The following is a 72,089-nucleotide window of genomic DNA, read 5'->3' on the forward strand; positions in this document are numbered from 1 at the left end:
CACCCGATCTAAATTTTCAATCAAGGAATTCTATAATTTTTGTGAGATGAATTAGATTCAATTTTAGGGTTTGGTTTAACTTTGTGTTAGATTCAGGTTTAGCTTTGGGTTCAACAAGTAGCCGTTCTTCGGATAAACTTCTGGGCTATGGTGAGTCACAAGGACCTCATTAAAGTAACCATGCCTTCGAGGTTTTCCAAATAGTCCTACCCATTGAACTTAGTACAAAACCTTGGTCTAACTGGTTAGGATCCATAAAGGGTAGCTTCGGTCAGTTCCACTTAGCCAAATGCCCCAGGTCGAAGTCATATCTTCCTAGACATGCAATGACTAAGCTTCCCCAACGTACTATCATCCAATACTTCACCAATACTGTGGGTCAAGTTAAACCTAGCCCATTTTGATCTAACCTTAATTACCCTGTCGGGTAGTTTACTCTTGGTTACCCTTATCGAGTGGATTAAGTTCGGAGGTGCCAACTATTCTGGAGCCTCCTTCTATTTTGAATTTTTGTTTACTTTTGATTTGATTTTGATTTTAATTTTACATTTGAATTTATCTTTTAATTTTAATGGTTTTTGTGTTTACTCCCCCTGGATCATAGCCTCAATATGGTCTATTGAGGTAATGTATTTGATCCTTGGGAACCCAATATTGTCCAACTCCAACTTGATTGATCAGGTTGGACTTGGGGACCCATGCTTGGACCATTTTTCTATTTGTTCTTTGTATAAGTGATAAATATGACTTATATTTATTTTTTGATTGGAATCCTAGTCCAGTTCTATTGTAGATTGTCCTTTGTGTTCCAAGAATTAGGTCAAGGTTCTTAGGACCCAAAGAGAATCGTTCTAATGTTTTCTCCAGATCCTTGACCTGAGTTTTCAGGCTGGAATTCTCTTCCTGAAGTTTTTGGACTTGAGTCGAGTTTCCAGTCTGAACTGGTTCAGTCAAAGATTCGAAGTTAGTCACTTCTTTAAGGACAGCTACTTCCTTTAGAAGTGACTTAATTCTAAGATTAGACTTAGCTAATTTTCATAACAAGTAATTGACTAGATTGTTTAGTCGAGGGATACTTACAGAGGGATTGGGCCCTTCGGAAACGGATACGGATCCGTGGCTTCTTTCTGATTCTGCTTCCGACTCGCTCTCGCTCTCGGACACATCAATCTGGTCTCGGGCCATCAGGGCAAGAAGGCTCGTCTGTTAGAGCTCGTTGTCAGTATCCTCTTCTGAAGATTCTTCAGAGGTTGCTTTTAGCACCTTCTTCTTCCTCTGCTTCTTTGCATCCTTCTGATTGGGGCAGTTGGCCTTGATGTGTCCCTTCTGGTTGCACCCATAACAGATCACCTCAAACTTGACCTTTGAGCTGGGTTAAACCTCCTTTGATTGTATGGCTTTCTTTAGGTCTCTCTTGTTGAATCCCTTCTTCTTCTTGTAGAGCTTCTTCACAAGATTCACGAGTTCGGAGGTCAATTCGTCGTCTTCATCGTCTGAGTCGGGTTCGACTTCCGATTCAGGTTCAGTTCTTCGTCGTGATCTTGGTTCGCGTGTTCGACTGGTACCTGCAACCAAAGCAATACCTTTCTCGATTGGCTGTGTATTAGTTTTTTCATGAAATTTGAATTCTGAGAACAATTCATCTAATCTAATGGAAGTTAAATCCTTGGAGACTTTGTAGGCATCTACCATCGATGCCCACAATGTGCTCCTCAGAAAATCATTAAGTGCGTACCTTATAATGTCCCTGTTCTCGACCTTTTGCCCGATAGCGTGGAGTGAGTTGAGGATGTCTTGAATCCGTGCATGGAGTTGACTTGCTGTCTCTTCTTCCTGCATTTTCAGATTATATAATTTATTGAACAAAAGATCTCTCTTGCTTACCTTGGTGTCGAAGGTGCCCTCGTGGAGTTCGATCAGCTTCTCCCAAAGCTCTTTTGCGCTGGAGAATGGTCCAACTCTGTTGAGTTCCTCCTTGTCAGTCCGCACTGGAGGGTGCAGGTCGCTCTGGCATCAACTTCCACCTTCTTAATTAGGGTTGGTTCCCATTTTTCGCAGGGTGTCGGCTTGGCGTCTTTGTCGGTTGGCAGTTGTATTCCAGTCTTGATAATCATCCACGTGTCGAACTGTGTCTTGAGAAAGGTTTCTATTCACCCCTTCCAATATCCGAAGTCTTCTCCGGAGAACAGTGGGGGGCGAACGGTACTGAAACCTTCTTGTTGGGCCATTAACGATATGCAAAAACAACGACAAAATAGAAAAGTCCCAAGACTAGGTCTTGGATTAGTAGTACGGGAAATAAAGTTAAGAAATAGCGAACTCGAGTGGTGTTGCACCAGCCTCAAGCAAAAATCGATTTGAAAAAAAAATAATTAGAATATAGCTATTAAGCTAATTATAATTGACTCCGTAAAACTGAAAATACCACGAAAAAATTGTGTGATTGGTGGTTGCACCAGATCAATGCGACCCCGCTCTGATACCAATTATTGGATCGAAAGCGCTAGAGGGGGAGTGAATAGCGCTCGTGGCTTTCACTTTTCGTTTCAAAAATCTTACGAGTAACACATCGGAAATAAATAAAACAACCAACACACAGAAAACTCCAAGATTTACTTGGTTTAGAGCCTAGGACAACTCCTACTCCAAGGCTCGCGATCATTGATCGCTTACTGTGGGCAACAACTATATCGCGCAAAAGTTTGTACAACTGAGAATTATAATAAGTGCAATAATTAAAGTAAACTTATACCGACGATAGAATCTTAAAATCGCAGAGCTCCGGGTCGTCAGAAACTTGTAGCAGCACTTCAGGGTGTTTTTGAGGTAGCGCATTGTAGTTTGATCGCTTGGAAGATCTTTTTTAGAGCCTCTGCCTTGAACCCCCTTTTAAACAGTGCTAGAGGCGCCTCCAAGCCTGTCCAAGGCGCCTCCAGGCCGTCGAGTTGCACGCGTGGATCAGCTCTGATCTGGTAACACCTTATCCCACTGAAGGTGCCTCCAAGCTGCTCCAAGGCGCCTCCAACGACTGGTCCAAGGCGCCTCCAGTGACCTCCAAGGCGCCTCCAGCGTCTCTAGACAACTAGTTTCGGCTAGCACCCGAGGCGCCTCCAAGCCCTATGGAGGCGCCTCGAACACTGTTCATCCGAGGTCTAAGTTGCTCCTTTGTTCTTGCAAATTATGTTAGTCCCAAACACAAACCCTGCAAAACAAAGTTAGCATAGAAACAATATGATAGATATACTTGACAGTCGTCGGACTGTCCGGGTCTGACTTCGGATTTCCAACTGGAAACCCTAGGTCGACCCAACGCCTACTGTTCCCTCTACGGGGAACGCGTCTTTACCTGATGCCAGTGCGATCCTCCAGATCGACTGGACTTTTGCTCAGCGTTCGAAGCTTCAGGACTTTTTGCTGGACTTCCGCTTCCCGGCTGGTTCAGTCTCTCACCTGGTTCGCGACACTAGGACTTTTCACTAGGGTTCCCCCCCCCCCTCCCCCAGGACTTTTGCCTGAAGCTCTCGACCCGCCAAGACTTTTCGCATAGGGTTATCACCTCCTATGACCTAGGGTTACCACCCCCTAGGGTTTTTCACCTGTCTAACTGCAGCTAGGACTTTCCTGAAACACTCAATTAAGCGCATTAGATCACAAAACAACTTAACTTTGAATTCCTTTGTCATTATTAAAACAACGATCGATCGTCGGATGCTTCCCGCGCCAACACAATTCATTGAATAGAAATAAGGCGAATCAACATAGTTCTATATCTCCATCATATTACAAATACTTCCTAATCCTAGAAGAGGATGTCTACTCCATTGTAGGAGAAGAACAACCCCAAAACGTAAAAAAAGAACATACTTACAACCCTTGATATTAGAAGGAAGGGAAGAAGTGATGTTTGTTGAGATTTCCGATGTCTTGGGGATGCCTCCTTGCTCTGGAGATGGACGGAATGTCAAGGGGCGGCGGTGGATGAAGCTCTAGGGTCTCCCCCAAAGGGGAAAACCCTTTCCCAAGGAGAGGGACGAAGTCCCGAACCAAAGACCCTCCCCAAGAATAGGTTTCTTGACCCTTTTATTAGCTAGGATATGGGTGCCACACGGCCTGTGGCACGGCCGTGCAAGGTTGGCACGGCCACGCCCATCCTCTCTTCTGGCGAAGCTGTACGGCCGGGCATTCCTTTGTCTCTGCCTGGGGTGGCATGGCCGTGCAATGATGCACGGCCGTGTGCTGCTTTGCCTCTGCTATGGTCACTGCTTCGCCTTTTCCATGGTCGCACGGTCGTCCAAGGGTGCACGGTCGTGCAAGGGTGCACGGTCGTGCACTGTCTGGTCACACGGTCGTGTGTTGCATGGCTGTGTTCTTTGGATTGTTTCGGTGCGTAGATAATCATCGTTTTTACTCCGAAAGTCGTCCCTATCAGCATAAAACTAAACAAAGAGCAGATATTTGAATAAAAGAATATATATAATGAATACCAGACGAAAGAGGCAAACATGCAAAGAATATATATGAATAAAGTACATGAATGTGCGCTAAAACATGCGTAAATGATCATAATATTTGCGCACATCAACAGACGACACGGACAGAGGACTTTCAGCCGAGCGGGTCTCCTACTCGACGCGACAGTGGACTTTCAACCGAGCGGTTATCCCGCTCGGCGTAGCAGCAGATAATACAGGGATATCAGAATTCTAGCCAAGCGGCCATTCTGCTCAACCAAGCAATAGACACAGCGAGATATCTTTCGATATCCTTTTGGGAGCTAGTGACGCTGACAGGCGGCATGGTCAGACAGAGGATCGTACGGCGGAAGTTTCCATTGTCACTTTAGAGATATGCTCGGCCCGTTAAGGAACTATGTCAGGGACACTTTACTGATAGGTCTTTTTAGGGAAAGCTTGGAAAAGCATGCTCACTTTAAGAAGCGTGCACACACGCTACAGGAGCCCTATATAAAGGGGGTACAGGCATCGACGGAGGGATGCTTTACGAGATTTCTACTGTTACGCTATAGTTCTAGCTTCTTGTTTCTTCTTACTTCATCGGAGACTGACTTGAGCATCGGAGGGACATCATCAAAGACCCCTTCCCTGGCTCGGCACTGACGCTGCTTGTGTTGCAGGTAGGAGTGAAGTCCACCGGAGGTCAGCAAGAGTGTCACGTCCCTAGCATCCGTCTCTTCGACTTTTGGACAGGATTATATTTGGCATCATCTGTGGGAACGTCACCTGAATCTGAGCCGAGAAGATGGAAGATGCTGGATGACGAACCACCGTGACACTCACTCAAGAGGAGTTGGAGATGCTTATGCAAGCACGGGCAGCAAAAATGATGGAGCAACAACAACAACAAGAGTTAGCTGATTGGCTAGTACCGCAACCTACAATATTAGTGGCCAATAGGCGAGCAGGGCAAGAACACCGAACAGAGCAACTCTCCGTATGGGGGTAGAACTGAAGGTCGACCAACACCCAAGGGGAAGCGTCGCTCGCGCCGATCCCCTTCCATCTAGCTCTGTTCCAAACGCCCTCGGAGATAGCTCAAACGCATTAGTAGCGGGGATCATCTTCCGACAAGGCGCCCGTTCGGGATACGCAAAAAGGAAAAGTGCTGTGAAGCATCGCGTCCCCCAAACGGATCAACAAGCAGTTCTCAGAGGAGATCTTACAAGACCCTCTGCCTAGACACTACACCTTGTTAGCAATTGGGACGTATAATGTGTCGACTGACCCAGATAATCATCTGGATCGGTTCGACAATGAGGCTACGCTGCACCAGTACACTGACAGAATAAAGTGCAGAGTCTTTCTCATGACTCATTCCGGATCAGCGCAGCGCTGGTTCAGAAGACTGTCGAACGGCTCGATACGAAGCTTCAAAGACTTCCAAGCCGCCTTCCAGCACCACTTCGCCAGCAACTGACGCTACCAGAAGACGAGCGTCGGCCTCTTGTCCCTGAAACAAGGGCCCAAGGAATTGCTTCGAGCATACATCTAGCGCTTCAATCAAGTGGCCATGGACATCCCCTCGGTCTCGTCCGAGACCAAGATGAATGTCTTCACCCATGGGCTCACCGAAGGGGATTTCTTTCGGTCACTCATCAGGAAGTTGCCACGGGACTTCGACCACATGTTGAAGAAGGCCAACGAATACATCAACATGGAGGAGGCCCAAGCAGCCAGAAGAAAGGAATCTTCAACTGAGCATTCGACGTCGGTTGAGAGCCGCCCGTTAAGTAGCCATCAACCACCTAAAGGGCCAAGGGCAGAAGGAGTACGGCTGCACCAGGAGACCAGGGCACATGTCGTGCAGCATGTGGCGTCCGGTCGACCCAAGGCGTCAAAGAGCATGGTATGGACGCCTATGTTTTATTCATTCCACTAGTCAGCGACGCACAACACACGGGACTGCTGAGGACTGATGTCAATCGTTAGTCGACCGGCCCTAAGGGGATATCATCGTCGCTCCCCATCCCTTGATTGACGAGATCACTGCCACTCAATCAAGCGATGAGAAGAAAGAAGGGAGCCTGAGCGCCATCACCATCAGCAGAGGGAGGAAACCGATCCCTCCAAGATCCAGGCCAAGCAAAATAGGTCATCTACCCGGGAAGAGGAAAACAGGAACAACGCTTCCCGGGGAGAGATAGGCATGATCACCGGAGCACCGACCGGCGGCGACTCCAACCATGCCAAGAAATCATACACTCGGTGGTTGGAGATCCATGTCATAGGGTGCAACAAGGAGAAGGCTAAAGGGCCTCAGATCAGCTTCGGGACCAGTAATTTGGAGGGTGTCGAAATCCCTCACGATGATGCTTTGATCATCCGAATGGTGATCACCAACTACACTATTCACTAGACCTTCATTGACACAGGGAGTTCGATGAACATCATTTTTAAGAAGGCATCTGATCAGCTACAGATCGATCACAGTGAGTTGCTGCCCATGGTGATCCCGCTTTACAGATTCACAGGCAATGAGGTTTTGTCGATCAGCCAAGCAAGATTGGTCATCTCGCTGGGAGATGAGCCGTTGAGGAGGACCCAAACTACTAACTTCATAGTAGTGGAAACGTCATCGGCTTACAATGTCATCTTAGGCCGACCGACCCTCAACGAGTTCCGGACAGTAGTGTCGACCTACTGCTAGAAGGTGAAGTTCTCAGTGGACGATCAGGTGGGCGAGGTCAAAGGCAACCAGTTGGCTGCTCGGCGCTGCTATGTAGAAATGGTCAAGACCGAGGCTAAGGCTGCTCGGAAGACTCCACGGCTAGTGGTAAATGCTATCACCGAAAAACCTCCCACTTTATTATATAAAGAAAAGGAGGAGGTTCAGATCCACCCTAGCTAGTCAGAAGCCACGACCTTTATTGTCATCAACCTAGAGGAAGAGAAGAAGGCAGAGTTGATCGCCTGCCTCAAGCAGAATCATGATGTGTTCGCTTGGTCAACACATGAGTTGGTCGGCATCTCCCAGAGCATGGCCCGGCATGAGTTGCACATCCAACTAGACGTTCGGCCAGTCAAACAAAGAAAAAGGGATTTTTAGCACAGAGCAGAATGTGATCATCCAGGTAGAGATAGAGAAGCTATTAGAGGTCGGTCATATCAAGGAAGTCAAATTCCCGAGCTGGCTAGCCAATGTTGTGCTAGTCTCCAAGCCGGGAAACAAGTGGCGAGTCTGCATCAACTTCCGCGACCTCAACAAGGTCTGCCCAAAAGACTTCTATCCACTGCCCAAGATAAATCAACTGGTGGACTCAACGGCAGGCTGCGAGCTGATCTGCATGCTCGACATGTATCAAGGATACCATCAAGTGTCACTCGCCCGCGAGGATCAAGAGAAGGTCAGCTTCATCATGGTCGATGGAACATACTGCTACATCATCATGTCGTTCAGACTAAAGAACGCCAGAGTCACCTACCAGAGGCAAATGAATAAAGTATTCCGATGGCAGATCGGCTGTAATATGGAGGTATACGTCGATGACATACTCATCAAATCCCTTCGAGCTACTGGACTATGCGCAGATATCAATGAAACCTGCTAAACGCTAAGGGCATACGGAATAAAGATGAACCTGAGCAAGTGTATGTTCAGCGCAAAGAGTGGTCACTTCCTGAGCTACATCATTACCGAGCGGGGCATCAAAACTAATCCCAGCAAGGTCCACGCTTTGCAGAACATGCCTCTGCCTTGGAATCTGAAGGAAGCTCAGAGGTTGACCAATCCGATCACGGCGTTGTCCCGGTTCATATCCAAGTCATCTGATCGAAGCCTGCCATTTTTCAAGATACTACGCCGAGCCATAAAATTCCAATGGGACATCAAGTGTGACCGACACTAGAGGAGCTGAAGGAGTATCTGAGCTCACTACCTGTGTTAGCCAAGCCAGTCATGGGTGAGCCGCTATGGATATATTTGTCATCCAACGAACATGTCGTTGGATCAGCTCTGGTTTGGCAGAACGGCCAAGATCAACAACCTGTATATTTTCTAAGCCATATATTGAAGGATGTTGAATCTCATTATACCGGTCTTGAAAAGTTGGCCTATGCATTGGTACTCGTCGTACGGAGGCTTCGCCCGTACTTCCTAGCGTACTCAATAATAGTGATGACTAACAGCACTTTAGGGAGGGTCCTCCTCAATCCTGAGGCATCTGAACGGCTGATTAAATGAACAACAGAGCTCAATGAGTTCGACATCCAGTATCAACGTCGACAGCGATCAAGGCTCAGGCCTTGGCAGATTTCATTACAAAAGTGCAGAGTGATGAACCGGCAGACACATGGAAGATATATGTGGATGGCTCCTCCACTCGGCAGGGCAGCGGGATTGACTTAATCCTCATATCACCTCGAGAATAGAGCTGTCAATTTGGGTTGGGCCCGTCGGGTTGGCCCGCCCCGCCAAACAATTTAAACGGGTTGGATTCGAATTTTATCAACCCAAGCCCGCCGCGGGTCGACCCCCCTAGGCCCGCAAGCCACGTGGGTTGGCTCGCGATGGGCTTGGGTTGGTCCGCGGATTGAAAAACACATATAAGCTAAGTTTTATGTCAATTTATTATCTTTTTTTTATATAATTTTGAAATAAAAATAGTGTTTTCATTCACTATAAGTACTTGTTTGTGTCCATTTATATTTAAAATACGTGTTTATGGATATATTTGATTGATGAAACCTTTCCAAAGTAAAACATTGAAGATATGAAATTTTTTTAAAAATTTTTTAAAAAAACAATTGATGGGCCCACAGGTTGGCCTGCCAAACTCGCAACCCGCCTTGGGTTCGGTTGAAAATTTCCCAACCTGCCAAGTTGACGGGTTGGCCCGCCCCGCCTTGCCAAATGGTTGGCCCGCCACGGGCTGACCTGCCTCGCCATGGGTTGGCCCGTCTGACAGCTCTACTCGAGAAGACCGGATACAGCTATCCATCAAGCTAGACTACCAAGCTACAATAACGAAGCAAAGTATGAGGCATTGATAGTTGGCTTGCAAGCAGCTCAACACGTGGGAACGGATAAAGTCCTCATTCACTCGGATTCCCAGCTTACCTCCCAGCAACTATCCGGGGCCTTTGAGATAAGCAGCACATGGCTAAGGCTCTATGTAGAGGCTTTTAAAAAGCTAAAGGTCAACTTCTGAGAAGTGGTTATACAGAAGATCCCCCGATCGGAGAACCAAGCAGCGGATGAGCTAGCGAAGCAGGCTAGTTCATTAACGTCGATCGTCATAGGCCAGTCGATCAAGAAAGTCTCACTGGTGGCCCACATCGACCTTATGGAGGGAATCACCTTCCCGAACAACTGAAGGACGACCTTGACTGAGTTCTTACGTTCGGGAACTGCACCTGCCAATCCAGAAGAAGCTCGCTTGATAAAGAAGAGGGACGGTCGGTTCACATTGATCGACGACCAGCTCTATAAGAAAGCCTTCTCCCGACCGCTACTCAAGTGCGTCGAACCATTAGACATCGATTACATCCTGAATAAGGTGCACCAAGGCTCTTGCGGAGGTCATTCGGGCGGCCACGCATTGGCCCGAAAAATACTTCTGGCTGGATACTTCTTGCCGACCCTCCAGGAGGATGCCACTCGGACAGTGGCGACTTGCCTGTCTTGCCAAAAGTATCATAACATGCCACACTAACCGACCGAGGAGATGAAAGCTCCCACGGTATCGTGCCCGTTCGACCAATGGGGCATGGACATCATAGGGCCTTTACCTATGGCAACCGGTCAGCGAAGGTTTCTACTGGTGGCAGTAGACTACTTCTCAAAGTGGATAGAGGTCGAGCCGCTTGCAAGAATCACTGAGCGGATGATCACCAAATTTATTTGGTAGAACATTATCTGCCAGTTCAGAATCTCGCACCGACTCATGTTTGATAATGGAAGGTAATTTGTCGGTCAAGAGCTCAGATAGTGGTGTGAAGGCTACGGCATCCAACAATCCTAACCTCAGTGGCCTACCCTCAAGGCAACGGCAAGCAGAAGTTGCCAATTGGGAGATCCTCAGAATCTTACACACTTGCCTCGACCACATGGGAGGCAGTTGTGTCGACGAGCTTCCTTGTGTGCTATGGGCTCTCCGCACGAGCCCGAAAGAGGTGACTGGCGTAACCCCATTCCAGTTGGTGTATGGCAGCGAAGCAGTTGTCCCCGTGGAGGTCGGAGTAGAATTCGATCGGGTGCAGTGTTATGATGACGGGAACACCAAGCAGAGGTTGATGGAGCTTGACTTGGTGGATGAAACAGGGGCAAAAGTCGTCGTGCAACTAATTGCCTACTGGTAACGGATGAAGCAGAACTACAATCAATGAGTGATCCTGAGGTCCTTCCAGGTTGGCAACCTTGTCTAGAAGAAAGTTAAGCTGGTCAGCAATGTTACCAAGCTTGAAGCACCATGGGAAGGACCATTCAGGGTCGTGCAGAAGCTCTGATCGGGCGCATACTATCTGGAGGATGAAGAGGGGAGGCGGCTCGAGAGGCCATGGAGCGTGAACAATCTTCAACCCTATAGGGCTAGATGAGAGGCGCGCAAGTGAATCCTGTACTTTGTATCTGTTGTGTGTTTGCCAAATGTAGGGCAAAGTTTGAATAAAAAAGCAAAGGCCTCTTCAAGGGCACTCCATCAACGGTCGAACGGCAACCTTAAACCTAGGTGTGAGTGTATATCAACCGTCGAGAGGCGACGTTAAACGCGTGTCTCCAATAATCGTCGAGCGGCGACATTAAACGTGTGTCGATAATAATCGTCGAGCGACAACGTTAAACACATGTCTCCAACAACCGTCGAGCGGTGACGTTAAATGCGTGTCTCCATCAATGGTCAAGTGGTGACCTTAAACCCTCATCTCCATCAACGGTCGAGCGATGACCTTAAACCCTCATCTCCATTAACAGTCGAGTGGGGACTTTAAACCATCGTCTCCATCAACGGTTGAGTGGAAGCCTTAAACCGTCATCTCCAACAACCGTCGAGCGGCGACGTTAAATGCGTGTCTCCAACAACAGTCGAGTGACAACCTTAAACCCTCATCTCCATCAACGGTCAAGTGGAGACATTAAACATGAGTCTCTGACAAACCATCAAGCGGCGACGTTAAACGTGGGTCTACCTAAAACCGTCGAGCGGCCATGTTAAATCCGGGATGTTAAATGCGAGTCCCCACCAACGATCGAGCGGTGACCTTAAACATGAGTCTTCACCAAATCGTCGAGTGGCGATGTTAAACATGAGCCTACTTCATATCGTCGAGTGTCGACGTTAAATCCGGTACTTCGTCAAATAGTCAAGCGGCGACGATAGACCCGAGTCTACGCGGGTTGTCGAACAGCTGACTACGAATAAGGGTTGTCCAAAAGCCCCCAAATTTGCAGATGAACGGCCCGTTCGAGAGAATGTACCAAAATACTTGAAGCTCCGCAACGTGGAAAAGCAAAGTGAATCGAGCATACGCGCATACAAACCACGGTCGATCGGAGGAGTTATGGGGCTACAATATGACCAAAGGAAAACCAAAACGCAAATACAATAAGAAAAAGCCCCGCCGAACGGCCAAGCATGCATTGATACTTCAAAATTTACAAGGGGAGATTGCAAAGATAAAGCCCTTGGCCTCACTCTAGGTAATCTAGTACGTCGTCAGGCAGCGCGGTCGTAAGCTTGTCCTGGCTTATGACCTTGCTGGTCAGAGCCGTCGACGGGTGGCCTCCCTCGCAAAGCTGATCGATCATCCCTTCGATCGCCAAGTCAAATAGTCGAAGGGTCCGAATGGTGACTTTGTCGCAGAATGCATCCGAACGGATGTAGGCTTGCTTTATGGCTTCAAACCTACTCCCTTCGACATCCTGATAAGTCCTTAGCGTCGCACAGGATCCCTCCAGCTCATCCTTAGTGGTGGCTAGTGTGGCATCCTTGGAGGCAATTTGATTGCGGAGAGACTTTTCTTTGACAGAGCGGCTGTTCCGCTCAACAGTCAAGAAGTCTTTGAGCTCCTTCAACTTCTGGGCAAGTGTCCGGGCCTCCTTGTTCTTCAATTCAAGGTCGTTAATGGCCCATTGATACCTAGAGTTGGTCGATTCAATCTTCTTGTCAAAAGTGACGACTTGCTTGTTCAACCGAGCCACCAGCGTCTCCTGCTCCATGCTCTTGCCCCGCTCAGCCTCAAGAAGTCTATTAATCTTCTCCAGGTTGGCCTTCAGCTTCTCAACCTCAGAGGTCAGCGGCCCTTGGAAGGAGGAGGGGTCGCTCAAGACTTTGAGCTTCTTGAACTCATCCTCCAAGAATGCGAGCCTGTGGCACATGGCCAGGCTTTCCACCCAATACAGCGGATAAACGGGAAAAGGTTAGCGCCAAACAGAGGTAAGCCATGAATTTACATTAAAATACTTACATCGATGGTCATTTGGGTGTGACTGCTGGCAAGGGCACCTGGAGGTAGTATAGCCACACAGGCTCGAGCATACTCCAAGACTTCGGCGAGCGGCCGCCAGATGATGATATAGTGCTCGGGGGTCTAGGACTAAGTACTCGGCTCGCTATAATCTTCCGTTGGCAAATGGAGGATCACCATAACAAACCGTCAGCCAATCGAGGCCGAGTGACCTGAGGCCTCCCTACTGAAAGCCGGTAAGATGTCAGACCACTTAACCTTCAGGGGTTTCTGTGGTGGCAGCAGGAAGGCCACGGGCAATGCAGCGACAACCCCCTACGGTAGCTCGACCAGGGAGGGATTCCGATCGGACGATGAAGCCTCCACAGTTTCTGGAAGCAGAGCCAAAGTCGAAGTTCTGACCCGCTCGACCAACTGCGTCGTCCACGTAGCAGAAGGCTTAGCCCTTCGCCTCTTGCGTCTGGTCAGTGACACGCCAGAGGAGGCCGAACCCGATGGTTCCTCAATGAGAATAATGGGGTGCTGCCCTACCGGAGATTGTGAGCCCGGGGTGGCTCCTCCACTCGGCGCATGGCTAGCCTCGCCTTCGCCCACCACGATGGGCGCCTCATCGCTCAGGCTGAGCGAATCTTCGTGGGAGCCGACCAATTGCAAACCTCGTCTCGCTAGCTCTTCAGTAGCTACCGCCTCGATTGCGGTGTCCATAAACTTTGCCTTATCGGCCATCTGCGCTCTCATCATGACTTCGGATGCAAGAGAAAAAGAAAAATCAGTTTGCATCAAAGGAAGACGTAAAGAGGTTTCTTACCTAGGCTGGTCGGTAGCCTGGTGTGGATCGGACTCAGGCCGAAGATGTAGAGGATACCCTCAAGCAGCAATTTGTGGATGTCATACTTCTGACCATCCAGCATTGCCGCAGCATTCAAGTAGTCTGATCGGCTCTTGTAACTCTTCACTGGGGGCTGAGGCACCACCTCGAGCTACCAGTGGGTTGAAAAATCTGGTCGCTCAAAAAGACGAAGGAAGAAGAAATACTCCCTCTAATGTTTGTTGGAAGTTGGTATTTTGTCAAAAAAAAACACTAAGCTGACCCGAGATTGGAATAGGAAGGCCCTCGGTTCGGATTGCTTCGAGTAGTAAAAGTAATGAAAGACCCGAGGGATGAGAGAGATGTCATGCAGCCGGAACAAGATAACGATGTCGCACAGCAAACGAAAAGAGTTTGGCACAAGTTGGGGAAGGGAAATGCGGAAGTATTTATAGACAGCAAGAATGAAGAGGTGAATGGGGAACCGTAGACAGCGGTGAAATGGTCCCTGAACAGATAGATGCATCCGGTCGGTGGGGTATTTGGCCGATCAAACGAGGAAGTCAGAATGATTTTGTGATCAGGCGAAATTTCAAAAGCATTACTAAGGCCCTCAGCATCGCCCTCATCGAACCTAGACTCTATGGTGGTGTACCAGAGCCCATGGATGGAGACCGACGGTTGTGAGGAGCTGGCCATCATAAAAATAGACGTAAAACAAAGGAAAGGCAATCGAAAAGATATAAAAGGGTCATGAGAATGTCACCAGAACAGGGAGAAAGGCTAAAAAAAGATTAAAGATAGGCATGATAGGGAGAGAGCTTATGAGAGAAGTGTCATTGGAAAAATCGAGATAACCGGAGAGGAAGCACCGAAGGTTGCCAAGGTATGCGAAGGAAGTAGGAACTCGAGCGCCAGGAACTCGCATGCAGAGTGTGAAGGAAGTGGTGCAATGAGCTTATAAGGATCGAGCTCAGCCAACCAGAGTCGTCTGATATAGGTCACGAAAACCTAGGACGAGAGCTCACCGTTGAATTCAAACCGCCAAGAGTCGCAATCAATGTCTATCACATCAGGTGTGCGACGGTCGTGGGCATGACACATGCCATGCTACCACGGGTCGGCAGTTAATGCAGGCGTGGGAACCTGTTCTACCTTAATGAGAGGGGATTTGCACGATTCCGAAGAAATTAGGATGATGTCGGCATAGCTCACACTCACCCGAGGCATTCCACGAAATTTGTTTAACAAGTGCAAACCTCCGTCAAGTCCATCAGATAGAAGGAGTGCACTTATGCCCATTCAGCAAACTTCAGCAGGCCGATCGGTGAGAAGGGCCACATCCCATTTGGTCTATACAGTGACGAATGCCAATTCGGAGGAAATTTGCTCACACAATGGTCCAGTCAGTCGGACTACAACCTCCTTCGACTAGACTTAGAGGGAAGGCTTGTGATACGATGATTAGGCGGGGCCCCACCCTGTCGCCGCGTGGAGGTTAGAGTCAAGATGATCAACGGGTGGATGTTGTTGGCCGATCGGGCAAGTTATACGCCAATCGGGCATTGAGCACAAACCCATCATCTTGGGCATAGGGAGTAATCAAACCGACGCTCAAGGGACGCGTAGAAGCCGAGCCGAGCGGCTCCCCCACTCGGCCTAACAGCAGACTTGACATCAGCTGACAGCTGGGCACGCAGACAGAGAGATACTCGCTGAGCATGTGGAAAGGGAACTTCATGTCGAGCGGCTATCCCGCTCGGCCCGACAACGGATGACACAGACAGAGGACTTTCAGCTGAGTAACTCTCCTGCTCGACCCGACATGCTTCACCGGAGACTGACTTGAGCATCGGAGGGCCATAGCTGGGGATCCCTTCCCTGTCTCGACACTGATGCTGCTTGTGTTGCATGTAGGAGCGAAGTCCACCGGAGGTCAGCAAGAGTGTCATGTCCCCAGCATCCGTCTCTTCGACTTTCGGACAGGATCAAGCCACATCTCTTATGGAAGAGTTGGACTATATTTAGTTTAATCATGAATTAGTCAAGAACTAACTTGGTTTAGTTGTAAACCAAACCAAGGGGTTAATGGGCTAATTTTTAGTTAAGGGATAATGGATTAGATTTGCGCTTACTAATCCAACTTATTAATGAGGGCTATATATTGATATAATTGAGAGAAAATTATACACATGAGATCATTAATTGGCTTGTAAGGTTTTTGAAAAACCTTAATCCAATTTCTCTTTTCCTCTCCCTCTCCCCTCTCTCTTTGTCGCCGCCAACAAGGGGAAGCCCTTCCCCTTGTTGTTGTGACCACCATAAGGAAGAAATCTCTTCCTTGTGTGCTTCTCTTCCTCTTCCTCTTGATCCCTCTTCTTCATTCGTGGCTAGTAACTTCCAAAGGAAAGGCTTGTACTCAAGGAGTTATTTTGAGAAGCTCAGTATGGATACGAATAGAGGCGAGGTTCGACAATGTCGCTACGGTTGATGTCCTTCTCGTTACAGGTCATTTGTAAGGTACACCTAGCGTACTTTCTATAAAAATTTAATTATGCAGTCATATTTGGCATGTTGTATCCTTGTATGTGTGTGGTGCGTGTGATGTAATAATTTAAGAATTATTATTATTTTATTTTTCACTATGCATGTTTACGAAAAGTATTTTAGTACACACCATATCGGGCATACCCAACAGTGGTATCAGAGTCTGATCGTGCTTCGACATAATTGTAAAATTATTTTATGGTTCATAATTTGTGTTGTAAAATGTATTTTAGAATTTTTCTAAAATTATTAAGTTTTTTCTATTTTTTGAAAGTTTCCTAAATTGTTAGGAAATTCTATTTTTGGAAAGTTTTTGATATAATTTCAGAAAATTAAATTTTGAAATATTCTGTTAATTTAGAAATTAATCTTTTCTGGAATTTTTAAATTTATTAATTTGTCAAAATCTCTAATCAACAAGATTCTAAATTTTCTTTTTTTAATTTTTAATTTTTAATTTTTTGTTTTAAGTTTACAGAGTGACTTAGACATAGATTTTATACCTGAATATAATTGATCAGGAGGTACAAGACATACCTCACTTACCATATCAGATCTGAAACTCAATTCTCCCCCTTCATCGTTGCTATCTTCTGATGTAGCTCCCCCTTCATCGATACTTGCCTCTGAGTTACTTGATTCTTCGTAAGTCGCCATCAGTGCTAGTCTAACGTAAGCTTCTATCTCTGATTCTGACGAGCTTTCATCCCACGTAGCCTTGAGATTCTTGTCCTTGGTTCACCTTGATCCTTTTTCTTTCTCCTTCTTGAGCTTTAAGCAATCATCCTTTATGTATCATTCTTTCTGACAATTGTAGTATCGAACCTTTCATTTGCTCCTTAGATTTTTCTTAGTCCGCATTTCTTTAAATTTGTTAGATTTTAAAAACCTTTTAAACTTTCTTACCATATATTCAAGGGATGAGTCTAACTCAGGTTCGTCCTTCTTGTTGGTTCTCAGTGCCAAGTTATGGCTTATGATCTCCATTTCTTTTGTCCTTCCTGCACATCTAGATTCATGTAATTTGAAAGTTGAAAAAAGTTCTTCTAAGGTACTTACCTGTAAGTCCATAGAGATGTAGTATACATCTACTAAAGTTGACCACTCCATTGTTCTTGGGAAAGCATTGAGTGTGTATCAAATTGCATCCTGATTTATTACCGGTTCTCCGAGGTTATTGAGTTGGATGATCAGTTCTTTGATCTTTGTATGCAGTTGGGTCACCTTCTCTCCCTTGTTCATCCGAAGGTTTGTTAGTTGATTTATGATGATGTCCCTTCTCGCTAGCTTTACTTCCGAGGTGCCTTCATGGAGCTCTAGGAATTTTTCCTAGAGTTTTTTGGCTGAGGTATAGTTTTCAATTTGGTTGACCTCTTGAGGTGGCAGAACACTGAGCAAATGGAATTTTACTTTTCCATTTGCCGCAAAGTCATTCTCTTTCTTGTTCTAGAGGTGTTCTTCCTTCATTTCTCCATGTTGATCTCTGAGTTCTATAAAGCCATATTTAATAGTTAATAATATTTCAAAATATATTTTAAAAAATACCTCCATCTTTTTCTTCCAAATTACGAAGTCTTCCTCGAACTTCAGTGGATGGATGCTAGCTCTGACCATTTTATATGCTTTTGATAACATTTAGTCCTTCTGAAGTGTCTTAGATCTGATACCACTTGTTGGTCCTGGGTGGCCGATAAAAGGGGGTGAATTACCCTGTTAGAGAATTAAAGATTTTCTTTTGCTTTCTCATTTTAGCAAAGACAACACAGGTTAGTTGAATAAAAAATAAACATAAAAAGAATAGTAAGAGAGAAGATCGATTTACTTGGTTTGCAATCAAAAGATTGCTAGTCCAAGACTTTGAAAACTTCACTGAAGATCTCCTTCTTGCAAAGTAGTCTCTTATAGCAATTAAGTACAAAAAAAACTCTAAAAGTAGTAAACAGAATTGAAAGTTCAAATTCGGGTGTTGTATTGAATCTCGAGCCCCAAGCCTCCTTTTATAGCTTCAATGGTTGAAGTGACCATTTGAAGACGTGGAAAATTTTGGGTGCTCGGACCCTATCCGGGCACCCCCAGTGGTGCAAATTCTATCATCTTCACAACAGCTGAAAGATAGAATTTTTGCATGTCCAGACGTCTGGACCATTACTGACGTGGACCTGAAAGTGATCCACAGTAACGGCTCTGCGACGAGGTGCCTATTCAGTACCTTGGTGGTCCAGGCGCCCTAACTAGACGATCCAGGCACCCGAACCAGTCGACCAAGTGCTGACTCATTTGGTGTCTTCTATGATGGTTGGCTTCTTCTCAGTCACTTAGGTGATCCTTAACCTTCCAGAGTTAAGCTCACCCAAACCCAACTCCAGCCTTCTCCTCGAGTAGTCTTCCACTTTGGCTTCTCGTCCCTCAGAAACATCGCGTGCATCCTTCTCGTTCCACGACATACTCTTTTGCAGCTTCTCATCGCTCGAATTCACTGAGCCCATCGACTCACTTCCCATACTATCCTTCTCGTCCACTGTGTCTTTCTCTCGACTTCTTGTGTTCTTAAGTCTTTGCATAGTTATGTTAGGGAATAATTAGTATTAGTAAATACTTATTTATTTCCTAATTATTAGGGAATAATAATTATTAGGAAATACTTATTTATTTCCTAATTATTAGAGAATAATTATTATTAGGAAATACTTATTTGTTTTCTAGTATTTTATATATTTTCACTTATAATGGTATTTATATACCACATACTATCATTAATAAAGTGCATAAATTCTATCGTCAACATGGTATTAGAGCGCTAAGCTTAACAACAATCTTTTTTTTCTTTTCTCTACAATATCCACCAGTCACCTTCTACAATGGCTACTATTGAAGACATCACTCACCGGCTATCTCTCACAAATTCTCTTGATTCACCTTCCGCCTTGTGGTTCTCAACGTCAATGCTTAGGCACCATTGAAACTTACCACCTCCAATTACTCTGTCTGATACTTGTAGTTCACATCTCTTCTATTCGGATATGACTTACTGGGTTTTATTGATGACTCACGTCCCTGCCCCCTTCCCAAATAACACCTACATACACCATACTCCCTCAAGCGAATCCTGATCATATTCTCTGGCTTTGTCAAGATCAACTTCTCCTCAACGTTATTATAGGTTCGATGTCTCCTACTCTTGTGCAATTTATTTCTTCATCAATTTCATCTAGAGACGCATGGCAGATGCTGGAGAGAACCTACGCTGCTCCCTTATGTGGCAAGATTATGACTCATCGGCAAAATCTTGCTAGCCCTCAATAGAGTAACAGATCTATCACTGATTATATCGAGGATATCAAAATAAATATTGATGCTCTTGTGCTTATGAATGTCGAAGTTGACTTTAATGAACCCTCCATTCATACCCTGAATAGTCTTAGCCAAGATTATTGTAATATCTCACATGCTCTGTAAGGTTGTGACGTCCTTATTACCTTTGATGAGCTATTCGAGCATCTCCTCAACTATGAAGCCCAGTTAAAAGTCTCGACATCATCTCCATCTTTGACGCCAATGACTATTCTTGTGACTCCAGTAGGGAATTCTCATAATCGGTATTCAAACTATCATGGTGGTCGCCAGAAGGTTCCGCCAATGTCCCATCAGTCGCGCCTATCTACTCTTGGGTTGTCTGCGCGTCCTCCTGCACATCCAGCTATGTTCAGTCCTAATCGTTATCTTGGGTGTTGTCAGATTTATGGTATCCAAGGTCACTCTACTCGCCAGTGTGGTCGTATAACTGCCTCAATGCTTGGACTGCTTCCACCAGCTCCTCTGTGTGCTTCGTGTCCAGCATATAGTGCATCGTTTGTGCACACTGCTGTTCATTTTACACCTCCATCTAATTCTCGAGAATGGGTGGTTGACTCTAGCACCTCTCATCATGTCACCACTAATCTCACTACTCTCTCATTAGATGAGCCTTACTCTGGAAATGATAACATTGTCATTGGTGATGGTTCTGGACTACCCATTACACATACTAGTTCTTTCTCTTTCTCCAATCCATCTTTCCCTTTAGTTTTCTCTAATGTTTTATTTGTGTCATCCATGTCAAAAAATTTGATTTATGTCACTACACTTTGTGCTACTAATCCTATTACATTTCTTTTCTTTGATTCCTATTTTCCGGTGTTGGATCGTTGTATAGGAGCGACATTGGTCAGCGGGGTCCATAGAAATTGTGTCTATTACTGGCCAAAATTTGTGTCTATGCTATCATCCCCTTTTGACTTTTTTGTGTCTGTCTCGTCATCTATTTCCTTATGACATAGTTGTTTAGGTTATCTGTCATTAGGTGTTTTGCAACATTTTTTGTTATCCTTGGTTCGTTCATTTCCTACGGATTCTTTGTCTAATTTTTCATACACTTCATGCAATATTAATAAAAGTCATAAATTGTCATTTCATAAATCTAGTATTTCATCTCGTTCTCCTTTGGATATTATCTTTTCTGGACATCTCCTATATCATTATTTGATGGACTCAAGTATTATGTTATCTTTATTAATCATTTTACAAAGTATATATGGCTTTATCCCTTACGTAAAAAATCGGATGTATACTCTACCTTTATTGCATTCAAAACTCTTGTTGAAAATCGATTCTTGATGACCTATCAAAACACTCTTCACTAACAATGGAGGTGAATTTTTAGCCCTTCGCTCCTTTCTTACTACTCATTGTATCAGTCACCTTACCACTCCTCCACACACTCCTGAATACAATGGATACTTTGAACATCGTCATCATCATATTGTCAAAACTAGTCTCACTTTATTGCATAGAACATCTATTCCACTCACTTTCTGGCCTTATGTCTTTGCTGCGGCTTTCTATTTAATTAACTATTAGAATTTGAGGGATGTCCTAAGGTAATCGCCTTATAATTTTTTCTATTTATTTGATAAGTATAAATTCACTATTTGAATGCATATTATATGTTTGATTGTCTTAAACTCATTTACTGAATACCCGTAATATAATTCATAACATGAGAGAATTTGTGATTGGATCACAACTAGTGATTATCTCTGCATGTGCAATTATGAATTTATTGAAATTTCTCTAGTCGTCAAATTGATACATTCGAACATCATCAATTCTGTAAGACTAGCACGGGCTATACTCCTTGGTTCGGCCAAGCGGCTATTTTCTCACTAACTGGAGGTATTGGGATGTCGAGAGTTAAATGTGGATGTTGGTTATGGTAACTAGTTCATTGGAGTGACTCGTTGTAAAAATTCATATGGTTCTCTACATATATATAGATATGTCTATAAAGTTCTTACTGCAGCACGAGTACAAGTTTCCTTCGATTTGAGGTATACAAGTCATCTTTGTAACACCCCTAGAAAGCCTAGATAAGAAAGTAAGGATAATGAGAGTTTGAAGGTAGTGAAAAGAATGTGTAAATATTCTAAGTTGAATATTAAGATGGGAAGGATTTAGATGATTAAAACTTTATGAAAGAAAATAAAGTTGAGAATATAAATCATCTATATTTATAATACATGGAATTAATGTAAACAAAAGGAAGGAATATGAGATAATATATATGTGTATGAAATATTTATGCATAATGCATAATATGGTGATATATGAATTGTTATGTACAAAAGAATATCAATAATATGTTAGAAGAGAAATAGGATTGAATCTTGGACCTCTTGTAAGGAACATGTATAGGATATCAAAGGGGATAGGAGAATTTATTGATAAGGAGAGAAAGGACTAAGTAGTTAAGAATAAGAAAGGATTCTTTTTACTTAAAAGGAAAAGGAAGTAAAAAGAAGTAAAAATATACATAACCAAGTTTTGATCCTTCGTTCTCTTGTGGATGCATGCATATGTTAACCAAGTGTGATAGGAGAGGATATTGTAGGAGGAGCAGATAGTGATGTGTGTGGTGGTGGCTCGGCAAGAACGATTCGGACAAATTAATATTTTTAGTTATATGATCAATATATGCACATTCGAACTAATCAGAATATGTGATATCATGCTTATTTAAATAAAAGGAATGATTTAAAATTTTCCGCTGTTATAGTATAACTAAAGCATGTACGTAAGTAGTATAAGATCGTAGCGCCGCCCTTGGGTAAAGAAGGGTGGGCGTTACAGGTGGTATCAGAGCGAAGTTTTGCCAGCTCACTACACACACATCAAGCTCCTTCCTGTCGCTCCAAGTAAGTACAGTTGCTTAATTTATTTATATGCAAAAAAATTAGTATGATACTCTAGGATACATGAATAATAGCCTAGGAAGGATACCTTAAGCTATACCCTAGAGAAGGGTACATGATGACAAGTATGTGTTAAAAATAGTATGATACTCTAGGATGCATGAATGGTAGCCTAGGAAGGATACCTTAAGTTATACCCTAGAAAATGGTGCATGATGATAAGTAGGTGATATTCTAGGATGCATGAATGGTAGCCTAGATACAAGAACCTTAGGCTATAACATAAGAGGAATAATGAATCTTTAAAATCTTGTAGAAATGGACTATATCCCGTTCGAATACGATCCCAAGGATGTAGAATATTTTGGTGAATACCTCGAGTTCCCGGATGAACCCGATATGCTGAAATACTTCGACAACTATGTGAGCGACTCGGAATCTCCGGAACACGGTGAGTTCGGAGAGGAAGATCTCGAGGAAATCGAGGAAGGGAATTCGGACGATAATGAAGATGAAGATTCAGAAATTATGGAATATTATGAAGGAGAGTACGAGTTTCCTGAGATGGGCGAGGATGAATTTAACCTTGCTGAATACATGGAAATGGGTTTCAACCCCAACGATATAATAGACTTCGAGTGGGGACTGAACAACCTCGAGGGGGAACTAAACGAAGACCCGATGGAACCGGACGAACATGTTGAAGAAGACGAGGGAATGGATGAAGAGACAATAATCGACCCGGAAGAGGCATCGGAGATTCAACCTCCGATAATGCCTGATCCACCCCAGAATGATCTGGGCAAGTCGATACAGGTTGGGTTGATGATGACTACTGCTATCATGTCCTTTATGGCAGGAGTAGTCACAACCTACCTGGCCTTTTAAGAGAAGAAGTTATGAACAAAAAAAATAAAAGCTCAGATGGAAGAACTGGAAAATATCAAGGCCAACTGGAAAGGGAAAGCGACGGAATGACACTAAGAATGGTTCGTCCAACAAGCAGCTCAAGTTTTCTCAGTGCAATACATGTGGGAAGAAACATCCAGGAACATGTCGTACGAGCACTAATAAGTGTTACAACTGTGGGATAGAGGGTCATAAAGCAAAAGACTGTCGTAAGGGCAAAAATTAAATGCTACGACTGTGGACTGGAAGGACATCTATCTACAGACTGCCCTACCAAAACTAAAGCACCACAGTATGTTCTGAATCAAGGTCGTCCCGCAAGGTTACACCAACTGCAGACTTCTATTGAGGGACCTTCAATGAGTCAAGGGAGATTGGAAGCTCCACCAACGTCTAAGGAATCTGAGCAGAAATTGTCATTCTAAGTTCGGGGACGAACTTTCAATAAGTAGGGGAGATTGTAACACCCCTAGAAAGCCTAGATAAGAAAGTAAGGATAATGAGAGTTTGAAGGTAGTGAAAAGAAGGTGTAAATATTCTAAGTTGAATATTAAGATGGGAAGGATTTAGATGATTAAAGCTTTATGAAAGAAAATGAAGTTGAGAATATAAATCATCTATATTTATAATACATGGAATTAATGTAAACAAAAGGAAGGAATATGAGATAATATATATGTGTATGAAATATTTATGCATAATGCATAATATGGTGATATATGAATTGTTATGTACAAAAGAATATCAATAATATGTTAGAAGAGAAATAGGATTGAACCTTGGACCTCTTGTAAGGAACATGTATAGGATATCAAAGGGGATAGGAGAATTTATTGATAAGGAGAGAAAGGACTAAGTAGTTAAGAATAAGAAAGGATTCTTTTTACTTAAAAGGAAAAGGAAGTAAAAAGAAGTAAAAATATACATAACCAAGTTTTGATCCTTCGTTCTCTTGTGGATGCATGCATATGTTAACCAAGTGTGATAGGAGAGGATATTGTAGGAGGAGCAGATAGTGATGTGTGTGGTGGTGGCTCGGCAAGAACGATTCGGACAAATTAATATTTTTAGTTATATGATCAATATATGCACATTCGAACTAATCAGAATATGTGATATCATGCTTATTTAAATAAAAGGAATGATTTAAAATTTTCCGCTGTTATAGTATAACTAAAGCATGTACGTAAGTAGTATAAGATCGTAGCGCCGCCCTTGGGTAAAGAAGGGTGGGTGTTACAATCTTGGTCATAGAGACTTATACTTTGACATCTTAAGCAAGCATCTCATTGAGATGTAGATCCAAGATGATTGGGTATAAGTTGAAGTGTCTAAAGGTACTTGGATAGCCACAGAGGATTCACCGCTCCTTGCAAGGAGACGTATATCCTATGGCCACTCGTTAGGATTATTACTCAAAGTCTTTGGCCAAAGCATCACATGTTAAGAGTGTGAGACTTTTGTACACATATATGAGTAATTTGAATCCTTAGAATGAGGAAGTATTACTTGGGCTAAGTGTAACATAGTCATCCTAGTGGGGACAAGACATATAGATCATGTCCTGAACCAAGTGGGTATAAGACGAGTGAAAGGAACGAGACACGACTCACTGTAGTTGTTGAAGGATTTAGAATTAATTCTACGATTAACTGTGATTTTTCGACTAATTGGGTATCATGATGTACTACTAGGTGTCACTCATGATAGTTCTATAATTAAGTAGTTAATTATGGACGATCAAGATAAACTGGGAACCTATAGGTCACACGCACTAACGAGTCTCTAAAAGACGTAAAAGAAATTAAAGAATAGGATTCTTAGATCAAGAGATAAATGTTTGGTTGGACCATACATAAGACAAATATAGAAATATTTGTCGCAATGGAAGCATAGATGGGCTACATCTCTTATCAAGGAGTTGAACTATATTTGGTTTAAGGATGAATTAGTCATGAATCAACTTGATTTAGTTGTGAATCAAACCAAGGGATTAATGGGCTAATTTTTGGTTAAGGGATAATGGGTTGGATTTGGGCTTTTTAATCCAACTTATTAATGAGGGTTATATATTGATATAGTTGAGAGAAAATTATATACATGAGACCATTAATTGGTTTGTAAGCTTTTTGGAAACTTTAATCCAATTTCTCTTCTCCTCTCCCTCTCCCCTCTCTCTTTGCCGCCGTCAACAAGGGGAAGCCCTTCCTCTTATTGCCATGACCACCACAAGGAAGAAATCTCTTCCTTATGTGCTTCTCTTCGTCTTGCTCTTGATCCCTCTTCTTCGCTCATGGCAAGTAACTTTCAAAGGAGAGGCTTGTACTCAAGAAATTATTTTGAGGAGCTCGGAGTGAATATAGACAAGGTTCGACAATGTCGCTACGGTTGATGACCTTCTCATTACAGGTCATCTGTAAGGTACACCTAGCGTAAATATACTTTCCATAAAAATTTAATTATGCGATCATATTTGACATGTTATATCCTTGTATGCGTGTAGTGTGTGTGATGTAATAATTTATAAATTATTATTGTTTTATTTTTTACTGTACATGTTTACGAAACATGTTTTAGCATATACCGCATTGGACATATCCCAACACCCTCTTTATGACTGCATCAAGTTAGGTTTAGGATGAATTTTATATCCTCTTTTTTTATACCCATCGGGATCAGATATTCATATTCAGCCCTATTAAAAAATTAGATACCTTCATGCAACTGTTATTTTTTCTTTATATATATTTTTCTCCATTCCATTCGGGTTAGATATTTGATATTGATACTCCTTCTATAGGAAAGAATTTCAAAAAAAAATACTCAAATATAAATATATAAAATGATAGAGCTAATAAAAAATGAAATAATGGATCATAAATTTATATGTCTATCTAAAATATTTTCTTAATATTTTTATTTATGCATACCCTAAATTTTTTTTCATTAGAAGGAAATGATTATTCCTACGAGCCTGTGAGCATGAGAACAAAATACAACCACAAAAGTGAGATAAAGTAAAAAAAAAACAATTTTTTCAAAATATTTTTATACGACTCTGTTTTTTCCCCCTCTTTAATTCAATACAAAACCAATATTAACCGCTCTTGCAGGCAAAATTGTCATATCTAATTTATTGGCTTTTAAATGAGTGTCAGTATCCTTTTATTTATTAATATTCGTTTTATAATTAGGAAAAATAAAGTTATTCAGGTTAAACATTGTAATTTTATATATAAATATTATATCTAACATTGTTAACTAATGATCTATTAGCTCAGTTTTTTTAGAGCGTCGTGCTTATAAGCTGAAGGTTGCAGATTTTAAACCTTAATGGCCAATAAACTATTTTTCTCAGTTTCTTAAAAATTTTAATTACTTAAGGAATATAATTTTAAATATACTCCTAATGTTTCCCTTGGTTAGTAACTGGTCAATTAGCTCAGTTGGTTGCTAATAACGTGAAGGGATTCGAAACCTGCATGGGCCAATAACTAATTTTCCAAAGAATTTTTACTTATTTAAACATTTTAATTTAAAATGTAAATAATATGTTTCAAAATATTAACAACTGGTCTATTAGCTCAGTTGGTTAGAGCGTCATACTAATAACGCGAAGGTTGGAGGTTCGAAACTTTCATGGGCCAAAAATTTATTTAACTCATTTTCCAGAACTTTTACTTATATAAATATTTTATATAAAAATATAATCATCTTGCTTCATAACGTCAATAACTGTCCTATTGGTGAGAGCATCTTTGCTAGTAACGCGGAGGTCGTAGGTTCGAAACTTGCATAGACCAATAATTAATATTTCTCATTTTTTCAGAACTTTTACTTATTTAAACATTTTATTTTTAAATATAATTAATTTATTTCACTACGTTAACAACTGGCCTATTAGCTCAGTTGGTTAGAGCGTCGTGCTAATAACGCGAAGGTCGCAGGTTCGAAACCTGCATAGGCCATTAATTAATTTTACTTATTTAAATATTTTATTTTTAAATATATTTCTTGTGTTTCACAATTTTAACATCTGGCCTATTAGCTCAGTTGGTTAGAGCGTCGTGCTAATAACGCGAAGGTCGTAGGTTCGAAACCTGCATGGGCCATTATCTAATTTTTTTCAGAATTTTTACTTAATTTCTTCTTCCGAGCAAATCGTAAATGGGCCTCTTGTACACCATGTTTAACTTCTGCAATTTTTTCTTCTGACGAAACCGTAAATGGGCCTCTTGTACACTTTTATGGCCCAATTCTTTTTTCAATTTAACGAATGATAATTCTGAAATCCTCTTCTCATGCTTGGGAATTAATTTTTGTAATATTAATTTTTAAAAATTGAACCAGTTTGCGTTAGAATTTAAATTAACTTAGCTATCATTTTAAAATATATTTATTCATAAATAATCATTTGTAGTATTTGTTGTGGTGTAAATATATATTATCATTTTCATATTGTGGATCTTTTCAGAAATGAAGTCATGTTCTAATTTTTTTTTACCGTCTTGAGATAATTTAATAAAATCAATTTACCATTTTGCTTAATATTTATAAAAATTATTCCTGCTCCGCTACATTTATATTGAGAGGCAAAAAAAAGATGGAAGATGAAGTGATAGGAAATAATAGAAATAAATTTGTCCATGGATGAAAGATTTGCTTCAATCTTTCAGAAATAACGAGAAATAAAATTCAATAGTATTGTTTTTCTAATTTTGTTGATTCAATCGAGGAAAAAGAATAAGCAAAATTAGAGAAAAAAGATTAATGTCTTTTTTAAAACAACATTAATTTTAATCATTTTTTAAAGAGAACCATTGGCTTTTCTTCATATCATTTTCCTAAGATAGAACTAAATTATAAAACCTTAATAATTTAAAATATAAACAAATATTTGTAGTCAATTCTGTTCCACACACCCAATGGCTTCTATCAAATTAGATGAAAATAAAATTCAAGATTTTTTTAATACATTTAGTTACAATTTTACTATTTTATTAAGAATATTCACTTTCTATTAATTTATTTTATGAAGCCTAAAATAAAATTATATTAATATTTTTGACCTTTTCATATTAAAAATAATTTTAAGATTTTTTAATAATTTTTCTATAATTTTTTATATAAATTTATATACGATGATGGTTCTCTTTAATTTTACTTCTTAAAATTAACAGCATCGTTAATGGAAAATTTTCAATAAATATTTTTAGTTGACAACATTAAATATATATTTTTATTTTTTTTTTTACTAATATAAAATATAGTAATTATTTTTATTAATTTAATATGATATAAAAAATTAAATTATTTTTTTTATATAAAGGAGACCAGTAAGATAATTTCAACTCAAATTCTTTTTTATTTTTTCCATTTTAAAAGTTACTCATAGCCATATTAGAAAAGATTGCTGCCATGGCAGTTCCTACTGCCGTAGGCTTTGCTGCTGAAAGCAATAGGAGAATGATTCGAAGACAATGATGAAATTCGGTAGAGTTAATAAATTTCTTGCAAAAAAATATACAAGTAATTTTTTTTAATTAATTATTTTTTTTATTATCTATTTCACCTCAATGGCTCAATCTAATAGTGTAAGGTAATTATGAGGAAGGTGGAGCCAGTTCACCTTTAGCACCAACACAAGAATGGTCTTTCAAAGTGTAGTTGCTTTCATAAACAAGAGTGACAGAGAAAACACTTTGAGCCAACACTGTTGGCGCCTTTTCAGACTGCCTTATGCAATTACTTGCTTGGAATTCTTAAATAAATCCCGTGGTTAAAATTAAACTTCTATTCTATGAATTTTAATGTGTTTATATTGGTAAATTACCCTGACAAAGCGAAACCTCTCTCTCCTATTTTCTTTCCCCCACAATGTTGGGACACCCCTTGAGACACCTTCCTTTATTGTGGCAAAAATGAAGGTGTTCATGCGCTCTTCATGACTCTGAGCTGTGGTGGACTCTAGACATATTATTTATTTGCTTAATTAATTCATCAGATTCCAATCCTAACAACTTAATCAACCTTTTGCCTTTTGGTCAAATCCCAAATCCCAACTTAATTTATCATTCATGAATTTCACTGGAAAGAGTCCCCACTTAACAACTTCTTTTTTCTTCTTTTGAAAAATAATCCTCGATTAAGCAACCTGAATTTGTCATTAAGAGCATTGGATTTGTCAGAGATTTCCCCATATTTTAATGATCCGTCCGTAGATATCTCTCCTTGAAGGGCAGTTGAGACAATCCAGTCCCCAATCTAGAAATAATCTTAACCTGCAGCGGCTTTTGCGTTGGAGCTCGTTGGCCCTTCAATTTCAATCTGTCCAAATCTACTTCATGCCTAGGAGAAGAGACTTGCGAGTATGTGCAATAAGATGAGCAATAAAGAGAAGATGATGGCTGCTCTTTTAGATTTGAGTTCTGTTGGTGTTGTTGTCGTCTTTTTTGGTTCTTTTCTCACTGTTTTTCAGCACCAGGAAGCAAGGAAGGTAGGGAGAGCTGATGAGGATGCTAAACTCAAAGCCTATTTAAGTAGAGAAATATTGTAGGTGAGAAATTCCAAAAGAGAAAAGAGAGAAAACATGAGAGAGAAAGAGAATAATGAGACCAGAGGTTGACAAGTTTCCTGTCACTGTTATTGGAAGGTCATTTGTCCTTGTGGAGATTTTCTTCTCTGGGATCTCCTTGTCCTCCTTCCAAGCCTCAACCTTTCCCCTCTCCCTCTCCTCCTCCTCCTCCTTCACCTCCTCTTATCTCTCTATCTTTGTGAGAGAGGTGCCTCCGACGCCCAGATGAAGATCTGGGTCGTTTTCTTCTTCCAATGTTCTTCCACAGCAGCTTAAATTTTTTCCTCTGGAATCATCGCTCGCTCAAAGAGGTAAATTTTGCATCTTTTAGTCGTTTGCAGCTCCCTGTTTCTAAACTCCCTGTTGAATTGCTTTGTCCAAGAAACACTTTTTGGCCATGGGGATTTGTTTGTCTCTTTGTTTAATTTGTGGCTGAAAAGCTAATTTAGAATTTTGCATTTTTCACATTTTCTGGCGTTGGACGGAGAGTTTGATCTCTTCATCTGGGATTTTGTTCTGGTTTTGTCGAACGTTTGCCCATTGCAGGAAAATCACACACCCGTTTGTCTCTTTGCACAGATCTGCTTCATTTGTTAAATTAGAGATTTGTTCCAGTTTGTTTTTTCTTTCTGTCGTTGCAAAGGCATCAATAAACAGTGATTTTCTTGTTAACTTGTTTAATATGACAAATTACTACAGTTTCTGAATGGAGAATTTCAATTTATGAAAAAAAAATTGCAGGCCTCACAATCTGGAGCAATAATTCTGCCGTGAAAGTAGATAATTGCGGAACGGACAAAGGTGGCTCCTTCGACTTCGCCTGGTCATGATCTTGCCTTGATGAGTGATGTGAACTTGAACGATTTTTTTGATTTGAAAGGTAAGTTTGCAGTCGTCTATTTCTTATTCCATGATCTTGGCATACTATATTTCCCCCAAGATCTAACTAGAGTTTGAGAATTGAGCTTAAAGAAGAAGGATGCTCCTTGTGTAATTTCTTGCTTGTTCATTAAGTAATTATTAGCTTGATAAACACAGAAAGTAATGTCAGAGTTCTCATGCCTCAATTGATGATTACTTTCAACCTAAGAGCTCTTAAAAATATGAGAATTGCATTCAATTTGTTCCTGAAAATTGATGGAGGTTAAAAGAATTATTTCCTCATCGGTGTTATCTTCTAATTGTTATTAACCTTTTTTTTTACTTGGAAATCCATAGGAATGGGAACAAAAGTGCACTGCAAAAGCTACCTTCCTGGGTTTCCGCCGCCAGGGGATCTAAACGAAGATTCCAACTTCAGCTGGACACTGTTTTGTGAACACAAATCTATCGGCAGACAACTGTACAACGATTTCCAGCCAAGGGGAGTTGGAAGCTGTTTGGCATATGACAAAGACATGTTGAAGAGAACAATGCTAGAACATGAAGCTATATTCCAGAATCAGGTTTGTTCGACAATCAGAACACACTAGACTCGATGAGCATTGATGTTTTTCCCTAGTTAGACGAATGAATTTGTCCATTTCATCAAAAGAAGTTCAACTTTTTTCGTATCCTTTTTGGTAAAGAAATTTCATTCTGGAATCCAGGTTTATGAACTTCATCGTGTTTATAGAATACAGAAGGAGCTGATGCATGAGCTTAAGAAAACACAAATGAACGGATATTCCCAGACTTCGAATTCGAGCATGCTTGTATCTAGATTGCGTTCTGAGTTGGATGAAAAGGGATGGCTTGCACCTCATCAACCTCTAATGACTAAACCAAATGTTATACAAGATAGCGAGGACGACAAAGTCTCTTTGCACTTTCTGAATAAAGACATGACTCCAAGGAAACATGGGAAATGTGTTGAGAGTGACAAACCAGAGGAAACTGAGCCCAAGAAATTTACTGGAAGAATTTTGGATCTTCATCTCCCTGCTGATGTTTACATAGAAAAGGAGGTTACTGAAAAAATTGAAAGAGAAAATATTCATGGCATCGAGGCTGAAAATGGTGTCAAATTAACTCTTGGCAGCATCGATATTCATGGATTCAGAAAAGGTTGCTTAAAATCAAATTGGGATTCTGATGATCAATCAGTTCATAGTTTGGCTGATCTGAATGAGCCTATTACAGAGTCTTGGGAGAATGAGGCTGTCAATTCAAATATACATAAATTGGATGGTGTGAATGTACTCTCCAAAGAACTTGAAAAGCCTTGTTTATTGACAGAATCAGAATCAAAAACGAAGTTTCCACATATTTATCTCTCCAATAATGATGGCGCAAACAGCCTCGATGCAGAGACAGTTGGGATAATACAAGAACAACAGACACTCAACGATTGTGCTGGTAAGAACAATGGCCAATACTTGTGAACTTATGAAGCCTTACTTCTCTATAGGAATTGAATTCCTTGAAAAGCATTACTTCATTGTTTTTGGCTTGTAAGAGCATGTTGTTTCGCATATGATTTCCTTGATGATGCATTGCTCCATAACTGTGAATATATCGTCGTTTCCGGTTATAACCTTTTATTGGTGCACATTTAATTTTTTTAGCAACTGTTTCTGCTGCTGATAGTTTGATGTGCCGTAATTCAGTGTTTTTGGTTTTCATAGGGCAAAGTATCGCCGATACCAATGAATGCCCAAGTTCCTCTGAGCAACTAAAGTTGAAATTTGATAAATCTGAAGAAAATTACTTGCTTGAGCAAGATGAAATAAGGACTTGGTTTCGAGAGAAAACTATCTGCATTGAAAATTCTGCTAATCCAGGTCTACCAACTAGCTTGAATAATCCTAGACTTAAAGCTTCTCAGGTCACTCCGTTATCGGCAGCATATCCACCAGCTCCAGCTTGCACAAAGCCAATGCAGATTATTGGCCAACCTCCAGTCTCACTTCAAGCATTACCTTGTTTCAAGAGCTACAATGGTTATTCACAGCCACACAGGGGACTTGATAATTTAGTCTTATCCCACACTAGTGGGTATCGTCATGCCATTCAAATGAACTTGACTTCTTTGGCTAATATACAACATCTGCAGAGCAACCTTGGAAAATCAAATCTCAGTGACAGTAATGGTAGTTCACCATATGAAAGCTCCCAAAACCATGAACTCCAAAGACCCTTCAAGGACTCAAAGTTCGGAAATTTTGAGTCTCTGAAGGGTTTGAATTTGAACCAGGCAATTCTGTGTGGAACTCAAGATGGTTTTGCAGACCAAGAAAATTTAGTTAGGAAGCATGAGGAAGCCCCTGACAAATTTATTTGGCCTAGAGAATGGTCATCTTGCAATGGTCATGCTGACAGAAAAGAAAATGACACTAGATCCAATGTGCATTTCAATGCTGAATTTAGAGGATTAGAAATCAAAAGCCTGGATGCTGATCTTGCAAGCAATCTTGGAAAAGGAAAAGGATTTAGAAATTGCAGTCAAGGTTTAGAAAGCGAGATTAATTTGAATTGTGAGGTAATACCTGTTACCGAAAATAAACTGTGTGAAGCTTCAACTGAAGGTATTCCATCTTCACTTCCTATGGCTGCGGCTGTTGGCAAATTGACTTGCCAAATTGATCTGGAAGTACCAGCTGATGAACTGGAAGACAATGATATGGATGTCTATATCAATCAACCAATTGCTGCAGCAGTTATGTCAGCGGAGAAGATATCCTCCCTGGATGTTTGCATCAAATCAGCTGCAGATGCAATTATTTCAATGTCCATAGATGCACATAATCATTTAGATAATATCACGAGTATTCCCTCCGCACCAGCTACTTGTGATTCCTTGCATTTGTTAGCAAAGATAGCTACATGTATCGTGGAGTCATTTGAAGCTTCTGGTGATGACGGATTGGATTTCTTCGAGTCAATGACATTGAAACTGGATGAACTCAAGGCAGATGAATACAGTTGCAAATCTTTCAAACACGAGAAGCCAAAGGATGATGAGAAGTCTACTTGCTCAATGCTTTCAAGGTCTAGAAGGGCTCAGGCAAAGAAGAGAACGCAAAGGAGAGATTTCAAGAAAGATGTCCTTCCAGCACTCACATCATTGTCCAAGCATGAAGTGACTGAGGATCTTCAAGTGCTCGGAGGGATAACGAGAGCTTCAAAGTTGCAACTGACTGGTTCTACAAAGACAAAAAGGAGCAAACACAAGACAAGTTCTCAAAGGGGGCGAAGACAAGCGAGAAGTTTGGCCATTGCAATTGCAGAAATGCACAATAGTCCCCCTCGAACACTACCTATTCACACAGAATTGGAGAATGCTAGGAGTAGCATAATGGGATGGGGGAGGACTACTAGAAGATGTCCGAGACAAAGAACAGCTAATGCCGCGGCTCCCTAGGAGTATTGTTTTAGAGCACAAGAATCCTTGTCATTGTCAAGGAATAACAGTTTTCTGAGTTAAAACAGTAGCTTTAGAGATGACAAGCTCTGTAAATGTTGGTCTTGATTTGGACCCAGTATCACTGGCTTTTAGGTAGTTTTGTAGATTCCATGCAATAATTTGTTGATGATTTCTACAAGAATAGGACAGCAGTTTTTTCTTCTTTTTTTTTTTTTTTTGAAAAAAAAAAACACTGACTTCTATTGATTATGTTCATTAAGCATGATCATAAACATTATAATCAAGCTTATTGAATCTGTTCGTCTGGCATCAGCGATGATAATTTCTTGCTGTTGAATTACTCGTTTCTATGAATTTGTAGACGTTATCCACTCTGACGCTGGTTGCTGTCTCTATCTAAGCAACAGGGATTATAAAAAATGAGTGATGCGGGCAAGTAGTGAAATAGGTCTGACGTTGATTTGGCGATATTGACTAGATCCCATCACAGGGGCTGTTCTTGTCGTTGTATCTTCATCGAGATCTAAGTTAGATCATGATTTATTATGTGTAGTTGACTAGCTGAGAACGTCAACGTGAGCATGGCTGCCTAGTTGTCTCGTCTCAGGCACAATACAGAAGGGTATTAGCACTAAAAAAACATACAGCGTTAGAGATGGACTTCTCGTCGCTAATCTCAGTTAGAGATGAAATAACGATGGAAAAAGCACGTCGATGCAAGTTGTCATAGAGACAAAATTTTAACTTCCGTCATTAATTAGCTACGAATTATAATATTCCGTCTCTAAAATTAGAGATGGAATATTATAACCATCGTTATATACATTAACGGTGGTAGTTGACATTAACGACGGAATATTAATATTTCATCACTGAATAGAGATGAATTTTCAATAGTTGATCCTAAAATATGACAATTATAGTTATTATGGTGCCAAGATTCTAATTTTTTTAATAGATACTTATTTTTCATCACTAATTAACGACGGAATATTTAATAGGCCGTCGGAATATATCGTGATCCCAGACAATCTCGTGCAACTTTTAGCGATGGAATATTAATATTCCATCGCTAATTAGCAATGGAATATTAAAATCCCATCGCAATATGTCATAAACCCAAGCAATTTCGATACTAAGAGTAGCGATGGAATTTAATATTTCGTGACTAATTAGCAATGGAATATTAAAATTTTGTCGCTAAACACTGCAAATTTTGACATTCAAAGTATATTTCTACGTTCATCCCTGTTTATATTTCATATAATATAAACCATTACATTCATAATTAAACAAACACAAGCACAAAACTATAACTAAATAATCCTACAACAATAATACTACAACATCTCCAACAACACTAATCCAAACACAAAACTAAAACTAAATATCCAAACAAAAAAACAAAGGTAAATATCCAAACATCTCCAATAATATCTGAATATATAGTACTACAACATTTGAATTTTAAAAACACAATACAACACCTCCTACCCAAAAAAAAATCCAATCTAAAACTAGCGGATAGTAATCAATCTTGCAGAAATTTTAATGCGATATATTATTAATAAAATAAAGAACAAACTAATACACAATTATGAATAGCATATAATTAAATTTAATAATATGAAATTATTTTACATACCTGAATACTAGTTTGGATATTTGATGATGGTGTTGTATAGAATAGATATTAAAGTTCCTGAAAAAATATAATACAACGCTAGGGATAGTTTCATTAGTAAACAAAAAAAAATAGTTATATTTCTAGACACCTATAACAATCTATTGATTAGTGGGTTATTAGGGTCCTGAGTCTCCTGAGAGGCAAAACGATGTGGCATTGCACTCATCTGAGCCAAGAAGTTCACCATATCCTGCCCAATTTGTGTTGGATCGGAAATTCGCTAGAGGGGGAGGTGAATAGCGATCGTCGAAAAACTCGATTTAAACTTTAAGTTATGCAGTGGAAAACGGAAGTAAAAGAAAGCAATTCTAACAAAAGTTGGTTTTACTTAGTTCGGAACCTTCAACGACTTCTACTCCAAAGCCCACACTCGTCGAGTGCTTTCGTTGGATAATCAAGTAATAGTTTGAAAGGTTACAAATTAAGTACAGGAACTATATATTAAAATTACCGATAATAAAAACTAAGTAAAGCTAAAGTCTGGTTGTCGGTGAAGCGTAAAAGCATTATAGGAGCCTTTTCGGAGCACCGAGTAAGAAGAAACTTGTAGTAGTTGTTGTTTTGAAGCTCCAGGTTGAAAGACTTTAAATAGATCCTTTCTGGGTGTCTGGAATCCCTCTGGGCGCCTGGACCACGTGGTCGGTCAATCGACGCACTTCATGTCAGTTTTGTGGATAATGTTGATGATCTTGCAGCCAACTAGAAGGGGGGTTGAATGGACTGCATAATTTGTGGCTACTCAGACCCTAAGCAAGATTTGATCTATGTTTGTTCTTGTGGTTGATTTTGTTCAACTTCATATTCGTCTATTGGATTCTCACATGCTCCCCCTAGATCAGTGCTTGCTCTAGTGAAGTCAATTGGTTGGTATTGAGATTGAGTTGGGTTAAGATCTTTAGAGTTAGTAATTTCATCAAATTTTACATTGGTTGTTTCCTCAATTCTTAAGGTATTTTTATTGTAAACTCTATATCCTCTACTGTTTAGGGAGTACCCTACAAAGATTTCATTTTCTACTTTTGAGGTAAATTTCCTCAAATATTCTCTTATGTTTAATATGTAAACAAGACACCCAAATACTTTAAAGTATTTTATATTTGGTAATTTATTATAGTAAATTTCAAATGGGGATTTATTATATTTTTTATTTATTGTTGTTCTATTTTGTACATAGCAGACTGTACTAACAGCTTCTGTCCAGAAATATTTTAGCAATTGGTATTCATTAAGTATGGTTCGAGTGGCTTCTTGAAGAATTCTATTTTTTCTTTCTACTATCCATTTTATTGGGGGGTATTTGGACATGTGAATTATTGATGGTACCCATTTTCTAGGAAAAATTTAGTGAATCTATGATTTTTAAATTTCTCACCATTATCACTCCTAATTCTTTTGATTTTTGAGTCTTTTTCGTTTTCAATTTGTTTACAAAAGTTACTAAATATTTCAAATATTTCATCTTTAGTTTTTAAGAATTTTACCCAAGTGAATCTTGAGTAATCATCAATTATGACTAGACAATATAAATTTCCATTAATAGACTTTATTCCATGTGAGTCAAACAAATCTAGGTGTAGTAATTCAAGGGTTGAATTAGTTTGAATTTGATTAGTCAATTTGTGAATTGATTTGGTCTGTTTTGCTTATTGACAAGCATTACAAATTGTTGATTCTAAGTTAGATAATTTTGGTAATCCTCTAACTAAGTCATTTAGTTTAGTGAGATTTCTAAAGTTGGTATGGGACATTCTCCTATGTCATAGTCAGGTTTCCTCTTTTTGTGTCAAGTGACACTTAATTGAGGAGTTGGCTACGTTAATTGTATAAATGTTATTATTCCTAAGTCCTTTCAATTTTATAGTAAGATCTTTCATATGTTTAATTAAACATTCAGTGAATGTAAACCCGACCTTATGTTCTGAATCATACAATTGACTAACACTAAGCAGGTTAAACTTGAAATTTTCAATAAGAAGTACTTTATTAATAATAAAATTGAATTCTAATTCAATGTTGTCTATTCCAATTACCTTCAGTTTACTGTTGTTTCCAAAGGCAACTATTCTTAGTCTTTCGAAGGTTAGCTTCGTGAACATGATTTGATCCCCAATCATGTGTCGGGAGCAACCACTGTCCAATATCCATTTAGATTCCTAAAATTTAGAGAAACAAATTTTTAGTCAAGTGTGAATTTGATTATGATTTTTATTTTTATTTTTATTATTAGTTAAATTAATTTTACTTTCAATTTTAAATTTTTTATCCTTATTCATCTCACTCAGTCTAAGTTTTCAAACAAACGAATCCTATGATTTTATAAGATGAGTTTAAAATAAATTTTAGGGTTTGGTTTAAACTTGTGTTAGATTCAAGTTTAGCTTTGGGTTTAACAAATAGACATTCTCTGGATAAACTTCTAAGTTGTGGTGAGTCACCTGGATATCATTAGAGTAATCATACATTCGAGGTTTTCCAAATAGTCCTATCCATTGCTTTAGTCTAACCAGCTAGAATTGGTAAAGGGTAGCTTTAATTAGTTCCACTAAGTCAAATGCACCAGGTCGAAGATATATCTTCCTAGAAATGCATAGACAGAGCTTTCCTAACCTACTATCATCCAAAATTTCTCCGGTGTTATTTTTCAAGTTAAACTTTTGTCTCTTTTTAACCTAATCCTAATTACCCAACTGAGTAAACTATTATTTTGGAGGTTCTAACTAATTTGAAGGCTCCCCTAAATTATTGAACTTTTTAGGTTTTATGTCGATTATTTTTATAGTTGAAATAGACTTATAGTAATTCAAATTAGCTTTGTAGTTTTTTTATTTGAATTTATTTTCTCCATTATTTGATTTGATTTGATTCTTAAGTTTGAAATTTAACTTTGAAGGTTTATCTTGATTTAGTTTTGAGTTAACGGGATTAGTTGAATTTGGTTTTAAATAATGAACTTCAGTTTTAGGTACATAGAATTGATTGAGTCTTACCTGCGTAGTTAAACATGCTTTCGGAACCCAGGCTTTAGCTTATTTCTTATTTTGGCTTATAAGTGATATAAACGTTTTCTTTGTTGAGTTGGACTTGTATCCGAGCTCAGACTTATTGTATACAGCTTTTTGAGTTTTAAAAATTAAGTCTAAATTTTTTGATCGAGCCGTGAAAGTTTCTAATAATCCTTTAAGTTTATTAATTTTATTTTTTTAACTTTGTATTTTCCTCCTCAAGTGTTACATCTTGATTTGAATTTTTATTTTTAATTTGTTCCTTGAGGCATTGATTTTCCTCAAGAAATGATTCATTTTGTTTTTCATGTTTGATTAATTTATTATTTAAACATGCAATTATTTGAAAAAAAAAATTGGAGGTTAAGATAGAAGATATCTTGTTCGGACCTTCATAAACGAGTGTGGACTCGTGGCTTGATTCGTCTTTAGACTCGTCATCTTGCTCTGACTCAATTTCTGATTCCGGCTCCATTGTTATCAATGCGAGGTAGTTGTGATACTTCTGATCTTCGACATCTGATTCTTCTGAAGATGATTCATCCCACATCGCCATGAGTGTCTTCTTCTTTCTGGTTATTTTGGGTTTTTCCTCTTTCATCTTTAGACACTCGTGCTTGTAGTGTCCTTTCTTGTTACACCCGTAGCATGTGATCTTCGCCTTCGTGTCATTTGACTTGATTACCTTTTGTTGGTCATTTTTTGAGAAATTGTTCTTTATTCTTGTGAACATTTTTATGACCATGTTCACGAGTTGTTCTTCTTCATTTTCTGAGTTAGATTCAAATTCTGGCTCTGGCTTGTTTTTGTGTTTACCTTCTTTAGAGGGACCTGCAAAAAGTGTAATACCTTTCTCAACCTGCTTTGAGTTAGTCTGTTCATGGAGTTTAAGTTCACAAAACAACTCATCTTATTTTAATTTAGATAGGTTCCTTAAAATTTTGTAGGCATCCATGATGGATGTCCATAGTGCATTTCGAGAAAACTCGTTTAGAGAATACCTTATCAAGTCTCGGTCCTCTATTTGATGGTCGATTGTGTGGATCCCGTTGAGGATGTCTTTTATCATTGCATGTAGTTGACTCGTAGATTCCCCTTCCTACATTTTTATGTTAAATAGTTTATTTTAAAATAGATCCCTTTTATTACCTTTGTGTCATTGGTTCCCTCGTGTAGTTTGATAAGTTTGTCCCACAGCTCATTCATGTTTTCCTGTGGGCCGACGCGATTTAGCTCCTTCTTGGTTAATCCGCACTGGATTGTGTTGAAATCCTTGAAGTTGATATGAGCCTTCTTCTTTATTTCCGGCGTTGTCGACGGGCACCTTGTATCCTTTGGTGACACTGAACCATTGGTCAAAGTCGGTCTTCAAATACACCTCCATCTGCTTCTTCCAGTATGGGAAGTCGTCACTGTTAAAGAGGGAAGACAGACGGTACTATATCCCTCGTTTGGGCCATTTTAAGTAACCTTTGTAGACAAATAAACAAAAAGGAGATCCCAAGACTAGGTCTTGGATTAGTAGTATGGGAGATAATAAAGGTATTTAGAAATTTGATTGGTGTTGCATCAATTCAAAATATTTTGCAGCAAAAAGAAAAGAGAAAAAGAATTATCCGAAGAGGTAATTGTACCAATTTAGATTATATCAAAAAAGCTCAATAAACAGAAAGAGATATTAAAAATAAGAAAAAAATTCACCCCTTGCCTGATTGGTGGTTGCACCAATTCAGAGTGGTACCGGCTCTAATACCACTTGTTGGATCGAAAATTTGCTAGAGGGGGGGGGGGGGGGGGGGGAATAGTGATCATCGAGAAACTCGATTTAAACTTTAAGTTACGTAGCAGAAAACGGAAGCAAAAGAAAACAATGTTAACACAAATTGATTTTACATGGTTCAGAGCTTTCGACGACTCCTACTCCAAGGCCTGCACTCGTTGAGTGCTTTCATTGGGAAATCCACTAATAGTTCGAAAGGTTACAAATTAAGTACAGGAACTATATATAACAATTACCGACAATAAGAAACTAAGTAAAGTTGAAGTCTGGTTGTCGGTAGAGCGTAACAGCGTTGCAAGAGCCTTTTCAGAGCATCGAGCAAGAAGAAAACTTGTAGTAGTTGTTGTTTTGAAGCTCCAGGTCGAAGGCCTTAAATAGGTCCATTCCGGGTGCCTGGAACCCCTCCGAGCACCTAGACCACGTGGCTCGACTAATTGACGCGCTCCACGTCAGCTTTGTGGATAATTCTTCGGGTCTGGGCACCTGGACTGAGTCCTAGCGCTCAAACCGCCTGGGCGCCCCATGGCCCCATCTGGGCAAGCCTGGTCTGGGCACCCAGACCCCTTTTCTTGAGCCTCTCCTCCTACAAGAAAAGGTTAGTCCAAGCAATCAAAAAATGTATTTTACCCTGTAAAACAGAGTTAACACAACATAATAAAATATAAAGACCAAGACCTAGTTAAGATCTCAATTTAGGTTTCCCAAATGAACCTAAGTTGGGAAACCTAAGTTGGATCGGCGCCTACAGTTAGACTCAACCCCGGGCCGGGTCTGGCCCGGACCCGGCCCGAGCCTGTAACCGGGTCAACGGGTCGGTTCCGGTTCATTGGTTGTAAAACCGGCGAACCGCCGGCTAACCGCCGGTTCAGCTGTAAATTTTTTTTTCTTTTAAACGGCTTGAACCTCCAGTTAACCGGCGGTTCACAGCCGTTGGAACCGCCGATTAATCGGCGGTTCATAGCCGTTGGGAGGGTTTTTTGGGTATTTTTTTTCAACGGTTAGGATCATTTGACCGTTCTTTGATCAATGGCTATGATTTAGTGTCCGTTACTATCAAAACTCTATAAATAGAGAGCTCATTTCATCATTTTTCACACACATCTTCTCTACTCTTAATCTCATTTTTGTATTCTCTAATCTCTACACGCTTTCGTTTTCAATTTTCAATTACAATGGAAGGAGACCACGGAGGTGCAACATCTCGAGCTCGGAAGGGAAAGCAAATAATGAATCCGTGGGAGGAGGACCCCAACATTCAATCCACCGATGATGAGATCAAGCATCTTCCGAATCCGACACCCGAAACACAAGGAAGTACCAATGCAATTACTTCTAAGGTTCGGGAACTTCCTCCTCTAAAGTCTTCTATTTTCACTAAACATTTTGAGAATGTCACTCTTCCGTCGGGAGAAATGCGTGCAAAATGTAAGCACTGCAATGTTTCCTACAAATTCCAAGCCGGCGGCGGCTATGGGTCGTTGAAACGACATGTAGAAACGAAGCACCCGACGGAATATGGACTCGACCGTTCTCAAACATAATTATCAAGATTTTCTTCAACTAGCGGTAGTACCGATTCCGGTTTATTTTTATATTCGGATAATAAATTAAGAGAATCATTAGCTAAATTTGTTTCCGTAGAACATCTTTCTTTTAGTTTTGGATCTAAATGCACATTTGAAGATTTTTGTAAAGAATCTCTTAATCCATGTGCTAAACGTGTTCCTAAGACTACACTTACTCGTACAATTAAAAAATTAGTAAAACAAGGAAAAAAGAATTTAATTGATGAATTTAGTAAATTAGATAATAAAGTTTCTTTATGTTCCGATATTCGGAGTGATCATTGGCAAACACATTCGTATATGGGTGTGACTTGTCATTGGATCGATAACTCTTGGAACCTCCAAAAAAGATTATTAGCTTATAGAGTTTTTGATGAATCGCATAATGCTCATAATATCGCACAATTATTATGTTTAATTTTAGAAGAATATGGTTTAACTCATAAATATTTTCAATATCATTAGATAATGCTAGTTCTAATACCGCTTGTATAGATGATCTAAAATTTGTTTGTCAACCTATTATTGGAGGTTTATTTTTTCATATTCGTTGTATATGCCATGTTTTAAATTTATGTGTTCAAGATGGTTTAAAAATTTTAGAAAGTTATATTAAACTAATTAGAATTGCAATTTCTTATTTATGGTCTCATCCATCTATAATGAAATAATAGGGTAGATTTAGTAAAACTAATGGGATGAGATCTACAAATTTCCATGTACCAACATGTTGGAATTCAACATATCAATTATTATAATATTCATTTAAATATAAACAATTATTATGTTTATTTTTTACATAAAATCCTAATACTAATATATATTTATTTTCACAATAATATAATATTTATAGTAGTATTTGTAAAATTTTAAAAGTACTTAATAATGCAACCAAACAACTTTTTGATGTTTATTAGCCATTGTTTATTTAGTTTTAGAGAATTTTTCAGTATAGTATTAGTTTTAAATAAATATATTAATAATGAATCATTATCTTCTTACATATTAGCTATGAAAACTAAATAGAAAAAAAAATTTATGTTATTACTGAAATTTATTTAATTGTATTTGCTTTAGATCCTAGATTTAAATTAGAAGTTTTACAAGAAATGTTAACTTTATACGCTTTAATTCCAATTAAAGATTCTTCTTCCCCTGATCCAGTTAATATTATATATAATGTTAGAATTTATTTATATGATATTTATAATCAATATTATGCAAAATATGGAACACAAATTAATATTTCTGAAATTCAACAAACTACTAGTAGTAATTTAAAACTTACAAAGACACAACTCTTATTAAAAGAACGGACAAAACGTCCACGAGGATCCTCAAGTTCCACACAGGAACTTGAGAATTATTTTACGACTTCTTTTGATTTTAATGAAGCAGATAGCGAAAACTTCGATATCTTAAAGTGGTGGTCACAGAAGGCTCAAAGCTTTCCCGTTCTCTCCATGATCGCAAAAGAAATTTTAGCTTGTCCAGTGTCAACTGTTGCTGTGGAGCAGACGTTCAGTGCCGGCGGCAACATATTAGATGAACGACGATCAACTTTGTCTCCCGACTTATTGGAAGCCCAAGCATTACTGGACGATTGGACCAGAGTGGAGAAAAGAATCCAAGGAATGTAACTTTCAAATGACGAAGTTGAAGATTTTGATACTGAAGGAACAAATACGACAGGAATAGGAAATGGAAGTGAATGAAAATGTAAAAGGATAAAAATGTAAAAGAACTACGTGGGCTTTGATTCCCCTAAAGGGATACGTAGGCAACTTAAATAAGTACAAGCCCTATTTTTCAATAAATTTTAATTTCTAATTTTTAATGTTTAATGTTTAATGTTTAATTTTTAATTTTTTTTAACATATTAATCTTGAACCGTGGCGAACCGTGACGAACCGTGAACCGAACCGTGAACTGGCGGTTCTGAACCGTGAACCGTAACCGTCTTGGGCGGTTAAGGTTAAGGGTCGACTCGCCTGGAACCGTCGAACCGGCGGTTCCGAACCGTCGGTTCCGAACCGTGGTCAGGTCTACCTACAGTTCCCTCAATGAAGAACACGCCCTCACTGGATCTCTCATCCAGTTGCTTACTTTCACTTACCACTTGCAGTCACTTTACTTGCTTCTGACCCATCAGGTCTTGCCACAAATTGTCAGGTCGACAGACTCAACTGGACTTTGGCTGGTTGTCAGGTCCCGCAGACCCAATCGGACTTCCCGCCAAATATCGGGCTCTGCGAACCTATCTGGATTTCGCACCAGCTATCAGGTCCCACAGACCTAGCTAGATTTTAGCCTAGTGTCAGGTCCTTTAGACCAGTCAATTTCTGCACACTTGGTAAAAGGATTAGACAACAAAACACTCTAACTTTAGACCCCTTATTATTCATCAAAACATGAGTTAGATCATTAGTGTAAATTACACCAAGAATTTGCTCAAGATCCATTTGAGATTATTGCTCTACTTGAAATTCTCTCTCTAGACTTGAGAGTCGGGTCTTCAAATCTATGTTCTCTTGCTCTAAGGCATCTACTCTAGCAAATGATACGAATGCGCTCAATGATGTGTTGGGATGACCTGTGACCCTAGGAGTCATCGTCTGATCATATACAACTCTCGCCTAGGGCCCAAGACCATAGAGTGTGAAGGTTTTTTTCCTTCCACTGACCATATCATAATAAATATCATTTTTCTATTTAGCGGATAAAGTCTACTCCTTACCTCCCTCTAAACTAGGTTGAAACGTCTGTGCAACCTTAGCAACAATTTATTCCTATTTACATAAAAAAATATTTTTATCAGATATTTATTAAAATGATAGGTAATCATTGTTAATGGTTAAATATATTCAAGTGTATATTTTTACGTCTAATGCTAATGATCGACGATCTATAAAGTTGTCATCTTTTGACTTGTGTGTTCTGGTAAATACCTGTTAACAAGTAGGAGGTCACTGTAGCTCTTGTTCCTGAATATTAAAGAATGTAATTATTTCCAAATATTAGAATTCATTTATAATCCAAGTATAAAATTCTTATAGAATTTATTAATTGTAAACTCTCCAAGCCTAGGCATGCTCGACAATCGATCGGGATTCAGCGGTATGCTTTGTTGCTTTGGTACTAGGGCCAACCAGCTCACTCTTTCTATTGGCTCGAGCTGTCATTGCATCTTCTTGCCATCTATCTGCAGCCCAGATGGCTCGCCATGCATCCCAAATATCCTCAGGTACATAGGATGGTTTTATTCTCTTTTTGCCTTACTTTGTATAGCATGTCTTTCTAGAGTTTGACATAAGTTGCGCTCCAGGTGACATAAAATTCAGTCTCTAATTAGAGACGGAATTATAATGTCCATCTCTATTTAGAGACGGATACTTTATTTCTATCGCTAACAGCTACTGATTTAATCATGTTATTACTATAAACGACCAAAATAGAGATAAAAATATATATAGTTCCGTCTCTAATTAGAGACGGAATTATAATTTCGTCGTTGTATTTGTGATAGAACTATATTTTGTCTCTAATTCTATCGCTAAATGGTAGTGTTTTTTTTTTTTTTTTGTAGTGTAGTGTTCAATGATAGTCTGTAGATTGATGATTTACTTCTATATTCAGCATCCATATCTCAAAGTCCATCTCGCAAGTTCAACTCTATTTCATGACTGGGCTCAGATGGAAAAAACTTTTATTTCATTACGTCTTAATTATGCCTAAGAAAATGAAACTGACATCCTTTTTTCTGAAGGAGAAAAAAAAACTCAGAGAAGCTATTTGTTAGTTTGTTCATTCCTAAGATAATTGAAGCAAATACATCAAAAGAAAACAATCTCTCATAAGAAAAAGAAAATTGTACAATACAAGAATAATAGGATACATAAGATTTGCTCCCATGACTTCATATTGAAAGCAAATGCCAGATGGCAAAGATAAGACATACAATAGATGGTTGCTTAAGTGGCTTACTTATTGCATTAGCTGCTGGCTTTTGGACAGAAATATTCTGAGAGATTTTTCCTGTCTCTCCCAAGAACGAATTGTCCTGCTTTTACTTTTCCTAAAATCTGAAAATTTAATAGTATCTCACATATAATTGTCACCCAATCATCTATGATGATCGTAACAAAATTATGGCTTTGAGCAATCAATAAGTCAGCTCCTGAGGTACCTCTGCAGCCATTACAAAACTACTAAGAAGCACGTTCGTCTATGTAAAGAATAGGACCACAGAACTCTTCAAGCTTACTTACTTTGTTGCTACTAAGAAGCAACTTTTTCCTCCATCATTCCTTACTTTATAAAATAATTACTTATCCAGTAACAAATCATGGAAAATAACATAATGAAAAAACCATCTGATTCTTCAAGTAAAACATAAAAAAAAAACACTATGAGTATGATTAAAAGAATGATACTAGCTCTTTATTTAGATGATCAAAGAAAGAGTTAGTCACGCGTACTAATTAAATCCTTAAAGGAGCTCCTTCGTTGCACAAACAGAATTGAAAGCCAAAGTTGACTAGCAATTTTTCTTCGACAGCCCAAGAGTACACAGTTAAGGTTTTCTTCGACATTCAATATCATCAGGATCTTTCACGATGATCTCATAATAAATAATAATAAGTTTGCAGTGTAATGGAAATAACGGAGATCAATATCGGCAAGATGTCATCCCCACTGATATAAAGATCCTATGAGTAATCTTTGTCATTACCAAAATTCTTGTTAGGTCTTGAACGAGCTCGTGCTTGTAGTCGCTTTACGACTGTCAGCACTACCGAGGATTGCCGCCGGGAGGATACGAACTGATATTGGATATCGTCAGGTCTAGTGTTCGACACTATCTCCGTAAAATGATATTGCTCCGCTACATGTGCTTACGGATTGCAGCAATTCATTTCCCAAAATACAACGACGTTATCTTGAAATAGCAGCACTTCAAATTTCGAGACCGGCGAGACCATCTCATAGGCTTTTTCGACTCCGAATGCAGAAGATGGGATGAATGAATTGATTTACTTTTCTCTTATACTATTTTTCTATGTTCTTTTCTAACATATGGAGGGTTCTATTTATATAAAAAAAAGGTGAGATACCTTTTGGTGAGAATTCATCAGAACCATTTAATCTAGAGGGTTGTATCCTTTCAGATAGCCCTTGATCTGAGCCTTCATATATGAATGGTTGTAATTCTTCAGATTGTCTTTTAATCTCAACCGCCAGATTAAATCATTCAATCTAACGCTTCAGATCAGGTCTGGTCGTCAATGCTCAGATTGTGACTCTTCGTGATCAACGCTCCAGATTGTGTCACTTATAATCCATCACCCTCTTTTATCCAATGTTTACCATTTGTTTTGCCTAGTCATATCTCCCTCTCCTGTGCCACATAGGCACATGACACATAATCCGAGTGTCATGTCATCATCACCTGGAGCATAAATTTAAGGTCCTCAATGCGAAGTGCAAAGTGCGCCAACAAAGCGCCCATTGCACACGTACACGTGTGCGGGCGGGGGACTCCCAGGTGTGAGCACTTGCTCGCTCATTGGAAGAGAGCATCTATGCTTTTTATGTTAACTCCATTAATACAACAGTACTTATATGAAAGCAGTCACTCTTGAAATTTTCAGATGTGGGACTATTCCTATAAAATATCGAAAAAGGGCGAATAACCATAAGGGAATTTTTTGAAATTTTTAGAAATTTTCTGAGAATTTTTCAGAACTCGTATGACGAGTTTAAAGGGGATCAAATATTGGGCCCCGGGAAAGCCTGTTTAGGCTACCCCATTTAAACGAGGAAATGTTGATTTTCTTTTTCTTTTTCCAATTCTTTTTTCTTTTCCTTCCCCTGCGTGCCCGTGCCCTAACCTCCTTGCGTCGAGCGGTTTCTCCCCTCCTCGCGATTAAAGCCGAGGCCAAGGAAAGCCTCACTTCACTTCTCTTCTCCTTCTTCCTCCCCGAGTCGATCCTCTTCATCCCCTTTTTCTCCGAACGACGCCGACGACGCTCGGGGAGCCGAGTGTCGGTGGCCGAGCACTTCATCTCCTTCATCGGTTGAGTTAGCTGGGAGGTCACATTTCCTTCCGAGTCATCGCCTATGCACGGGCAAGCTCTCGGTGGAGTTGAAGGGAGATCCGAACCCTAGTCTTCGCCCTCTATCTTGCGTACCCGTGCCCTAGATCGCCGGGGGATTGGGAGCGTGCGTCGACGACAGAGGTATATTTCTTGAGCTTTTCCTCTCTTCAGATTTCATTGCTGGTGCCTTACCCCTTCGGATCGCTGCTTAGTGGGAGCAAATATCCGATCAAAAAGGGAAATCCTAGCCCTAGTCTTGACCCTTCCTCTTCATCACCGGCTTGGATCTACTGTGTCGTGCCCTAGCTCCAAGCTTGGTCTCCTTTTTAGAGTAAGGGTGTTCCGGTAATGTAACAGCAAGGTGAGTTGGGTTGTTGTTTGATCCGTGATCTCCACTGCTTGATCTTCTTCTTGATCCGTTTGATTCTAGTAGTGAGGTTTTGTTCTGCAGGGTTGTGTGCTGTGGATCAACAACCATCTTGTTCCAGCATCAACAGTGACTAGGTATTAAGGTAAGGTGTAGGGAAATTTGATACAAATTGGTTAAGTGTGAATTAGGTTTATGTTTATGTGTTGATTAGGGTTTTGCCTAATTTAGTGTTAGAGATTTTATTTAGCTATTTTATGAATTTAGCTAAATAATATATATATATATATATATATATATATATATATATATATATATATTATTTGACGCAGGACTTTGATTCGAGACGGTGTCTCGACGAGGGATATATTTTGGATACGATCCTCTTATTGGAGGTGGATACCTTGACTTATCTATTTTGATATGTCATTTGATATGCATAGTAATTTTTAACAAGTAGTAATAATTATGTTTCTTATCTGCATCAGTTTGTCACTACCGGATACCTGTTACATGCTTATTTTTGCTTACTTGTTATGCATTCCATGTTAGTACCCACTTGATTTTATATGCTTATAGAGGTAATGACATAACCATGCCTTATTATGTTCAGGACCTAGGTTTTTATATCTTATCTGACCTGTGTACCTAGACCATTGATTTGGTCCATTTATCCTATGATACACATTATGTGGAGATGGATAGGTTCAGGATATTTCCATGTTTAGTGTCATGCACCATCTCGCATGAATTGCATGCTGTGCGATAGTCAGCTCCATTATTGTTAAGCACATCTCCAGTTACATGGATCTGCACACACAACCACTCATGGGTTAGTGGTTTTTATCAGGCAGGGTGTGTTGCAGCAGATTGCTCTGTTAAGGGCTCCGTTGGTCCACTCATGGGTAGTGTGACGCAGCATGGTAGCCGGCAGGGATCCCTCTCTGGACTTGCTCAAGGAGATGAGAGCATTGAGCTCCCCCACTTATGATTTGGGGTGAGGAGGATAGGTGTACTTCGACAGCATCTCGTCCACTCGGTCACTCAGGAGCAGTGATGGCAGAGTGCACGGTTGTCACATCCCTACCCACTCGGTCTCACCATCGTGTGTGAGACGGCTGACTTATAATAGGGGTGACCAGGATATGTCATTGGCATCATACACATTGATGCATTTATTGCTTGTGTTTGTTGCATTTATATGCTGCATATTTGGTGGATGCATATGTTTGACATGCATACAGGATTTCTATACCTCTCGGTCTATTATCCATACATCAAGTCTTGGTTAGTACAGATACTCCCTATTCCTTTCAGTTTGGATTTATCATTCCTATATCAGGAGATTGTACGCATAATTATTGCTATTGGTTATTTCTTACTATGCATGTCAGTAGTTACCCGCTGAGGAGTTGACTCACCCCGTTGTTATTACTATTTTCAAATTGAGGCTGTTCGGAGAGTTCCAATCGCTAGTCCCCCTGCAGATCGTGAGGATATTTATTTGGTCATTTGGTTTTTCTTATGATATTATATAGACTACGTTTTAGACTTGTACTAGTTTCGTTCTATGGATTACTGTATGGTCTTTTATTTGTCAATGGGTTTTTCTTTTTATATTTATTTGGATATGTTCTGCTACATGCATGCCTGGATGGCAGAAGAGGTGAGTTGATTTTATTTGCGTCGTTGTGATTTGTGTTTTATTAGTGTAGTTGAGTAGGATATAAGTTTTGAGCTTTATGGGTATAGTTGAGTAGGATTTTTGAGATGATTTTCCTTATCGTTGCATTAGTTTAGTTTGCTATTAAACTGCGTGGTATGTTATCATATATATATTATTCCGGCCATGTTGGCCGAGAATGAATATGTTGTAGGAAGTTTCAGATTGTCACCCATACAGGGGAGATGCTGCCAAAATTTCTTCTGGTAGGGACTCCCCCGGGGCGTGACAATTTATTTGGTATCAGAGCCAGGTTTCGGATACTTGGTTTTCGTATTTTGATTTTGTGTGTTAATCTAATACCAATATTTTTGGTATCAGAGGTCGGTTTGCGAGTCAAACTGGGTACTTTCGGATTTGTACGAATTTCCGTTATGTTTATGTTTCGGAATTCCGTTTTGGATTTGTACAAATTTCCATCGATTTTCTCGTACGGGATTCCGAGGTTATGTATGGGGACTGGACAGCGACGGAACATCTCCTGACGGCAAATAGGTAAAAAGGTTATTTTATAATTTTGTTACTTGTAGTAATATCTGTGAAATAACTTAACATATATGAGGAGATCTACACGTGCAGTTGCGTCGAGACGTGGTGTTGGACAGCCACGTAAGAGGACTTTGGAATCTCTAGACTTGCAAGAGATGCCTACTGGGGTTGAGCCTGTCGGTCAGGGACAGACTCAGGATACTGTGGGTGCGTCGGGCTCTCAGACCCCGATGTCTCCTTTAGAGGTACCTACCTCGGCTGCACCCGCTGTACCCACCCCTACCTTATTTACGGTGCCACCAGGGGTACCACCGACATACCTGGCACCTGCTCCGATCGAGCCTACGGCGTACCAGGCACCATCGCCACCTGGACCTATCGTGTACTCGGCACCAGCGGCACCAGCGGCACCCGTGGCCCCAATGCCCTCATAGTACCACAGAGTTCTGTCGTGGGACCCTAGTATCAGCTGCAACCTCAGCCCCTAGTCCAGTATCTGCAGCCCCAGCCACTGGTTCAGTACCAGACGCAGCCCCAACTACCAGTACAGTATCAGTTGTAACCCTTACATCCACCTCTGGCACAGTCTCCAACACAGCCTTAGTGGCAGGCTCCTGCCCAGATGCAGCAACCGCTGGCAGCGTTACCACCTCCACCTCCGCTAGAGACTGGACGTATTCATGCGGTCACCAGAGAGGATGCGCAGCGGGCTGATGGATCCATTTTCTGTGGTACGATTTCTATTTATGCCTTATCTGCTGATATGCTGATAGATACCGGTAGCTCACATTCTTTTATATCCCGTACCTTTATGAGGAAGATTGGTGGATTACCCACTATTAGACCGCAACGACTGACCGTCTCCCTACCATCCGGTGATGCTTTGGACGTCACTTAGGATGTCAAAGGTTGTCCATTAGACTTTGGCAACATGACACTTACGGTACATCTTTTAGTACTGGAAATGGTCGACTTTGATATTATTCTTGGCATGGATTGTTTGTCAACATATCATGCCACTGTTGATTGTCAGACAAGGGTGGTCACATTCCGGCCTCGGAACCAACCCTCGTGGGATTTCACTGGCATCAGAGACGACGACAAATCGACTATTTCGGTGATTCAGGCTCAGAAGCTGCTGTCACATGGTTATCAGGGTTTTTTGTTATCTTTGATTCATACTGAAGACGATAGTAGTTCTCAACTCTTCGACGTTCCAGTAGTCCGAGAGTATCCGGATGTATTCCCAGAGGAGCTACCAGGTTTGCCTCCCAGAAGACAAGTGGAGTTTGCTATTGAGTTGATTCCTGGAACCGCGCCGACATCGAAAGCTCCTTATCGTATGGCACCAAAAGAGTTGAACGAACTGAAGGTTCAGCTCCAGGAGCTTTAAGACAGGGGATTTATACGTCCTAGTGTTTCTCTGTGGGGTTCTCCGGTATTATTTGTCAAGAAAAAGGATGGTACTATGAGGTTATGCATAGATTATAGACAGCTGAATGCAGTGACCGTCAGAAATAAGTACCCCTTACCATGGATCGAGGATTTGTTTGATCAGCTTAGAGGTACCTCAATGTATTCTAAAATTGATATGCGGTCTAGATATCATCAGCTGAGGGTCAAAGAATCTGATATTCAGAAGACAGCATTCCGTACCAGATACGACCATTATGAGTTTTTGATAATGTCATTTGGACTTACCAATGCTCTAGCGGTATTTATGGATTTGATGAACTGCATCTTCCTGGAGTATCTTGATCAATCTGTTATCATTTTCATCAATGACATATTGGTCTACTCGCGTTCCGAGGAGGAACATTCACAACATCTTCTCACAATCTTGGAGACTCTTCGACGACATCAGCTATATGCAAAGTTCAGCAAGTGTGCCTTCTGGCTACCTTCAGTCAGTTTTCTGGGTCACGTGGTTTCTAGCCGAGGTATTTCAGTAGACCCTCAGAAGATCGAGGCGGTCACCAGTTGGGAACAACCGAAATCAGTACAGGAGATCCGCAGTTTTCTGGGACTAGCTGGATATTACAGACGGTTCGTCAAGGGTTTCTCTCGGATTGCTATGCCGCTGACACGCCTGACCAGGAAAGGCGTGAAGTTCACTTGGACAGAAGATTGTGAGACCAGCTTCCAGGAGCTGAAGCGGAGATTAGTGTCGGCTCCCATTTTGGTTTTACCCTCCAGAGAGGACGGATTCATGCTCTACACCGACACATCTCTTCAGGGTTTGGGTGTTGTTCTGATGCAGCACGGCAGGGTAGTCTCCTATGCTTCTCATCAGTTGAAGGAACATGAGAAGAACTACCCAGTACATGATCTGGAGCTAGCCGCCATCATCTTTGCTTTGAAGATTTGGTGGCATCATCTGTACGACATTACCTTTGAGATTCTCACAGATCATAAGAGTCTCAAATATATTTTCACCCAGAAGAAACTTAATCTTCGACAGAGGAGATGGATAGAGTTCCTGAAGGATTATGATTGTACCATTAGCTATCACCCGGAGAAAGCTAATGTGGTTGTCGATGCACTCAGCAGGAAGTCCAGAGGGACTTTGGCTTGCCACCGAGCTTTAGTCACGGACTTGATTCGGGATTTCTCCGAGTTGGGTCTTGAGGATCAGGGACAGACATAGCGAGGTGTTTTGGTTACTATGGTTGCTCAGTCGTCGATCAGGACGAGGATTCGAGAAGCCCAGGTCGGTGATCAACATTTTCAGTTCATTGGTAGCCAGATAGCTTCCGGGCATCAAATAGAGTTCACCCGAGATGATGCGGGTATTATATATTTCTGAGGCCGATTATGCATACCTCCATCTCACTCAGTCAGGGAGAAGTTACTTCAGGAGGCTCATCGTTCTCGATTTGCTATCCACCTAGGCGGAACCCGCATGTATCAAGATTTGAGGCGTTCCTACTGGTGGAACGGCATGAAGAAAGACATTGCGGAATTCGTAGCTAGATGTCTTGTCCGTCAGCAGGTAAAGGCTGAGCACCAGAGACATGTCAGATTACTTCAGCGGATTCCTATTCCTGAGTGGAAATAGGAACACATTACCATGGATTTTGTGGTGGGCTTGCCTAGGACACGTCGAGGTCATGACGCGATTTGGGTAATCATTGATTGATTAACCAAATCCGTGCACTTCTTAGCGATCCGGAAGATTGATTCCCTGGATTAATTGGCAGATCTGTATTGCTGAGAGATTATCATATTACATGGAGTTCCTTTGAGTATTATTTCGGATAGAGACCCTCAGTTCACGTCTCGATTCTGGTAGAGTCTGCAGTAGGTCTTGGGCACTCAGCTCTGTTTCAGTACAGCTTTCCATCCGCAGACTGATGGACAGTCAGAGCGGACCATTCAGACTCTAAAGGACTTGCTGAGATCTTATGTATTGGATTTCAGAGGCAGTTGGGAGGACCATTTTCCATTGGTAGAGTTCGTCTACAATAACAGTTTTCATTCGACTATCCAGATGACATCGTTTGAAGCGTTGTATGGTAGGCCCTGCCGGGCACTCACCCTTTGGGAGGAGGTTGGGGAGGCCCAGGTACTAGGGCCTCATAGAGCTCAGCAGGAGGCAGAGTTGGTCCGTACTATCAGATGGAGGATGTCAGAGGCACAGGACCGCCAGAAGAGTTATGCTGATCAGAGATGGAGACCCCTAGAGTTCTCTACTGGCGACCATGTTTTTCTGCGAGTCTCACCCACGAAAGGGGTGAAGAGATTTGGCCTCAGAGGTAAGCTAGCTCCGCGCTACATTGGACCTTTCCAGATCTTGGAGAGGATTGGAGCGGTAGCTTATCATCTGGCACTACCACCATCCCTGGCAGGCGTTCACGATGTATTCCACATGTCTATGCTGAGGAGATACGTAGCCGACCCAGTACATGTACTGACAAATATCTCAGTTCCTATTCAGCCTGACGTTACCTACGAGGAGGTTCCGGTACAGATTCTAAACCAGAAAGAGCGTCAGCTGCGGAACAAGACTATCCGGCTGGTTAAAGTTGGATGACAGCATCATTCGGACGAGGAGGCTACATGGGAGCTCGAGAATACGATTCAAGCTCGATACCCCCACCTTTTCACTTGAGGTATGTGGGTTAATTTTCGTTCAGCATTTATTGTCACGCCCCAGAGAAGTCACTGTCCGAAGAAATTTCGGCAGCATCTCTCCTGTACGACGGACAATCTGAAACTTTCTACATACATAAATACCTCAGCCACAAGCGGCTGGAATAATAACAGTAAATAAAACCAATCACCACGCAGTTTATATAAGTATTCAGCCTCTGGCTGTCACAACCACGCAGTTAATAAAATAAACAACATAGTAATACTCTGACTCGAAATCAACCCTACTCAACTACACTCGTAAAGCCCAAATCCGATTTTTCTTACCTCTTCTGCCGTCCAGGCAGACATGTAGTAGTATAAAATCGAAAACAAATTCATCAACGAGACAAACTATATAATATCTAAGAATTCAACATCCAAATCCAAATATAGTCAAGTGAGAATCAAAAAAACCATACAAACGATAGCAAATAGCTGGAGGTCTGCAGGGGACTGGCAACTGGAACTCCCTCCTGATAGCATCAACCTGAAAATAACAACAATGGAGGCGGGGTGAGTCCAACACTCAGCAGGTAAAGAAATAACACTTAGCACTAATCATGCGTACAGTCTCCTGACAATAATAAAGATAGATGCAAATCGAAGAGAACAGGAGAGAATCTGCACTAACTAGGACCCGGTAAAAGGACAAACAGTCCGAAAGGTATAGAAGACCTGTATGCATGTCAATCAAGGTATCCAAGCAATGTGCAGCATATAAGTGCAACAAACACAAACACAAACAATAAATGCATCATGCATATGATGCCAATGTCATGGTCACCCCTGACGCCAGTCAGCCGACTCACAACAACAGTGGGACCGAGTGGGTAGGGCTGTGACGACCGTGCACTCTGCATCACTACTCCTGATGAGTGGCCAGTGGGGATGCTGTCGGAGTACACACGTACTCCTACCCCAAATCATAAATGGGGGCGCCATGCTCTCATCTCCCGGTACCCCGGTACGGGAGGGATCTCTAACGTGCTACACGCGTCACACTACCCATGAGGCGGACCAGGAGCAGGAAGAGCCAAGCGGCGTACTACCACGTGTCCCGCTACCCATGGCGTCCGGAGCACAACGAGCGATGATGAAACGGCAAAGTGCTCGACAATAAAATAGCAATCAATCACTCAGCATGCAATCATGCGAATGATGCATGTCACTAAACATGGTAATATACTAAACCAATCTCTGGACATATCATAATGTGCACCAAAGCGAATGAATCATATCAAGGTATCTGATCATATAAGGTATCAAACCTAGGCCCTGACATGGTAAAATATGGTTATATCACTACCCATGAGCATGTGGAATCAGGTACATATCCATACAAGATGTAAGCAAACAATCAATCAACAGGTAGCATATATTGGGCAGTGATTAACCGAAACAAGTAAGAAACACAATTAATGCATCTTGTTAATTTAATTACTAAGCATATCAAAGACAATAAGTCAAAAGTACCCGCCTCCGAAAATAGAAAGGTCCAATCTGACTCCGAGATACTCGTCTCGCGTCAAAGTCCTGTGTTAAATCGCACAGTTTAGCTAATTTAATTATAAATAAATAGCTAACTAATTTCTAATCCACTGACCAGTTAGGGTTAGTTTCATTAACCCCAACTACACCGTTATACAACTTATAAACCTAAATCAATAATTATTGCTAACACAACTAGCAATAATCTAACACAAAGATCAAAACCATAAACCTTACCTCAATTCAACCGTTGCTGGAAGTCACAAAGTTGTTGCCCAATTAGAATTGTTTACAGCCAGCAAAGATAAATTGCTGCTGGAACAAAACGAACAAACCAAAACAGTAATTAATCCACATTATTAAACATACAGAATTTCCAACCAAGCTACACCTCACCGTGGATTTGACCAAGGCAGAGAGCACTAGGGCAGTGGCGTCGGCTGGCACAGAAGCAGTGGCAACCAGCACTAGGGCAGAAGCGATCGGGAAACTAGGGCTTGGCTGTACTAGCTTCGTGCGGAAAGTAGCAACTCGGTCAGCGACAGATTAGAGCAGAGAGGAGTACACTGAGTGAGAACCAAGGGAAGCAACAAACTCGCACTCGGAAGTGGCACACCAAGGAAGAACTCGGCACCCCGGTCTCGGCTAGGGCAGATAGCAGGTGGCGCCGTGAGATGGGAGTCGCGGGATGAGCACAGAAGAAGAGATCGGCATTCGGCTCTCTAGTGAAAGGAGCGGTCAGCGCTAGGGTTGAAGACGGCGGCGTCGACAGAAGGAAGGCCGGCGGTGTCTCGCCGGACCAGAGGAGGCAGCGTCGGCGGTGACGCTAGGCACAGAGGACTCGGCTTCACAGAAGAGGAGAATAGGAAGAGGAGGGCTCGGCGGAGGGGTTGTACGCTCGAGGAGTAACCGCCGCCGGCGGTTAGGGCAAGGAGGAGAATGGCAGGCGGCGTCGGGATGGCTCGGGTGCGAGGAGGGGGCTAGGGCACGCGGGGAAGGAGTGAACGACGACAAATAAAAAAACCGGAGGAAAAGAAATAAAAACAAATAAAGAAAAGAAATAAAAGAAAAGCAAACTTTTCCTCACTTAAATGGGGTAGCCTAAACAGGCTTTCCCGGCCCCGTTTTTATCCCCGTTAACTTGTCCATACGAGCTCCGAAAATTTCCCGAAAAATTTCTAAAAATTCCGGAAAATTCCCTTATTAATATTCGCCTATTTCCGGTATTTTACATTCTCCCCCACTAACAAAAATTTGGTCCCCAAATTTCGTTATCTACCATCAGCAAATATCAATAGCAGATACAAAGTATAAATGCTGAACGGTAACCTAAATCACATCCTCAAGTGAAAATATGGGGGTATCGAGCTCGGAGGGTATCCTCGAGCTCCCAAGTAGCCTCCTCGTCCGAATGATGCTACCATCCGACTTTAACCAGCCGGACAGTCTTGTTCCTCAACTGACGCTCTTTCCGGTCCCGAATCCATACCGGAATCTCCTCATAAGTGGCGTCAGGCTGAACTGGAACTAAGACATCTGTCAGCACATGTGTCGAGTCAGGTACGTATCTACTCAGCATAGATACGTGGAATACATCGTGCACGCCTACCAAGGACGACGATAGTGCCAACCAGTAAGCTACTGCTCCAATCCTTTCCGAGATCTAGAAAGGTCCAATGTACCGCGGAGCTGGCTTACCTCTGAGGTCAAATCTCTTCACCCCTTTCGTGGGCGAAACTCGCAGAAATACATAGTCGCAAATGGAGAACTCAAAGTGTCTCCGACTCGGGTCAGCATAATTCTTCTGGCAGTCTTATGCTTTTGACATCCTCCGTCTGATAATACGGACCAACTCTGCCTCACGCTGAGCTCTATGAGGTCCCAACCATTTGGCCTCTCGGATTCTCGTCCTGATTGACAACCGAGTAACTAGGGTAACAAGAATACTCTGCTCTGTCTGTCCCTGCTCCTCAAGGTCTAACTCGGAGAAACCCTGAATCAAGTCTGTGACTACAACTCGGTGACAAGCTAAAGTCCTCTGGACTTTCGGCTAAGTGCATCAGCAACCACATTAGCTTTCCCGGGTGATAGCTAATGGTATAATCAAAATCCTTCAAGAACTCCATCTATCTCCTCTGTCGAAGATTAAGTTCCTTCTAAGTGAACAGATATTTGAGACTCTGAGGTCAGTGAGAATCTCAATGTAACACCATATAAATAATGTCGTCAAATCTTCATGGCAAAAAAAATAAAATAAAATAATGGCGACTTGCCCAGATCATGAACTGAGTATTTCTTCTCATGCTCCATCAACTATCGATAAGCATATAAGAACGCTCTACCGTGCTACCTCAGAACAACACCCATACCCTGTAGAGACGCGTCGGTGTAGAGGACAAATTCGTCCTCTTCCGAAGGTAAAAACAAAAAATCAAAGCCGACACTAGTCTCCGCTTCAACTCCTAGAAGCTAGTCTTGCAATCCTCAGTCCAAGTAAACTTCACGCCTTTCATGGTCACGCGTGAAAGTAGCATAGCTATGCGGAAGAAACCCTCGACGAAAGGTCTGTAATATCCTGCGAGTCACAAAAGACTGCGGATCTCTATAGATTCCGTTTGCTCCCAACGGTAACAACCTCTATCTCCTGTGGAACCACGGTACACTCCTACTGGTGACCGTGTGTCCCAAACATCATAACAAAAGACAATCCAAACCAGCACTACTGATAATCAATATAGATGTTCTTGTCGAATCATCTCTAGATCTATGCAAAGGTAGTGTACGTGACTCACCTCGGATCCGTAATAGATCACAACATCGTCCACAAAGATAATGGACACCTATCCAAACATCCTCGACATACCAGGATCATCGAGTCCCTGAAAACATCTAAGGCACTGTAAGCCTATATGGCCAAAAACCAATACACATAATGTCCGTATCATAGACATTCCTATTCATAAGATCTCCGATAATAAATCGAAATATCTTATCATCAAAAACATAAATCACCAAAGAATAAATCCTCCAGTGTGAGAGCAACGCTCCATCACAGGAAATACCACATATGTGGGAGCAACGCTCTACCACAAGAAATCCTCAATATGTGGGAGCAACACTCCACCACAAATAATCTGAAATATGTATCTGCAATAAATATAGGAGCAATGCTCCGCTACCAGCAATCCGTGATATGTGGGAGCAACGCTCCACCACAAAATAATACATAAGTACCCCAAGGCACCTAACTATCCAGCTAGAGGCTGTACAAGATCTCTCTACCACAATTCACTGTGGTTAGCCTAGGCTATAACAACCTAGTAACTAATCAAATCCATCACCAACTCTATCAGCATCCTAGTGGGTCATCCACTGATAGGAAAATTAATTGATGGGTTAATCCAACAAATGACATAATGCAGTCACTCCACATTCTGCATTCAGTATAAGTAGAATCATCATACTGCTACCAAAAATACACCTAGCACACATGCTCACACAACATATGTATGATCAACAAAAACCTCCAATTATTATACACCAAACATACTCACAACTCAGGTATATTCAGTATGATACCTCCAACAATACATATCGAACACGTGTGCAAAATCAAAGTAGGTAAAATCAACAATACACCTCAAACAACACTCACATGACATATCTTCATCTATGCCAAGAGTATAACCAACATATACTTCCAATAAAGCATACTAAACCCAGGTGCACTCACATATCAAACATAATCAAAAAGATACCTCAGATACCACACCAAACACATATGTACATATCATAACTCAGATTAAATCGACAAAATGCCTCCATCAAAACACCACCGATGTACTTATACTACAACTCGGATTTAATTTGACGAGATATCTTCAATAATAAATCCAGATACATACACCGAACTACATATCTATGATCCACAAGGAACCTTCAAATCATATCAGAACATGGATACATATACTACTTGCCAATGGGCAGTCTACCACATGACTCCTACAACACATAACAATCATAATATACATGTAACATAGACATGCAAAATCAGCACACCAGCTCAATCAAAGAGACCAACCTTATTCTACCAACACTCATGGGCTAACGGTAAATCTAAACAAAATTCATGCATATGATCAAGCATGAATACATTAATCAAAAGCAACCCAAAATAGAGCAGCCTAATCATCCAGTAACAATCCTGCTCTAGGTTCAAAGGAACTAGTATCGGACAAGAAAGATATACACACCATGGTATAACATTGTCAGTCAATGTCATACACTACCAAGACTATATCAAATGGGAAAAATTTTATCATCATAAATCCAAATGTACTCTCCCAGTATACACTAGTAACGATTGTATCCCATAAGTGTTAAGCAATTAGCTCTACACTTCCTTACACCAGCGGGGTCACATATCCCAATGCACCCTCTAAGTTATCCCACCAGATATATATAGTCCACGGTCAAAGTCTTCATGGAATAGGGTACATCGATCCTTTATAACCTATCCAAGCTGAAAATGATTTATGACTAAATCAGTCCTTCCCACATCAGTACAAAACATGTACCCAAAGGTGCTCTAGATACATAACTAAGCACAAATAACCTAAAGGTTCGAACCTCTAAAAATAAAATATGACAATCCTTTACTGATCAACCAACAAAACTAAATCATTCATCTACTAACTAATCAAGAATACATTAATCCTCCACAAGCAACTAAGGTATATCCAACCACATAATATCATATGTATAAATGTGTACAACCCAAAAGAAAAAGTCAATATTTAGGAACATCAAGACACTCTCATTTTCATCCTCAAAAATATCAGCCCACATAATATCAGATGAATCAATCTCTACTCCCCATGAGGGCAAGTTAGCATTCAAAACATCAACTCATTATTTATCCACGAAGTCCAATATCAGAGGAAGCAATTATCCATTTTATCATCCTTTTAACTAACCACAACTAACCAGATTATTAAAATCTTATAGGCACACTCAACCATAAACTCTCTAGCACCCAATTTATAATCTGATCACCAACCATAATCATCAAACCTGTGAATATTATAAATGACACTCACTATGTCACCATCAATGACAACCCAAATATAAATCATCAAAATAGTTATCCACTAATAGATCATCAAAACAAATATCTAATAATGGATCATCAAACAACCACATAACATTTACTCTCATAAATCATTAGAAATCAACACATCACAATATCTGATCTTCCAATATCCCTCAACCTCAAATCATTCTCAACAATGATCAAACATGATAACTCTCCAATGCCCAATTTTCATCGTATCGGATACCCTATTATCCAAAAGATACGAGTATAAAAAAAAAACTCTACTAGCTAAGTCCACAGGAATATATAGGTATCATGCATTACCCAGCTAACAATAGCAGAGGCTGATATGTGCCTCCATCTCCTAGTAGTAGTAACAGAAGCTAAAACTACTGATGGTATGATATGAAAAATCACCAGAGACTATAATCCTTGATCTCTATGAGGGTCGACCCAGATCAGTGGCTAACCCATCACATGTAATATGGCTACAACAACCAGACAGGTACTAAAGATAAAATGCTAATACATGTCATAACTATCATAAAATAAACATCATACCGCTTTGCCGTCTGGAGATGTTCCATCGCTGTCCAGTCCCCAATTTGACCTCAAAATTCCGAACGTACATATCGCCGGAAATCCAAATAAATCCGAAACGGAAATCCGAAACATAACCATATCGAAAATCCGATAATGCCCAGTTTGACTCGCAAACCTGGCTAACCCAAATATCTAGAATACCAACAACAGGTATCCGATAAATCTCCAGAACATCAAAGCAGGTATCATAACCCTGCTCTGATACCACTAAATTGTCACGCCCCAGAGAAGTCACTGTCCGAAGAAATTTCGGCAGCATCTCCCCTGTACGACGGACAATCTGAAACTTTCTACATACATAAATACCTCAGCCACAAGCGGCTGGAATAATAACAGTAAATAAAACCAATCACCACGCAGTTTATATAAGTATTCAGCCTCTGGCTGTCACAACCACGCAGTTAATAAAATAAACAACATAGTAATACTCTGACTCGAAATCAACCCTACTCAACTACACTCGTAAAGCCCAAATCCGATTTTTCTTACCTCTTCTGCCGTCCAGGCAGACATGTAGTAGTATAAAATCGAAAACAAATTCATCAACGAGACAAACTATATAATATCTAAGAATTCAACATCCAAATCCAAATATAGTCAAGTGAGAATCAAAAAAACCATACAAACGATAGCAAATAGCTGGAGGTCTGCAGGGGACTGGCAACTGGAACTCCCTCCTGATAGCATCAACCTGAAAATAACAACAATGGAGGCGGGGTGAGTCCAACACTCAGCAGGTACAGTTGATATGCAAAGTAAAGAAATAACACTTAGCACTAATCATGCGTACAGTCTCCTGACAATAATAAAGATAGATGCAAATCGAAGAGAACAGGAGAGAATCTGCACTAACCAGGACCCGGTAAAAGGACAAACAGTCCGAAAGGTATAGAAGACCTGTATGCATGTCAATCAAGGTATCCAAGCAATGTGCAGCATATAAGTGCAACAAACACAAACACAAACAATAAATGCATCATGCATATGATGCCAATGTCATGGTCACCCCTGACGCCAGTCAGCCGACTCACAACAACAGTGGGACCGAGTGGGTAGGGCTGTGACGACCGTGCACTCTGCATCACTACTCCTGATGAGTGACCGAGTGGACGGGATGCTGTCGGAGTACATACGTACTCCTACCCCAAATCATAAATGGGGGAGCGCCATGCTCTCATCTCCCGGTACACTGTGACGGGGAGGGATCTCTAACGTGCTACACGCTGCGTCACACTACCCATGAGCGGACCAACGGAGCACCGGAAGAGCCAAACTGACGTGCTACCACGCTGTGTCCCGCTACCCATGAGCGTCACAACGGAGCACCGAACAGTGATGAAACTGGCAAAGTGCTCGACAATAAAGGAGCAATCAATCACTCAGCATGCAATCATGCGAATGGTGCATGTCACTAAACATGGTAATATACTAAACCAATCTCTGGACATATCATAATGTGCACCAAAGCGAATGAATCATATCAAGGTATCTGATCATATAAGGTATCAAACCTAGGTCCTGACATGGTAAAATATGGTTATATCACTACCCATGAGCATGTGGAATCAGGTACATATCCATACAAGATGTAAACAAACAATCAATCAACAGGTAGCATATATTGGGCAGTGATTAACCGAAACAAGTAAGAAACACAATTAATGCATCTTGTTAATTTAATTACTAAGCATATCAAAGACAATAAGTCAAAAGTACCCGCCTCCGAAAATAGAAAGGTCCAATCTGACTCCGAGATACTCGTCTCGCGTCAAAGTCCTGTGTTAAATCGCACAGTTTAGCTAATTTAATTATAAATAAATAGCTAACTAATTTCTAATCCACTGACCAGTTAGGGTTAGTTTCATTAACCCCAACTACACCATTATACAACTTATAAACCTAAATCAATAATTATTGCTAACACAACTAGCAATAATCTAACACAAAGATCAAAACCATAAACCTTACCTCAATTCAACCGTTGTTGGAAGTCACAAAGTTGTTGCCCAATTAGAATTGTTTACAGCCAGCAAAGATAAATTGCTGCTGGAACAAAACGAACAAACCAAAACAGTAATTAATCCACATTATTAAACATACAGAATTTCCAACCAAGCTACACCTCACCGTGGATTTGACCAAGGCAGAGAGCACTAGGGCAGTGGCGTCGGCTGGCACCAGCGCAAGGCAGAAGCGATCGGGAAACTAGGGCTTGGCTGTACTAGCTTCGTGCGGAAAGTAGCAACTCGGTCAGCGACAGATTAGAGCAGAGAGGAGTACACTGAGTGAGAACCAAGGGAAGCAACAAACTCGCACTCGGAAGTGGCACACCAAGGAAGAACTCGGCACCCCGGTCTCGGCTAGGGCAGATAGCAGGTGGCGCCGTGAGATGGGAGTCGCGGGATGAGCACAGAAGAAGAGATCGGCATTCGGCTCTCCAGTGAAAGGAGCGGTCAGCGCTAGGGTTGAAGACGGCGGCGTCGACAGAAGGAAGGCCGGCGGTGTCTCGCCGGACCAGAGGAGGCGGCGTCGGCGGTGACGCTAGGCACAGAGGACTCGGCTTCACAGAAGAGGAGAAAAGGAAGAGGAGGGCTCGGCGGAGGGGTTGTACGCTCGAGGAGTAACCGCCGCCGGCGGTTAGGGCAAGGAGGAGAATGGCAGGCAGCGTCGGGATGGCTCGGGTGCGAGGAGGGGGCTAGGGCACGCGGGGAAGGAGTGAACGACGACAAATAAAAAAACCGGAGGAAAAGAAATAAAAACAAATAAAGAAAAGAAATAAAAGAAAAGCAAACTTTTCCTCACTTAAATGGGGTAGCCTAAACAGGCTTTCCCGGCCCCGTTTTTATCCCCGTTAACTTGTCCATACGAGCTCCGAAAAATTCCCGAAAAATTTCTAAAAATTCCGAAAAATTCCCTTATTAATATTCGCCTATTTCCGGTATTTTACATTTATACTATCTATTTACTTTTAGTACTTGTTGATGGTAGATAACGAAAATTTGGGGACCAAATTTTTATTAGTGGGGGAGAATGTAAAATACCAAAAAAGGGTGAATAACCATAAGGGAATTTTCTGAAATTTTTAGAAATTTTCTAAGAATTTTTCAAAGCTCGTATGACGAGTTTAAGGGGGATCAAATATTGGGCCTGGGGAAGCCTATTTAGGCCACCCCATTTAAACGAAGAAATGTTGATTTTCTTTTAATTTTTCCTTTTCTTTTTTCTTTTCCTTCCCTGTGTGCCCGTGCCCTAACCTCCTCGCGCCGAGCGGTTTCTCCCCTCCTTGCGATTAAAGTCATGGCCAAGGAAAGCCTCACTTCTCTTCTCTTCTCCTTCTTCCTCCCCGAGCTGATCCTCTTCTTCCCCTTTTTCTCCGAACGACGTCGACGATGCCCGGGGAGCCGAGTGCCAGTGGTCGAGCACTTCATCTCCTTCATCGGTTGAGTTAGCTTGGAGGTCGCGTTTCCTTCCGAGTCGTCGCCTCTGCACGGGTAAGCTCTCGGTGGAGTTGAAGGGAGATCCGAACCCTAGACTTCACCCTCTATCTTGCGTACCCGTGCCCTAGATCATCGGGGGATCGAGAGCGTGCGTCGATGACAAAGGTAGATTTCAGCGTTCCTCGGTGTTGCCTTAGGAGGATGCCGCGATCGTGGGAGACAAATATCCGATCAAAAAGGGAAATCCTAGCCCTAGTCTTGACCCTTCCTCTTCATCACCGGCTTGGATCTAATGTGTCGTGCCCTAACTCCAAGCTTGGTCTCCTCTTTAGAGTAAGGGTGTTCTAGTAATGTAATAGCAAGGTGAGTTGGGTTGTTGTTTGATCCATGATCTCCACTGCTTGATCTTCTTCTTGATCTGTTTGATTCCAGCAGTGAGGTTTTGTTCTGCAAGGTTGTGTGTTGTGGATCAACAACCATCTTGTTCCAGCGTCAACAGTGGCTAGGTATTGAGATAAGGTGTAGGGAAATTTGATACAAATTGATTAAGTGTGAATTAGATTTATGTTTGTGTTGATTAGGGTTTTGCCCTAATTTAGTGTTAGAGATTTTATGTAGCTATTTATATGAATTTAGCTATATATATACATATATATATATATATATATATATATATATATATATATATATATATATATATTATTTGACGCATGATTTTGATTCGGATCTATTTTGGATACGATCCTCTTATTGGAGGCGGGTACCTTGACTTATCTATTTTGATATGTCATTTGATATGCATAGTAGTTTTTAACAAGTAGTAATAATTATATTTCTTATCTGTATCGGTTTGTCACTACAGGATACCTGTTACATGCTTATTTTTGCTTACTTGTTATGCATTCCATGTTAGTACCCACCTGATTTTATATGTTTATAGAGGTAGTGACATAACCATGCTTTATTATGTTCAGGACCTAGATTTTTATATCTTATCTGACCTGTGTACCTAGACCATTGATTTGGTCCATTTGTCCTATGGTACACATTATGTAGAGATGGATAAGTTCAGGATATTTTCATGCTTAGTGTCATGCACCATCTCGCATGATTGCATATTGTGTGATAGTCAGCTCCATTATTGTTGAGCACATCGTCAGTTACATAGATATGCACACACAACCACTCATGGGTTAGTGGTTTTTATTAGGCAGAGTGTGTTGCAACAGGTTGCTCTGTTAAGGGCTCCGTTGGTCCACTCATGGGTAGTGTGACGCAGCGTGGTAGCCGGTAGGGATCCCTCTCTGGACTTGATCAAGGAGATGAGAGCATTGAGCTCCCCCACTTATGATTTGGGGTGAGGAGGATAGGTGTACTCCGACAGCATCCCGTCCACTCGGTCACTCAGGAGCAGTGATGGCAGAGTGCACGGTTGTCACATCCCTACCCACTCGGTCTCACCATCGTGTGTGAGACGGCTGACTGGCAGTAGGGGTGACCAGGATATGTCATTGGCATCATACACATTGATGCATTTATTGCTTGTGTTTGCTGCACTTATATGCTGCATATTTGGTGGATGCATGTGTTTGACATGCATACAGGATTTCTATACCTCTCGGTCTATTATCCATACATCAAGTCCTGATTAGTACAGATACTCCCTATTCCTTTCAGTTTGTATTTATCATTCCTATATCAGGAGACTGTACGTATAATTATTGTTATTGGTTATTTCTTACTATGCATGTCAGTAGTTACCCGTTGAGGAGTTGACTCACCCCGTTGTTATTACTATTTTCAGGTTGAGGTTGTCCGGAGCGTTCCAATCGCTAGTCCCCCTGCAGATCGCGAGGATATTTATTTGGTCATTTGGTTTTTCTTATGATGTTATATAGACTACGTTTTAGACTTGTACTAGTTTCGTTCTATGGATTACTGTATGATCTTTTATTTGTCGATGGATTTTCTTTTTATATTTATTTGGATATGTTCTGCTACATGTCTACCTGGACGGCAGAAGAGGTGAGTTGATTTTATTTACGTCATTGTGATTTGTGTTTTATTGGTGTAGTTGAGTAGGATATAAGTTTTGAACTTTATGGGTGTAGTTGAGTAGGATTTTTGAGATGGTTTTCCTTATCATTGCATTAGTTTAGTTTACTATTAAACTGCGTGGTATGTTATCATATATATATTATTCCGGCTGTGTTGGCCGAGTATGAATATGTTGTAGGAAGTTACATATTGTCACCTGTACAGGGGAGATGCTGTCGAAATTTCTTCTGGCAGGGACTCCCCCGGGGCGTGACAATTCCCCATCTACTTCCTTAACGTTATTTTGGGCTTAACTTTAAACAATTAATTTCTCATTCACCCGTAATCAGTTTTGAGCAAATTAATAGTCTAGATTCATCTACGCGAAACTTAGATTTCGATTTAGAAGTCAATTCTGACTTTCAACGATTGATGGCACCTCAATTTTTTCTTGCAATACCGTATTGGTCGTTTTAAGACCCAATATCTAACAATCTCCCACATGAATGGAAATTAATGCATGTATGCATGCTAACACTTTACAATAGTCAAATTGATAAGTCAATGCATCGAGAGAGGTAGCTTGTGGCTTTGAACCTTCCGTAGTGAAATGTTATCGAGCATACTAGGTTGCGCAGTGAACGTGATGTCTTGAACTACTCAGCTGTTTGTGTATACTTAGATAATAACACCCACACAAGGACTTATCTCACCTACTTTTAGTTCTTATGGTTGGTTCCGTTTTGGCCATGGACACCATCTTGGATTCATGAGTGTTTCATTGAAGCGGCCTGTCTTCACACTCACATAGGTGACACTTCTATCAAGAGTTTCTTACCATACTCCACCTTATAAAGGTATAAAAGTCATTAAAAGCATACGCTTAACCTTACTACATGTGGTAGGATAGCATAAGTTCATCCTAGGATTGGGATAGAGATAATATATCTCGTGTGCTGTAACACAACTTCTATAACTTCGTTGTCCCATTGAACCAAGATATTGGGATCTCCAGTCAACAATGTTGAGTTACCACTATAGCCGTTTTAATTATAGATTTTTATCTCATTCCTCTTGATGAGCAGTATACTTGATCTCGACTTAGTCCCTCCGTAAGAGGGTCTGCCAAATTATCTTTTGACTTGACATAGTTTATTACAATTACTCCGTTCAAGATCAACTGCCTAATGGTGTTGTGTCTACAACGTATATATCGTGACTTACCATTATATATACTACTATGTGCCCTTTCAATTACCGATTGACTATCATGGTGTATAAGTATGGGGAGCACAGGTTTCATCCAACTCAGAATATCTTCCAAGAAATTCTTCAGTCATTCAGCTTCTTCTGCTACTTTGTCTAGTGATATAAACTCGGATTCCATAGTTAACCGAGCAATGCATGTCTGTTTTGTGGATTTCCAAGATACCACTCCTCCACCAATTGTGAATACATACCCACTAGTGGATTTGGAATCTTTTGTATCTAATATCCAATTAGCATCACAATATCCCTCTAAGATAGCAGGATACACTCCGTAATATAATCCGTATTTCATAGTATATTTCAAATATCTAAGAACTTGCATTAGTGCTTTCCAATGGGTGTCATTTGGATTACTTGTAAAACGACTCAACTTGTTTACCACACAATCAATATCTGGACGTGTGAGATACATCAAGCTTCCTATTAACCAAGAATATTCCAATTACTATATGGGCTCATCATGATTTTTCGCTAAGTATTGACTTAAATCAATAGGTATTTTTACTGTAGAGAGATCGTACGCATTGAACCTTTTCAACATTGACTCTACATAATGGGATTGTATCAAAACTATCCCATCGGATATCCTAAGAATTTTAATTCCCAATATAACATCTGCTAGACCCATATCTTTCATATCGAAATTCTTGGTCAACATTTTCTTTGTACTCATGATTACTGTCTATTATAAGCATGTCGTCTACATATAGATAAATGATTACATGACCTTCAGGTATGTGTTTGACATAATGCATTTGTCACATTCATTTATTTTGAATTTTTTTGATAGCATTGTTTTGTCAAATTTTTCGTATCATTGTTTAGGCGCTTGTTTAAGTCCGTACAATGACTTAACAAGTTGACACACCTTTTTCTCTTTTCCTGGAGCTACGAAGCCATCAGGTTGCACCATATAGATTTCTTCTTCCAACTCATCATTTAAGAACGCAGTCTTAACATCCATTTGGTGTATTTCAAGGTTAAACAGTGTTGTGATGACTATCAACACTCGTATGGACGTAATCCATGTCACCGATGAGTAGGTATTGAAGTAATCAAGATCTTCCTTTTGCTTGTATCCTTTAGCTACAAGTCTGGTCTTATACTTGTTAATCAATCCATCAACTTTATACTTGCATTTTAGTATCCACTTACAATCTAATGGTTCAATACCAAAAGGAAGGTCCACTAATTCCCAAGTATGGTTATTCATAATGAACTTGATTTCATTATTGATAGCTTCTTTCCACAATGGGTCGTAGGGACTAGAGAGAGATTCGCTTAATGTTCTTGGGTCCATTTTCGACATAAAAGTCATGAAGTCCGGCCCAAATGATTTCTCAACTCTAGCCCATTTGTTCTAATGTGGCTCTTCGCTTTGATTGTCAATAGTCCTTTTATGACAACTAAGTTCAGAAATGTCATTTTCGTTAGAACTTCCATTATAATCACTTTGAATATTTCCCTTCTTATTCGGGAATATGTTTTCAAAGAATATCGTATTATGAGATTATATGGTTGTTCCCACATGAATATCAGGAATATCTGACTTGTGAACTATGAAACGATTGTTAGAGTGTATACTAAAAGCCTAGCTTTTTGTAAACATTTATTTTGAAATAAAAAATCACATTGGTCAAATGTCTACATTTGTATGCTAAGTGTAGTTGTTCAATTAATTTATATTGTAGATAACATGGTGTGTGGTGTCACACACAGAATATCATATTATCAATTCCTTATAAATTATAAACAGTAGCTCACGACTAAAATGGAAAAGAACAAACCATTAGAATAGTCGTAGTGCAATTTGATATTAGTTTATCTTAACTATAAAATTACACTAGTACACTCTGAGTGTATTGAGCAGGACCATTTAAGGTAAGTTCTTTTTATACTGACTGAATAAAATAACAAGACCTTTGTTATTATGGAAGTGTGTGCTCTTAATCCTGATATAATAACAAGCACATATATCTAATATTTATTTCTTTGACTTATCAATGGGTGAAATTTAGTTCGATAAATCAAGAGGCTCGATAAGTTGGGAAATGATATTATTTATAGTGTGTGTTGTTGATTATAGAAGGAAACTGTGTCTAGTAATCTAGGTTGATAATGTCCCCAAGAGGAGCTCATAAGGATTGTCATGTAAACCTTGCAGGTGGACTTAGTCCGACATGACGATAAGGTTGAGTGGTACTACTCTTGGAGCTAGATATTAATTAAGTGAGTTGTCAGTAACTCATTTAATTAGTGGACATTCGATATCTTAAACACAGGGAGATTAACATGTAAGGGAATAGGTTGCTAAACACGCAAACGCGCAGCGGAAAAACCTATTTCCTCCAGAAGATCCATGCGAAGGGAAACAAAATCCTATACTAAGTTAGATCTAAAGACATGATAGAGTTATACCTTTGGAGTGTGCTCACAATCTCCCGACAGCTCGGATCACAGCACGATCAAGCGTTCGCACCTCTACGGTATCCACACGAACAAGCCTTGCCTTCATTTGCTCACAAACTCAACAAGATGGAGAAGGAAACACACAAGGTTGTGCTAGCAACCTCAAATGTATGTTTCGGCTAAACAAGGGAAGGAGGAAGAAGAAGATGCAAAGAGACTCTTCACCTTCTCAAGTGATAAAAATCTCTAATGAAAATATCATCCAAATGATATTTATAACCATCCCATGGAATACTAAGAGTCTCCACCCTTTCATCTTCTAATCCAATGGCTCAAAATTAACCATTCAATCCAATGGTTGAATTTTGACCATTCAACTTCCTTGGTGAACTCAAGTTCACCCAATGAGTCTAACCCATTGATTCCCATGTAATTGGACTCAATCCAACAATTGGATCTATTTGAGTCTAACTCAATGATTCTAATTAGGATTACACTTAATCAAATGAGTGGGATCATTAGATTCTAACTCAATGATTAATCCAAAAAGCCTAATCATCTCATGATTGGCTCTTAGGG

The 72,089-nt window shown here is 40.5% G+C and overlaps 1 protein-coding gene and 2 non-coding genes across 3 annotated transcripts; all 3 read left to right on the top strand.

Annotated features, from left to right (window-relative positions):
• The first annotated feature begins 27,302 nt into the window (after positions 1–27,302).
• TRNAI-AAU lies at positions 27,303–27,376 on the top strand. Its single transcript has one exon. It is a non-coding gene; the product is annotated as a tRNA-Ile (tRNA).
• Positions 27,377–27,446: 70 nt separating this feature from the next.
• Positions 27,447–27,520, top strand: TRNAI-AAU. The gene has a single exon. It is a non-coding gene; the product is annotated as a tRNA-Ile (tRNA).
• Positions 27,521–29,632: 2,112 nt separating this feature from the next.
• Positions 29,633–34,527, top strand: LOC122029668. The gene is made up of 5 exons (XM_042588754.1): positions 29,633–30,293; positions 30,724–30,862; positions 31,201–31,427; positions 31,572–32,319; positions 32,589–34,527. The coding sequence occupies exons 2-5, from the start codon at positions 30,823–30,825 to the stop codon at positions 34,322–34,324; spliced, it is 2,751 nt and encodes a 916-aa protein (XP_042444688.1). The 5' UTR covers positions 29,633–30,293; positions 30,724–30,822; the 3' UTR covers positions 34,325–34,527.
• The last annotated feature ends 37,562 nt before the right edge of the window (positions 34,528–72,089 follow it).

Source organism: Zingiber officinale, chromosome 10B (genome assembly GCF_018446385.1).
Source record: "Zingiber officinale cultivar Zhangliang chromosome 10B, Zo_v1.1, whole genome shotgun sequence".
NCBI lineage: Eukaryota > Viridiplantae > Streptophyta > Magnoliopsida > Zingiberales > Zingiberaceae > Zingiber > Zingiber officinale.

Coding starts and splice junctions, on each gene's coding strand:
- LOC122029668 (XM_042588754.1), top strand. CDS start 30,823: ATGAGTGATGTGAACTTGAACGATTTTTTTGATTTGAAAG. Junction 30,863..31,200: donor CGATTTTTTTGATTTGAAAG/GTAAGTTTGCAG, acceptor GGAAATCCATAG/GAATGGGAACAAAAGTGCAC. Junction 31,428..31,571: donor AAGCTATATTCCAGAATCAG/GTTTGTTCGACA, acceptor TCTGGAATCCAG/GTTTATGAACTTCATCGTGT.